General features: G+C 61.5%; 5 protein-coding genes across 7 annotated transcripts in view; 2 read left to right on the top strand and 3 right to left on the bottom strand.

Annotated features, from left to right (window-relative positions):
• The window catches only part of KCNAB3 (potassium voltage-gated channel subfamily A regulatory beta subunit 3), a 9,168-nt gene extending 8,818 nt beyond the window's left edge, over positions 1 to 350 (bottom strand). For both annotated transcript variants that reach the window (XR_010921162.1, XM_067555020.1), the window contains exon 1: positions 1 to 350. This exon is cut by the window's left edge and continues 41 nt beyond it. Coding sequence is in view for 1 of the 2 variants with exons in the window: in XM_067555020.1 (XP_067411121.1) it covers positions 1 to 198 (198 nt within the window). In the remaining variant the exon portion in view is untranslated.
• Positions 351 to 8,334: 7,984 nt separating this feature from the next.
• On the bottom strand, positions 8,335 to 11,919 carry TRAPPC1 (trafficking protein particle complex subunit 1). Its single transcript, XM_067555009.1, has 5 exons — positions 11,822 to 11,919; positions 11,607 to 11,705; positions 11,425 to 11,495; positions 11,075 to 11,213; positions 8,335 to 10,524 (listed from the first exon to the last, which is right to left on the bottom strand). Exons 2-5 carry the CDS (start codon positions 11,703 to 11,705, stop codon positions 10,396 to 10,398), a joined length of 438 nt encoding a protein of 145 aa, XP_067411110.1. The 5' UTR covers positions 11,822 to 11,919; the 3' UTR covers positions 8,335 to 10,395.
• Positions 11,920 to 12,232: 313 nt separating this feature from the next.
• CNTROB (centrobin, centriole duplication and spindle assembly protein) lies at positions 12,233 to 20,719 on the top strand. 2 transcript variants are annotated; one of them, XM_067553862.1, is made up of 20 exons: positions 12,305 to 12,399; positions 13,296 to 13,598; positions 13,672 to 13,768; positions 14,205 to 14,286; positions 14,535 to 14,700; positions 15,314 to 15,430; positions 15,529 to 15,645; positions 15,733 to 15,831; positions 16,046 to 16,240; positions 16,791 to 16,937; positions 17,023 to 17,156; positions 17,327 to 17,452; positions 17,667 to 17,844; positions 18,017 to 18,329; positions 18,555 to 18,697; positions 18,903 to 18,990; positions 19,117 to 19,290; positions 19,361 to 19,493; positions 19,904 to 19,982; positions 20,109 to 20,719. In XM_067553862.1, the coding sequence occupies exons 2-20, from the start codon at positions 13,326 to 13,328 to the stop codon at positions 20,244 to 20,246; spliced, it is 2,799 nt and encodes a 932-aa protein (XP_067409963.1). In that variant the 5' UTR covers positions 12,305 to 12,399; positions 13,296 to 13,325; the 3' UTR covers positions 20,247 to 20,719. The 2 variants fall into 2 exon arrangements, 1 of the variants encoding a protein (XP_067409963.1); XR_010920928.1 differs by lacking the exons at positions 18,903 to 18,990; positions 19,117 to 19,290 and having other exon boundaries at positions 12,233 to 12,399; positions 20,109 to 20,178.
• An 18,659-nt stretch (positions 20,720 to 39,378) lies between these two features.
• On the top strand, positions 39,379 to 59,897 carry GUCY2D (guanylate cyclase 2D, retinal). Its single transcript, XM_067553856.1, has 19 exons — positions 39,379 to 40,236; positions 40,898 to 41,199; positions 41,578 to 41,932; positions 43,446 to 43,530; positions 44,698 to 44,794; positions 45,305 to 45,412; positions 50,488 to 50,568; positions 50,866 to 51,042; positions 52,985 to 53,141; positions 53,282 to 53,431; positions 53,648 to 53,796; positions 54,325 to 54,488; positions 56,720 to 56,912; positions 57,281 to 57,455; positions 57,976 to 58,074; positions 58,285 to 58,379; positions 58,481 to 58,566; positions 58,944 to 59,071; positions 59,763 to 59,897. Exons 1-18 carry the CDS (start codon positions 39,537 to 39,539, stop codon positions 59,029 to 59,031), a joined length of 3,261 nt encoding a protein of 1,086 aa, XP_067409957.1. The 5' UTR covers positions 39,379 to 39,536; the 3' UTR covers positions 59,032 to 59,071; positions 59,763 to 59,897.
• Positions 59,898 to 62,889: 2,992 nt separating this feature from the next.
• LOC137157612 (hydroperoxide isomerase ALOXE3-like) overlaps positions 62,890 to 66,276 on the bottom strand; it is a gene marked incomplete at its 5' end in the record, with an annotated part of 11,044 nt that continues 7,657 nt past the window's right edge. Inside the window, 5 exon segments of the mRNA XM_067554995.1 lie at positions 62,890 to 63,144; positions 63,540 to 63,710; positions 64,157 to 64,257; positions 64,861 to 64,982; positions 65,932 to 66,101. Coding sequence (XP_067411096.1) covers positions 62,965 to 63,144; positions 63,540 to 63,710; positions 64,157 to 64,257; positions 64,861 to 64,982; positions 65,932 to 66,101 — 744 coding nt within the window.

Here is a 66,276-nt window from a genome sequence, read left to right as displayed (position 1 = left end):
CAGGAAGGCGAGGTGCGGGAGGTTCTGGCCCGGGGTCCGCAGCCCCACCACTGCCAGCCCCCGGCCCCCCTTGTGGGGCTGGTGCCCCCCATTCCCCAGGCCCCCCCCAGCCGGCGCCCCGCGCCCCCCCGTGCACAGCCGCTCCTCGGTGCTGCGGCTCCGCAGGTTCTGCTCCGTGCAGGCGATGGAGACTTGCATGGCTCAGCGCTGCCGAGGGGGGTCCCGCGGAAAGTGAGGGGAGTGGGGGAGCTGCGACCCCCCAGGGATGCTGGCTCTAGGCTCAGGGTGACTGCAGCCCCCCCCTTCCTTCTCCCACGGATGGGAGCTCCCGGGACGGGGGTGGGGGGTCGTGCCCGTGGAGGGGGGCGTGCGGAGTCCGGGGGGGGGGGGGGGATGAGGTGGGTGGGGCGGGGGGGGGGAAGTGAGGAGGGTCCCGGGTCCCGACCGATTCCCTGCACTGTGCGGAGCAAGCTCGGCCTCATTTGCATAACAGGCTCCGCCCACTGGTCCAGGGCAAGGGATAGAGGGAGGGGCAGCGGGAGGGATGGATTCCCGGCTCGGGGGGAGGGGCGCCAGGACTCCTGGGTTCTCTGCCCGCCACGGGGCTGGGGGAGGAGGGAGAGCCAGGACTCCGGGGTTCTCTGCAGGCTCTGGGAGGGGGAAGGGGGGCTAGTGGCTAAAGTGGGGGTGGAGGGGGCGGGGAGCCAGGACTCCGGGGTTCTCTGGTGAGCAGATGGGCCCAGACGCCCCTTTCCACGACCCCCCCATTTACTGGAATAGGGTGGGGGGAGGGGCGAAGGGACACTTAAAGACCCACTTCCCGGGGTGTCCCCCCCCACCTACCAGGGCCAGCGCGTCTCTCCGCTGGGGGGGACGGTGGCGCTGCTGTATAGGACAGGCCCCTCCCCCACAGCTGGGGTGGGGGGGGCTGCGGGTCGGGAGTGAGGGGCACCGGCAGAGCGGGGGGCGGGAAATAGCGCAGCCCAGCCCCCCTCCCCGCCGCAAAGGGCTGGGCTCCCCCTGCCGGGCGTGGGGGGTAGAGCAGCCGGTCCGCGCCTCGTCCCGCATTGCAGCGCGTCGGCCGCAGCGGCTCAACCGGCCACTGGGTGGCGCCATTTTAACATCGATGGGGAAAGGCTCCATCCCCCCCCACCACCGCCCAGAGAACCCAGGCGTCCGGGCTCCCAGCCCCCCCCCCCACACTCTAACCACTAGACACGTCCCACACCGGATCTGTTCAGTGCCTGGCACGGGGGGAGACAGAAAGAGAAGCTGCTCCTCACTCCTGACCCGCAGCCCCCTGCTCTTCCGATGCCCGTCCTGGGGGGTCCCGGGATTCGTACCTGACGGGGCGCGGGGCATTGGCCACGAGCCCTTCCACGCCACGCTGGTGGGCCCAGCTCGGCTCTGCTGCAGGGCTGGCCAGTGTGGGAGCGACGGGGGTTGGGGGGGCTCCCCCTGGGTCTGTGGGGGCTGGCGCTGGGGGCTCCGGAAAACATCGTTGCACTGGGACTTGTAAGTGCACATGGCCAGGGGCTGGGGGGATGCGAGAGTGGAGCGAGGGAGCGTGTGCTGGTGTGTTATTGTAGGGTCTCTGGGGCTATGTGTACGTGTGTGTTATTGTAGGGTCTCTGGGGCTGTGGGTGGGTGTGTTATTGTAGGGTCTCTGGGGCTATGTGTACGTGCGTGTTATTGTAGGGTCTCTGGGGCTGTGGGTGGGTGTGTTATTGTAGGGTCTCTGGGGCTATGTGTACGTGCGTGTTATTGTAGGGTCTCTGGGGCTGTGGGTGGGTGTGTTATTGTAGGGTCTCTGGGGCTGTGGGTGGGTGTGTTATTGTAGGGTCTCGGGCTATGTGTACGTTCGTGTTATTGTAGGGTCTCTGGGGCTGTGGGTGGGTGTGTTATTGTAGGGTCTCTGGGGGGTGCAGGGGCTGTGTGTGTGGGTGTGTTGTGTGTGTGGGTGTGTTATTGTAGGGTCTCCGGGGCTGTGTGTATGGGCATGTTATTGTAGGTCTCTGGGGCTGTGGGTGGGTGTGTTATTGTAGGTCTCTGGGGCTGTGGGTGGGTGTGTTATTGTAGGGTCTCTGGGGGGTGCAGGGGCTGTGTGTGTGGGTGTGTTATTGTAGGGTCTCCGGGGCTGTGTGTATGGGCATGTTATTGTAGGATCTCTGGGGCTGTGGGTGGGTGTGTTATTGTAGGGTCTCTGGGGGGTGCGGGGGCTGTGTGTGCGGGTGTGTTATTGTAGGGTCTCTGGGGCTGTGTGTGGGGGCGTGTTATTGTAGGGTCTCTGGGGCTGTGGGTGGGTGTGTTATTGTAGGGTCTCTTGGGGAAGTATGGTAGGGTTGGGGGGACATGGCAGGGGTCGGGGCTGCGCGTGAGTGAGGTTCTGTCGCTGTGGGGGCTGAAGACAGGGGGCTGGCGGAGGCAGAGGTGTGTGTGTGTGGGTGTCTCTTCAGGCAGTTTCTGCTCTCTCCAGAAGCTCAGCAGGGCCGGGTCGGGAGTGAGGGGCACCGGCAGAGCTGGGAAGAGCCCCGGGCAGGGCTAGTGGGGGCGACAGGTCGGGGTGCAGCTCTCTCCCTGGGAGCTCTGGGAGCCCCCCCCAGTCCTGCTCCCCCTCAGGCAGGCCCTGGGCTCCCGAGATTCCCGGCTCAGACAGGTCCCCCGGGACCCTCCGGTCTGTAGGCCACGGGGCGCTTCGCCCCCTTGGCTTCCCCCAGGGAAATGTTGCCTTCACGCTCAGACCTTGGCGCCGTGGGTCACGAGCAAAGGGGGTCGCCCCGTGTCCACTGGGCTGGCAGCCGGCGGGGGGGCGGTGAGCAAGACGTACATGGCGGGGGAAACGCTGGTGTGTTGGGCATGCCTGGGGTGACGATAATGAACGCATCTGTCTGTGCGTCCGTGTCACGTGTGAGTGTGTGTCTGTCACGTATGGGTGCGTGTCTGTGTCACGTGTGGGTGCGTGTCTTTGTGTGTCGATGTCACGTTTGAGTGCGTGTCTGAGTGTGTTGTTGTCACGAGCGTGTCTGTGTCATGGGTGTGTGTGTGTCTGAGTGTGTCAGTGTCACGTGGGTGTGTCTGTGTCATGGGTGGGGGAGTGTCTGAGTGTGTCAGTGTCACATATAGGTGTGTGTCTGTGGGTGTTTGTGTCACTTGTAGGGCGTGTCTGTGTCACGTGTGGGTGCATGTCTGAGTGTGTTGGTGGCACACACGCGCGTGCGTCTCTTATCTCGACACGTTGGGCCTGTCCCACAAGCCGGTCCCCCCCGGGTCAAACGTCCCGCGAGCGCTTTGTGAAGCTGCCGGCGCCTTGGACGGTAGAAACCGGGCAGCCGCTCCCGGGTCAGATCGATCAACGCGGCCATTCCTGGGTCGGGGGTCCCGGGGGGAACCTCTGGAGAACCCTGGAGTGGCCCTGAAATTATCCCCTGTTCAAAAACCAGCCAATCCTGACTGATGTCCGCCCGCGAGGGGGAACCTGCCACGGCCCCCAGTCAGCCGTCCTGATGGTTAATCCCCGTCTGAATTTGTCTAGTGCCGATTTCACCCCTTCACCGTCCCTTTGCTCAGCTAAATAGAGGGAGCTCCCGGCGTTTCTCGCTCCCCGGCCGGTTTTCTCAGCCTTTTATAGGCCCCGCAGCTCCTCTCTGCCCCCTCTGCTGTTGCCCCATGTCCTGCTGGAATGGGGGGTGCTGGAACTGGCCCCCCGAGCCCGGCCGCGGTCGCACCCGGGGCAAACCCAGAGGGAAAATCTGTAATCTGCATCTGATTCTCCCCCCACGACCCTCCAGTCTTGTCCCGTGTCCCTGCTTCCCTGCGCTGACATCGGGTCAGATTCAAAGGCGCTGTCTGCGGGCGCCTGGCTCTCCGAGGGACCCGGCCTGGTGTGAATCGGCTGCCTGGCCTCTTCCGTCTTTCCCAGACCCCTCGTTTCGGTTTTAGCTTCACACACAAACTGAATGGAGACTTTGTCCCACGTCCAGCCAGGCTCCCAGCCCCCCCCCCCCCGCTCTAACCACTAGCCCCCACTCCCTTCCCAGAGCCCACATAGAACCCAGGAGTCCGGGCTCCCAGCCCCCTGCTCTACCTACCAGCCCCCACTGCCATCCCCAAGCTGAAGACAGAGCCCAGGAGTCCTGGCCAATAGGAGCTGTTTTGATGGGTGGTCACAGGTCACAGCTGCCTGCTGCCGATTATGGGGCCAAGGGACACAGCTGGGGGTGGGGGAGGGGTGCATCTGTCTCCCCGGTGATGCCCCGTGGGGGGAAGAACAGCACAGCAGCTGGCAGGCCAGGCTCATGGCGGCTCAGCCCAGGGACAGATTGCAAGAGATTAGTTGGGGAGGGGGAGGTGGGGGGAACATGGGGTCTCACACAGCAATGGACAGCATGGATGCTCCCTCTGACCCCCAGGCCTCCTGCTCTGGCCCCCACTAGAACCTCCTCCCTCCCAGAGTTGGGGAGAGAACCCAGGAGTCCTGGCTCCCAGGCCCCCCCCCCACTCTATGCTCCACCCCTCCCAGAGCTGAGGCTAGGAAGGCGTCCTGATTCCTACCATTCCGGTGCCGTCTCACAAACATGGGCCTCTGGGGCATCTCCTGCAGGGCTGGCGTGTGAGTCAGGGATAACAACCTGCTATCGTGACCAGCCCTCCCTCCCCCAAGCTCCTGCAGAAGGAGTCTGTGCTGGAGGAGGGGGGGGGGCAGTCTAGAGGCTCCAACCCAGCCAGCAAGGGGCCATCTCCTAATGCATAGGCTCAGGCAGGGCAGAGTTAAGGTGAAATAGGCATCCTTAATACCCCAACTTTACACAGAAGAAAGAGCTGGAGGCCCCTCATCGATCAACTGGTGATCCCTGGAATTGTGCCAGCCGCTGGCCCCCAGCACCCCTTGCACATAGGGGGCACCAACTGAAGGCCGGTGGAGATTTGGCCCCACCCTCAGTGACGCAATCATATGTAAATCACCCCCAGCTCCTTTGCAGAGGGAAGCCTCATCAGCCTAGAGCACCAAGGATGGCTTTTTGGGGGAAGGGCGCCTCCAGGGAGAGACACGGGGGGCATGGATCGGGGGGGGGGGAGGCTGCTGAGTGCTTGCAGGCTGAGACTGCATGCCCCGGTGCTCCCCGCCCGTACCCTGTGCCGTCACCTCGCACCCGGTGCTCCCCGCCCGTACCCTGTGCCAGCACCTCGCACCCGGTGCTCCCCGCCCGTACCCTGTGCCGTCACCTCGCACCCGGTGCTCCCCGCCCGTACCCTGTGCCAGCACCTCGCACCCAGTGCTCCCCGCCCGTACCCTGTGCCGTCACCTCGCACCCGGTGCTCCCCGCCCGTGCCCTGTGCCAGCACCTCGCACCCGGTGCTCCCCGCCCGTGCCCTGTGCCAGCACCTCGCACCCGGTGCTCCCCGCCCGTACCCTGTGCAAGCACCTCGCACCCAGTGCTCCCCGCCCGTACCCTGTGCCGTCACCTCGCACCCGGTGCTCCCCGCCCGTACCCTGTGCCGTCACCTCCACCCGGTGCTCCCCGCCCGTGCCCTGTGCCAGCACCTCGCACCCGGTGCTCCCCGCCCGTACCCTGTGCCAGCACCTCGCACCCGGTGCTCCCCGCCCGTACCCTGTGCCAGCACCTCGCACCCGGTGCTCCCCGCCCGTACCCTGTGCCAGCACCTCCCGCCGGTGCCTGTCGCCTGTACCCTGTCCAGCCACCTCCCCCCCCGTGCTCCCCGCCCGCACCCTGTGCTGGCACCTGCTCCCGGTGCCCCCCGCCCGGCGGCGCCCCCTACCTGTAGCCCATGCCGGTGCGGTTTCCCTGCACCTCCTCGGCCGCCAGCCCGGCCTCCAGCAGGTAGCTCTGCAGCCACTTGCGCTCCAGCAGCTGCCGGGCCGCCTCCAGCACCTGGCCGGGGGTGAGGGCCGGCCCGTCCCGGCTCCCCGCGCCCCCCGCCTGGCTGCGCCGCCTCTGCCCTCCCTCGCCGCGGCCGCCTTTGCCCTTCTTGGCGGCCGGCAGCCCGTACAGCTCGTCCACACTCAGCTTGACCCCCGCCGCCCCGCGCCCCGCCGGGCCCGGGCCGCCCCGCGAGGAGGTGGCGAACATGGCCCCGTGCGCCCTGCGCCTCCGTGCGCCCTGGCCGCGCTGCGCTCCCGGGTCGGTGCGCCCTGCCCTGGTTGCGCCCTGGCCGCGCTGCGCTCCCCGGGCCGGTGCCAGGAGAGAGATATTCCCCCCTCCGCGCCCGACCCCTCCCTGGGCGGACCACGTGGAAGCCGCCGCGGCTTAGCTTGGCCAGCTGCCCTCTTCACCTCCCCTCCCCCCCTCCGCCCGCCCCCTTCCCCACATCCCCTGTCCCCCTTCCCCATCGCCCTCTCTGCCCCTCCTCATCGATCCTAGCCCCTCCCGCCCCAGCCCCCCCCCGCCTTCTCACCAGTCCTGCCCCCTTCTCCGGCAGCATTTCCTCCCCCCGCCCCACCCTTACACCCACCTGCAGAGCAGCTCCCTCTGTGAACCCCCAGAGCAGGGGACCCCTGGACAGAGGCAGGGTGATCTCTACCCCCCATCCAGCTAGCTACTCTGCAGGCACTGTCCCCCCGGTCGTGCCCCTTCCCACCCCTGTGCCCCTCTTCCAAGCCCCCCCCGCCTGCAGCCCCCTGGCCCCGGGCTCTAGGGACCATCCCATGTGAACGGGGTCTGTCCAATGCCTCTCTCCTGGCTGGGGCCTGTCTCACACCCACATGCCCTGCCCCCAACATAGGGGGCACGGAGGGACAAGACCCTGGTGCCATTCACGGATGCCTGTGATTTTTGGGAAGGGCTCAGTGATTCTCACAATCAGTGTCTGATTTTTCACCAAAGCTGGGGTCAGCCTCTCTAGCGGGTACTGATTCTCACAAGAGCCTGGAGAATCTCAGAAGAGGCCAGTGATTTTTACGAGCAGTCCCTGAGTCTCACCAGAGGCCGGTGATTTTCACGAGCGGCTCCTGAGTTTCACCAGAGGCCTGTGATTTTCACGGGCAGTCCCTGATTCTCACCAGAGGCCCATGATTTTCATGAAGTCCCTGATTCTCACCAGACGCTGATGATTTTCACGAGTGGTCCCTGATTCTCACCAGAGGCTGGTGATTTTCACGAGTGGTCTGATTTTCACAGGAGCCCAGTGATTTTTTGGGACACCTCCCTTGCCGAGACACCAAGTTTTAGATGCTCTAAGGACCCCTGCACACACATGGAGTCACCGGCCATCACAAGCATGTTGTGAAACTCACCAGTGCCTTGTGTCACCAAGCCCTGGAAGGGGGATTCAGCACCAATGACCCTAGGAAGGGGCAGAGCCCCCCTTTCCTTCAGGCACAGCCCCTGCCCCCCCCATATTACCATGACAGCAGCTTCCCGAGCGAGCAGATTAGCTAAGCTGCTTAGGGAAACAAGAGGCCAGAAGCTCAGAGCCGGGGGGGTGGGGTGGGGTGGGAGGAAGATGTGGGGGAAAAGGGCATCTGTCGGGGGGCAGGCCCTTACACCCTCCAGTGTCCAGGCGTCCGTCCCTCCCGTGGGTTCACCAAGGGAACCACTCTCCAGGAGCCACACAAGCAGAGGTGGGCTGGGAGCCAGGACTCCTGGGTTCTCTCCCCAGCTCGGGGAGGGGAATGGGGGCTAGTGGTCAGAGCAGGCGGGCTGGGAGCCAGGACTCCTGGGTTCTGTCCCCAGAGCAGGGCCTGTGAGGACATTACGGGGACAGGATACCCAGGACTCATCCTCTGCTGGCTACCCGTACGCCCACAAAGTGCCAGCCAGAGCGCGGGTGCTTTGCCAGGACAGGCTGAGTTAATGCAGCCGGCCCAGCTGCTCATATCCTGGAATTTGGGGCTTCTGAGGAATTAAGCCACCGGCCCTGGTGCAAGAAATTAATGCCCAACACACCTGCCTCACAGCACCTGGCACCCGATTCTCCCTCCCCACTTCCTTGGGGCAGCACGTGGAACCACAGCTCCGCTTGCCCTGGGTGTCCTTTGGAGATGTGCGATGGGGCCCGGGAGAGAACCCAGGAGTCTGGGCTCCCCGCCTCTGTTGCTCTAACCACTAGCCCCCACTCCCCTCAGAGCTGGGGAGAGAAACGAGGAGTCCCAGCTCCCAGCCGCCCCCTGCCGTAACCACTAGATCCCCCTCCCCTCCCTGGGTTTGGCTCAAGTGTCTTCCAGCCAGGCCTCCCAGCGGGATCTGAACTCCCCCCCCCCAACACCAGACAAGACCCCCTGCCCCGGGCAGCTCATTCCAACGCTTCCTCGCCATCCCGGTTAAACATGGGGACCTGACTTCCCACGTAAACGTGTCCGGCATCCGCTTCCCGCCATCAGCTCACGTCCTGCCTTTCTCTGCTAGGCAATGGAGCACGGCGGGATTCTCTCTGGGCAAGTTCCTGTGACGGGGGGAGTATTTTGTAATATTTCCAACCCAGCCTCAGTTTCTCTCTGTATGCCACAGTGGAGGGCGGGGAGGATTAAGCCTCCTCTTGGGGCAGGCGTGGCTGTCACCTTGGCATCTGGGCCACAGCCCATCCAGGAACCACTTGTGAGCCACCCCAGTCAAGACAGCCTGCAGCGAGACCGCGTCATCTCCAGCAACTCATCACCCGCTCGCTCATCAGTGGGAAGTAGTGGCCCCGTAAGGTGGTGGGTGTGAGCTCAGCCAGGCCCTGCCTGGAGACGAGGCACGGGGGGGAATACGGGGGGCTTCTGGAAGAAGCTGGCTCCTCTCAACCAGTCGTGAGAGATGGATCCATTCGGGGCTTGCTCTGTGGTGGCCGGTTGGCCAGTGCTTTAACCTGTCAGTCTCTATGCCAAGCGAAGAGCTCCTGGTGCCGGATGAACCCAACCCCCTTGGGAAAAGGCTGCACGGTGTCCCTGTGAAGACGGGTTGGGGCAGCCAGCTCCCCGAGGTGGGTCACAAGTGCTCGCTTGGGGGGAGAAGCCGGAGGGCTGGGGCCTGGGAAAACAGCCGTGGAGCCCGGGGGCCCTGCTCACCCTGCTGGCAGCTGGGTGTTGTTTTCCCCGTCTGACCCCCCTGGCACCTCCCTACCGTCCTACCCCCAGCACTGGCGGGGGATGGGAAGGGCTGGGAGCCAGGACTCCTGGGTCCCACACAGGTGGGAGCCAGCCGCGGCTTTTTCCCGGCGCTGGCACCTGAGCGTCTCTTCCCGTCTCGGACCAGGGATTAGAGGAATTATCTCTGGCAGACGCTGCCCCACGTGAGCACAGCACCTCCCCGCTCCCTGGCCAGCCCCCCAACGCCTGCCTGGCAGATACAGGGCTAAGTCCCCCCACACCTCAGAAAAGTTTTATTAATGGGGATACCCCTCCCTCTCCGCATCACGAGCTGGTAGCTGGCACCCCCTAGATGGGAAAGACCCTGTGCCCCATTCCCTGCCCCCCAGCCAGCCAGTGCCCTGCCCGGGGGCCAGCGCCCCCTAGAGGAGAGAGGACCCAAGGCAGGGCACTGGCTGGCTGTGCCAACCCCCATCGGTCCCTCAGCAGCGGTTCCCCCCCACCCCATTGCCATGCCCTCTGTCGGCTCTCGGGGGGGGGGGGGAGGGGGGAGTCAGGGCCCAGGCACGGAAAAGGAGGCTGCTGGAAGGTGAGATCCACATTTAATTCAGCAAGGAGACCTCCCACCCCTGGAACTGGGATCTGCCCAGCACCACCAGTGACAATCCCAGCAATGGCCCAGTCTGTGGAGGATTCGAACACGCCCCCTTAATGCCAGGCTGAACTGGTGTGTGGAGAAGAGCAGCCAGCCCGGTGTAGGGCTGGGAGCCAGGACCTCTGGGTTCTGTCTCCACAGCTGGGCGGGGAGTGGGGTCTAGGGCTGAGAGTTGGGGGGGGGGGGGGGGAGGGAGCCAGGACTCCTGTGTTCTGTTCCCATGGCTGGGCAGGGAGTTGGGTCAACAGCAAAGGAGGATGAGAATGTGGATCCTGACGCCCCCTCCGCCCCCCCCCCCAATCCACTAGCCCCCACACACCTCCCAGAGGCAGAACCCAAGAGTCCTGGCTCCCAGCTCCACCCCACTAGCCGATTTCTTTTTCCTTCCAGATACTCTGTGCTGTACCCTGGACAGCCACCCCACCCCCCCAGGTGGGGCAGCCTCCCCTCGAAGTATCTCTGACTGTACAGCTTGCCTGGGAAGCTCATGGGGGGGAAGTGGGGGGATCCAGACTGTCTCAGATGTGAAGGGGACAGGAGAGTGGGGCTGAACAGGGGGCAGGCTGCATGGGAGGGGGCGGAGGGGGCAGAGCACCCCCCCCCCCCAAAAAGCCCCGCTCAGTCTCCATGTCCTGTCCAGAGGGCTGGGTGCTGCAGAAGCCCGATGTCCAGGGCAGGGCTGGGGTTTGCCGGTACCGGGGCAGGCGGGGGGGGGTCAGCCGGCCCGGGCTGAGAAGAAGGGCAGCCCACGGACGAAGCTGTCCAGCTTGGCACGGAAGAGCTCGCTCTGTATGGGTTCGTTCAGGTTGCACAACGGGTTCTTCACCACGAACTCCACGTAGATCTGGGGGGGGGGAGGGAGAGTGAGTGTGGGGGGAGGGGAGAGAACCTAGGAGTCCTGGCTCCTGCTCTAAGCCACTAGCCCCCACTCCACTCCCAGAGCCGGGGAGATAACCCAGGAGTCCTGGCTCCCAGTCCCCCCTGCTCTAACCACTAGCCCCCCACTGCCCTCCCAGAGCCAGGGACAGAACCCAGGCATCCTGGCTCCCAGCCCCCGCTGCTCTAATCACTAGCCCCCACTCCACTCCCAGAGCCGGGGAGAGAACCCAGGAGTCCTGGCTCCCAGTCCCCCCTGCTCTAACCACTAGCCCCCACTGCCCTCCCAGAGCCAGGGACAGAACCCAGGCATCCCGGCTCCTAGCCCCCGCTGCTCTAATCACTAGCCCCCACTCCACTCCCAGAGCCGGAGAGAGAACCCAGGAGTCCTGGCTCCTGCTCTAATCACTAGCCCCCACTCCACTCCCAGAGCCAGGGACAGAACCCAGGCGTCCTGGCTCCCAGCCCCCCCTGCTCTACCCACTAGCCCCCCGCTCCCAGCGCAGGGCCCGACGCACGTTGCTGTAGATCTGGTGCAGCACGTCCCGCACGTTGCCCACGCCCAGGTCCGTGTTCATGACGATCTTCAGGCCGGTGGGGGTCTCGTAGTAATGCAGCTTGTACTTGCTGGTCTGGAAGGCCAGGAACCCGTCCTTCCTGCCCCACCGCTGCTAAGGAGCTGACGGGGGGCCTGGCCCGCCCCCCCACCCGGAGAGACCCCCCCGTGCATCAAAGCTATGGAGAGCGCCCCACAACTGCCCAGCCCAGCCCCAGCCCGTCACATGGAGAGACCCCCCGACCCCGTCACAGACAGACCCACCGTGACCCCCTGCTCAGCCCCCCGCCAGCCCCCCCGGGCCAAGGATACATGTCCAGGGGGCTCATCTTGCCGACGAAGGAGCGCATGGAGAAGAGCACGCCGTACATCAGCTTGAACTCCTGCGGGGGGGGGTGGGGAGGTGAGACCCCCGCGTGCCGCCATGGGGCTGGGACCGCCCCCCCCGTCCCGCCCGCAGGCTCCGCCCCCCCGGCCGGGCCCCCCCGTCTCACCTCCTCCTTGGGGATGCCGGCCTGCTTCCGGCGGTGCCACTCCCCGTAGTGCAGGCAGGCGCCGTCCCGGTCGAAGATGTACAGGTTGTGCACGGTCATCTGCGGACAGACGGACGGACAGACGGAGGGGGCGGGAGGAGGGGGACCCGTTATTGGCTCATTCCGGCGCTAGGCCCCGCCCCGCCCCGCCCCGCCCTGCCCTGCCCCCCGCTCACCTCGGCCCGGCCGCTGCTGCTCCGCCGCGGGCTCCGCTGCCTGGCCTGGCCTGGCCTGGCCCCGCCCCCCGCCGCTTCCACTTCCGCTTCCGCCCCGCACGGCGCGTGTCCTCCTGTGACGCGGCGGCCGGGCCTTGCCCCACACCAAGATGGCGGCGGCCGCCTCGCGCCCAGGTGCCCGGCGGGCGGGGGGAGAAGGGGCGGCGTGGGGGCGGGGCGGGAGCGGTGTGAGGCGGGGAGGGGTTGGTGAGGGCGGGGTTGGGGGCGGGGCTGGAGCGGGCGGGAAGAGGCGGGGGCGGGGCCGGAGGAGCAGTGGGGGCTGGGGGTGAGGCGGCGGCGGCTGCTGCTGGGGGACCCCCGGGGGCGGAGGGGGCGGGGCTGCACCCCCGTGGAGCTGGAGGGGGTGAGGGGCTCCTGTGGGGGTGACCCCGGTGGGGGGGAGCAGTTAGGCCTGGGTCTCCCCCCCGGGCGCCCCTGACTGCGCTGCCCCCCCCGCAGGGTCCGTGCGTTGCCTGGAGCGCCCCCTGGCGGCCGTCCTCCTGGCGTGAGGGGCCCAGCCCCTCCCCCCACCCCCGCAGGTGAGCGCCGCTGCCCCCCCCGCCCCCCCGGGGGGCTGGGAGTGGCCCCACGGCTCAGGGAGCAGGGGGGACCCAGGCCGGCCCTGGATAATGAGACATGGGGGGGTCCGATATTCCCAGGACTCCTGGGTTCTCTCCCCGGCTCTGGGAGGGGGGCTAGGCGGGACACGGGGGACAGACAGACGGACACACAGACGGAGGGGGCGGACGGACGGACGGAGCAGGGGACAGCAGGCAGCCAGGACTCCTGGGTTCCATCCCAGGCTTCCTCCTTTTGCTGTCGGTGTGTGTCTCTAGGCTCCCAGTGCCTCAGTTTCCCAGCCGAGCGATCGGGGGTGTGTGTGGTGGTGGTTGTGTGCATTTGTCAGAGCCCATCTACTGCACCCAGCTGCGGGGCAGGGGGGATTCCTGGCAGAGAGAGAGTGTGTGTAAATGGCTACATAGTCTGTGTGTGTGTCAGAGGTCCTCCACTGCGCACAGTTGGTGGGGATTCCTGGCAGAGAGTGTTTGTGTGTGTATAGCTATATTGTATGTGTGTCAGATTCCCTCTACTTTTCCTTGCTAAGGGGGATTCCTGACAGAGAGTGTGTGCGCATGTGTATATTGTGTGTGCATATGCGTGTGTGTCAGAGCTCCTCTACTGCTCACAGCTGGGGGGGATTCCTGGCAGAAAGTCTTTGTGTGTGTGTGTGTGTGGGCTATATTGTGTGTGTCACATCCCCTGTATTGCTCAGGCTGGGGCAATTCCTGGCAGAGAGCATTTGTATGTGTGCGTGGGTGCGACATTATGTGTGTCAGAGACCTGCTACTGCTCACAACCAAAGGGGATTCCCTAGACGCTGAGCTGGCTACAAGCTGGCTGTTCATGGTCCCGTCGGCTGTTTTCTCCCCCCCAGGGCTTCCCCGGCACACACCCCGCCCCGGCCATGGTGGAGAAGGGCCCCTGCCCCGCGCTGGACGCCTCCCTGCGCAGCGAGGACCTGCTGAGCGACATGGAGCCGCTGCCCCTGTCAGCCCCGGCCACGCCGGCCCAGCCCTTCGGCTCCGAGGTGACGGCCCAGCTCTATGCCTCCCTGCGCCGCAGCCGGCAGGCCGAGGCCGCCGCCCGCTCCCAGCTGCGGCCACCCGACCTGGACGCGCTGGCCGAGGAGCTGAGCCGCACACTGTCGGCCGGGGTGGAGGCCAGCGGACGTGGGAAGGTGAGGGGGGGGGCAGACTGGGGTGGGGCGGCAGGGGCGGGGCGGCGCTGATGGTCGTGTCTGGCTTCCCCAGCAGGGCGGCGGCAGCGAGTCGCGCCACGTGGCTGAGATGGAGAGCGTCAGGTCCCGCCTGCGCACCCTGCTGCAGGACTCCCGCGAGCTGCCCCATGGTGAGTGAGGGCCGGGTGGGAGGCTGCTGGCGGGGAGGGGGGCTGTGCTGCCGGGAGGGGGGCGGGGGCTCGGGACGCACTCCCCTCACAGTCAGGGCTGGCTCAAACACTGCAGTATGAACAGCTGCCCCACCTCAGAGGTGGGCGCATCTCAGCACCGGGCAAAGGGTCCAAGAGTAGAACCCAGGTGTCCTGGCTCCCAGCTTGTGCCCTGATCGCTAGCCCGCACTCCTGTCCCAGAGCTGGGGAGAGAACCCAGGAGTCCTGGCTCCCAGCACCCCCTGCTCTAACCACTGGGCCCTGCTCCCCTCCCTGTGGCGGGGCAGAATCGGGGGTCGCTGCGCGGCGAGGCCCCCACCCGTGTCGCACGGGGAGCCACAGGCGCTGCCCTTTGGGCCAGGACATGCATCGCTGAGCAGTCGGTTGCTTTCTCCAGCAGGGGACGCCCCCGCCCCGGGCAGCGCGGAGCCGAAGGACGACGACTCCTTTGAGAGCGACAGCACCACTGCCCTCCTCGCGTAAGTGCTGCAGGGGCAGGTTAAAGAGGCTGTTAATGAGCCGCCCCGCCCCAGAGGTGGCTACATCTCAGCGCTGGGTGAGGGGTCCCCGTATCACCAGCCGCTCCGCCCCAGAGGTGGCCGCATCTCAGTGCTGGACGAGGGGGTCCCCGGAGAATCGGCCGCCCTGGAGACAGTTGTGGGGGGTCTGTGGGTGCCGAGCGGCACCAGCGCTCGCGGGAGCCCCCTGACCGGTGGCCCCATTTCAGCGCCAGACCCGTGCAGGAGCTCTCCCCGCCTGGCTCGGCGTGCGGCCTGGAGGAGCTGTTTCCCCGCTATGCCAGCCTGCGCCTGGGCACGCCCCATGAGCCTGCGCCCGCCACGGAGCCCCTGCTGCTCAAGGAGGCGCTGGCCACGGAGCGGGCCCGCAGGAAGGTGAGGGGCTGGCGGGCCTGGGGCGGGAGGGGGTGCGGTGCCGGCTGCTCCCCATAATGCTTTGCGCCCAGCTCGCAGGGTGCTCTGGTGCAAAGGATTCGGGGAGGTGCCGGCACAGCTGGGCATGGGGTTGGAAACCACCTTGGAAGGAGGGGGAGGAGGAAGGGGTGTGTGTGTGTGTGTGTGTGTGTGTACACGTAGCGGGGGGTGTCTGGGGGAGTGTGGAGGTTCACAAGCCAAGAGTAAAACCCAGGAGTCCTGGCTCCCTGCCCCTCCCCCCCACCTGCTGGCCCCCAGTGAGTGGGGGAGGTGGAATCTGAATGTCCCTGCTGGGGTGGGGGAGGAGGGGCCGTTTGTGATCCACTGGCCCTGGATACTGACTGTGCCCTTGGGGCAAGTCGCTGGGGGGGTGGCATGTCTCCCACACTGCCCCCCAGGAACCATCCGTGTGGTGCGCTCGACTCTGCCTTGGTGTGTGTCCTATGCCCTGTACTGCTGAGGGGGATTCTCCAGGCGCTGCAGGAGCGGAGCGGGGGGGGGTTGGTGCTGCTATGTGGCTAGGCTGTGTCTGAGCCCTGGGGGGGCCGGCCCCCAACCCCCGCTTTCCCCACAGCGCTGTGAGCGGCACATTCAGGGCCTGCAGGGCCGCGCCCTGGAGCTGCAGCAGCAGCTGGCCGCAGCCATCTCGGCTGACATGAAGAAGGACGGGATGATCGAGCAGCTGGACAAGGTGAGCGGGACCGGGCTGGGCTGAGGGGGGGGGCCCAACAGAGCCATGGGGCCCCCCCTAGGCCCACTCTGTTGCTTTCCTCCCCCCCCCCCCGGCAGACGCTGGCCAAGGTGGTAGAGGGCTGGAACCGGCAGGAGGCCGAGCGGACGGAGCTGCTGCGGGAGCTGCGGGCGGAGAAGGAGGCGGCGCAGCGGGCGCTGAGCGAGCAGCGGGAGGTGAGCGCTGGAGCTGGCTAGGGGAAGGGGCGGCTCGGCCCCCGCCTGGCCCCCTGCCCTGAGCCGTTGGTGCCTCTCCCCACTCAGCGGGCGCTGCAGCTGGAGGCCCGGCTGGAGCAGGCGCTGGAGGCCGTGAGCCGGGAGCAGCAGGCGGCGAGCCAGCGGCGCGAGGAGACCGTGGCGCTGGTAAGAACCCCCTGGCCACCGGGCTGGGAGTCCCGTGGCCGAGGGGTGGAGATTGGGGCAGGTGTGTCTGGGGGGAGCTCCCGGCACGGCCCACTCCTGGAGCCGGGCGCCGGAGCCTGTGGGGCCTGTGGTTCGCGGCACGCCTCGCTCCCCATAGAGCAGGGCCTGGTGCGTGCTGGGCCCTGTGGCCCCTCTGACCCGGCTCCCCCCACAGCAGGAGGAGACGGCGGGGCTGTCGCGGAGCCTGGAGGCGGAGCGCCAGCGTGCGCGGGGGCTGCAGGCAGAGCTGGAGCAGGGGCAGGGCCAGCTGGGGGCGCTGCGGGCCCGGCTGGAGGAGCAGCAGGCGAGCTGGGGGCAGCGGTGCCGGAGCCTGCAGGAGGAGAGCGCGGCGCAGCTGGAGCAGGAGAAGGTGACAGCTCCAGCCCCTGTGCCCTCCGGCGCCCCACCGGCGGCCTGGCGCACTGCCCCTCTGACCCCCACCCCGGTACCTCCTGCCCATCCTGGTGCCCCCACCCCTCTGCCCCCCAACTGGCCTAGGGCACCAGCAGTGCCCTCCGCCCCCCCGGTCTGCTCTTGGCACTGTCCCTTTGCCCCCTGCCTTCACCCCCCCTCTCTCCACACCCCCGTCTGTGCCCCCATCTCCCAGGTCGCCCGTTCTGTCGCCGCGACGCCCCGCTCTTTGCTGGTGTCCCCTGGCCCCCCCATCCAGCCCCCACCGCCTCCTGTGCCCCAAACGCCACCTCTGTCTGCCCCACACTTCCAGGGCTCAAATCTTTCTGCACCCCCACCGCAACCTCAGCCCCGCCCCAGTAGAGGGAGTGGGGGCTAGTGGTTAGAGCAGGATGCAGGGGGGGAGCCAGGACACCTGGGTTCCATGCCCAGCCCTCGCGGGCAGCGTGGGGCAGTGGTTAGCGCGGAGGGGGGCGGGGGGGCTGACTGTCCAGCTGTCCCCACCCCAGGCGGCTGTGCAGCGGGAGGCCCAGCGCGCGGCCGAGGCCCAGCAGCTCCTGACCTCGGCCCAGGCCTCAGCCCAACACCTGGAGAGCGAGCTGGAGGTGGCGCGGAGCGAGCGGGACGGGCTGCACATGGAGATCAGCCTGGTGAAGGTAGGTGGGGGCGGGGGGATGGGGCCTGCCGGGGGGCGCCGGCCAGCTCGCTCGGGGTCGGGGTGACGGAGCCCCTCCCCCCCAGGCGCGGTGCGAGACCCAGAAAGCCAAGCTGGAGTCGGAGCTGAAGGTGGCGATGGAGCAGCAGGTGACGGAGCGGCTGGCGCGGGTGCACGAGGACAGCCTGCGCCAGACGGGCGCCATGCGCGAGCAGCACAGGTACCCCCTTCCCAGCCGTCCCCCCGCTCGCCCTTCCCCCCACCAGCCCCTTCCCTGGCCCCCTCCTCTCAGCTTCCCCGTGTGTGGGGCTCCGGGCTGGCCCGGGGTGGGGGGCGAGGGTCCCTGTGCCGGCCACTCAGCCCGGCCCGTTTTCCCCCCCCCCACCGCAGGAAGCAGCTGCTGGATCTCAGCGGGCACCACGAGAAGGAGCTGGCCAGCCAGCTGGCGCAGTTCCGGGCCGAGCTGGCCGAGCGAGAGGAACGCCAGCGGCGCCTGGTCGAGGACTACGAGCTGAGGTACTGCGGGCGCAGGGCGGCTGGTTAGCTGGGGACCCCTCGCCCGGCACTGAGATGCGGCCACCTCTGGGGAGGGGCGGCTGGTTATCCAGGAATCCCTTCTTCAGTTCTGAGATGCAGCCACCTCTGGGTGTAGCCAGGCTGTGCCCGGGGCGCGCAGGGGGCGGCAGGGCCCCGAGCCGAGCCCCGACCCCTCCACTCCTCCTTTCTGCAGGCTGGCCAAGCAGGAGGCGGCAGCGCGGGAGCTGCAGGCCACGAAGTGGCGGCTGGAGGCTCAGCGGGCTGACATGGTGGCCCGGCTCCAGGCCATGATGCAGTCACACTGGAACGAGGCCCTGCGCGTGCTGACTGGAGACCCCACACTGCAGCCCCACCCCCCGACCCCCCGGCAGGTGAGTGCCAGGGAGAGAACCCAGGAGTCCTGGCTCCCAGCACCCCCTGCTCTAACCACTAGCCCCTACTCCCCTCCCAGAGCCGGGGAGGGAACCCAGGCCTCCTGCCCTCAGCCTGTGGCAGCTGGTCTCTAACCCCCCCATCTCTGTGCTCCCCCCTTTCCCGCAACAGCCTCCTGTCTCCGACGCCGCCCCCCTCTCGGATCCAGAGCGGCTGGGCCAGCCCTCCAGCCCCGCCCCACCTGGCAAGCTGGAGAGCTGGCCGGGGGACCCTCGCGGGGCCGGGGACGGCGAGGGGGGCAGCTGGGCCTTCGCCCCAGCTGTGCCTCTCCAGCCCGTCACCCAGCGCAGCTCCGAGCACTTCCTGCCCCTGGTGCCCGGCGGGCGCGTCGCCTCCGCGCTGGCGCAGCTCTTCGACCACAGCTTCCCGAGCCAGGCGGGCTTCCAGCCGCTGGAGCTGCATCCTGACGACACCGCCGGCCCAGGTACGGGGGTGGGGAGTGAGGCACGGGGCTTCTTCCAGCTCCTGCCCCCCATGGCCGGGAGGGGGGAGAGAACACCCTCCCCCCCCCCCGATCCCAGCTCCTGGGGTGCCCCACGGCCCTGGGGGCTTCTTGGAGCAGCTGAGATGCGGCTGACTCTGGGGTGGAGCACGAGGGCCGTTCCTAGGGGCCTTGCCTGACTGCCCTGACCCTTCCCGCCTCCCCCAGGCCTGGGTTCGCCCCCCTCTCATCTGGCGGAGCACCCCTACCCCGAGGACGAGGGGGGGGCCAGTGATGGTGAGACCCCCCCCGGCAGCAGCCTGGAGAGCGGGGGCCGGGTGCCCCCGGAGCTGCAGTATTACATGGCGCTGGTAGGAGCCGGGGCAGGAAGGGGGGACTGGCCGGGAGGGGGGTGGGTAGAGCGGGGCGGCTAGGGACCGGCTGGGGGGGGATAAGGGGCTATTTGCATGGTGGGGGGTGGCGTAGGGGGCTGGGTCGGGTGGGGGGTGGTGTGGGGGCTGGGCTGGGGGTCCCCGGCAGCTCATTTCCTCCCCCCCCCCCGTGGCTTTTTCTCAGCTGCTGGAGCAGATGCCAAGTGACCCCCAGGGGGAGCCAGGGGGCAAGAGCCCTGCGCGCCCCCCAAGCCTGCCACTGACCCAGCCAGGTAAGGGTTGTGGGGGGACGGCTTCCCTCCCCCCGGATCCCACCCTCAGCAGTTCTGGGGCTGCCCCACACGGGACCCTGGCCCGGCACCTGTGTGATCCTCCCCTCCCCGCTCCTCTGCCCGTAGGCTTGGCCCCGGGGTCCCGGGAGGACCCCTCGGTGCCGTGGGAGACGCTGCGGCCCCCTGGCCCCCAGCGCGGCCCCCCCTCTGCCGCCGTGCACAAGACGAAGGTGCCGCTCCCCAGAGCCAGCCATGGCCAGCGGGGCGTGGAGCCCCCCAGCCCCCCGCGGCGCCCGCCTGGTGAGACCCCCCCTCCGAGCGACAACTCCCCCCACGGCACCCTGCCCCTTCTCACCCCCTCTCTCGGCAGCGGGCGAGGGGGCTGCCCTGTCCCCCCGGCAGTTGGCGGACGTCTCCCGGCTGCTCCGGCTCTACCAGACCAAGATCCGCCCGGCGCCCTTCACCACCGACGTGCTTGGCGTGCACTCCAGGCACGCCTCCGGGTAAGGCTGGCCCCACGCCCACCCCCCCCGCTCCCAGGGACCCCCCAGATTGGGACAGCAACTCCCGCCCCCACACGCCCCTGTACCCTGCACCAGCCTCCCGCAGGGCAGCCAGTGGGGACTACAACTCCCAGCATGCACCGCTCTGCCCCGACTCCGGGAGCGGAGTGGGGGCTAATGGTCACAGCAGGGGGGGGCTGGGAGCCAGGACGCCTGGGTTCTCTCCCCGGCTCTGGGAAGGGAGTGGGGGCTAGTGGTTAGAGCAAGGGAGGGGTCTGGGAGCCAGGACTTCTGGGTTTTCTCCCTGGCACTAGGAGGGGAGCGGGGACTAGTGGTCAAAGCAGGGGGGTTAGGGGGCCGGACTCCTGGGTTCTCCTGGCTCTGAGCTCCATTGCTGTCTCCTCACCCAGGCCTGACGTGAAGGGTGACGGGAACTCAGCCGCCCGCAGGAACTTCGACCCCAGGCTGCCCGAGGCCGGCAGGAGGGAGGTGAGTCTGCCACGGGCTGGGGCGCTGTGGGGGGCAGGGGAGAGCTGTGGGGCAGGGTGCTGTGGGGGATGGGTGCCTGGGCCACCCCTCTTTTCCCGGCTATTCACACCCCCCTCTCCCCTGCAGGTGGGTCCCTCCCGGCGCCCCTCCGGCCCCCGGCCCGGCCCTGAGAAGACCCACGGCCCCTCCAAGGGCGGGAGGAAGATGGCCCCAGCCCCCCAGCTCGGCGCCCGTGGCGGCAAGGGAGGTGGCGTGTGGAGATGAAGCAGGGTCGCCATGGGCACCCTGCGAGCCGTGGGGCAGTGCCTGACGGATGGGGCATCCCAGCGTATTCACCCCCCGACTCCTGGGTAAAGCACGGCCGGGCACAGACCCGCCCCCCCGCAGCAGGGACCGTCCCGGTTGCCCGAGTTGCCCTGTTCTCATCCCCCACCCCCCAGTTCCCACGTTGTGTTGGTGCCAAGGTGGCATGTGGGGCGGCTCGGCCGGGCTGCCCCTCGCCCCCATCCGTGCCCTGTTGTGTTGTTCTAAGTTATTAGGCCCCGCCCGTTGGCGGCGCCGTTGGCAATTTGGTTTTCTAAATAAAGAAGCGTTTGGTTTTGCAGCCCATTGGGCCCTGGCGCCGGGATCGGGGCCCCCATGCCAGGGCGGGGCCTGGCCCTTGAGCCCTTCGCCCACGCGCCCTGCTCCGGGCATGGCAGGAAAACGGAGCGTCACCCAATTGTGTCAGCCCCGTGGGCCCATCTACCCCGGTATCCCGCCTGCTCCCTGCCTAGGCCTGCGTAATGGGGGCTGTGGTGCAACTGGCAGAGCTGGGTGTGGGTGTGTGTGGGTGGGGTGGGGCAGAGAGGCCCCCCCCACGCCCAGCCCCTCCCCCCAGGCAGAGCGCTGCCATCTGCCGCCCCTCCCCCACCCGGCGCGGGGCGATGATTAGCTTTAATCTGCTTTAGCGCGAACGCGGCTTACACAACCCTGGGCCGCCCTGGGGACGGGGAGGGCCTGCCCTGTGGGCTCCCCCCCAGTAACTCCCCTGCCGTTTTCCCCAATGCGGGAACAGCCCCCGTGAACGCCCCGATCGCGGCCGAGCTGGACTGTCTCCCGCCCCACACAGGCCATGGCACTGCCTGGGGCCCCCCCGTTACACAGCCTGGTTACACAGCGAGACCGACACCTGACCTGCCGCGCTCACGCTCTATTTATTGATCACACCCGCCACGCTTCAGGGGCCTGAACTATGCTGCCGGCGGCTAGGCGGATTCTGCCCATTGGGGTGCCCTGTCTCCACCCCCTCGCATGGGCATTTTTGGGCCGGCTTTCATCCTGGGCCGCGTTTTTTTTCCCCCGCCCCAGGACCTGGCTTCGATCGGCGCCCGGCTCGCCACCACCTCCTGTAACACCCGGCCCCATGGTTTCTTTATCTCTTGCCCTCGCTCAGCACCGCAGCCGCAGTGCTCCGGCGCCTCCGGCGCTTGGCCCTCCCGGAGCTGAACGCCTGCCGCGCCTCGGTTGCTCTCGACCGGCCCTGCCAGCTGACGGCTCCTTCTGCCAGTTTTATGGAAGGCGAACGAAGGTGCCGAGCGCCCCGATTGCAGGTGTCCGATCTGAGCCTGTATTTCCCAGAGCGGTGCCTGGTTCGGACGGCGATTTGTCAGCCTCCCAACCCAAGCCGGGTTTTTCATCCTGGTGTAGACGTCCCCATGGTCGATCCTGAAGCCGCGAACGTCTAGTCCCACCGGCCGGCAGATCGTGCTGGGCCTTTGGCGGCTGGATCAAAGAGCCCGGCGTTAAACGCTTGTTCCCCGGGTAGATTTTTGTAGGCAGGGATCGCCGGCGCCCCTTCATTACGTCAAAAGGATTTAGCTTCCGGCGTCTCTCGCTCCGCGGCCGGTTTTCTCACCCCTAAACCGTTCATGCGGCTGTTCTCTGCCCCCACTGCAATTGACCCATGTCCTGGGGGCAGCGGGACCGAAGCCAGGTGGCCGGCCGCGGTCGCACCAGGGCCAAATCTGGAGGAAAATCCCCTCTCTGCTCCAACTGCAGATTCCTCTTGGGGTCCTGGCTTTCCAGGATGGAGACCCCCCCGCCTCTTTGTCTCGGAAATCTGGCCCACCTTCTTTGTTCCTAGATGGTAACGTTTACACTGAGCCGGATTAAAGTGGATTGTTGCTCGGTCAAGGAGGCCCAAGCGAGCGAGCCAGGTGGCTCCAAATCGGTGACCCGGCCTTTCCGTTATTTCCCACTTCCCCCGAGCCACTGCATCCTCTGCTAACTTTCTCGGCAACTTGGTGGGCTGGGGGGAAACCAGCGTGGGGCTACCTGCCCGGATCATGCCCGTGCCCAAGGCGGCTCAACTCCGAGACCCCTTTCACATCCGCCCTGACCTCTGCCGCTTGCGCCACCGGAGTCGTTGACGGCAGTAGTAGGTTGTTATCCCCTCCATGGAGTGGCGCTAGAGAGGGTGGCCAGTGGGTTTCATGGAGGGTCCCTCCCACGCTCTGCCCTCCCATCCCCTCCGTTACCAGGCCCTTTGCCCCGCTCTGCTCCCTCTGTGCTCCAGATTGGTGGCTCCATGTCGCCCAGGTGCCCGCTGGACAGCTGCCCCCCAACTCCTCCATCCAGCTCACCCCATACACCCCTCGGGCAGGGCTGCGCCTGTTCACTCGGCACCCTCCGCTCCATGGGAGCCCGTGTCTGCCCCGTCTCGGGGCCTGGCCTGGGGCTAGTGCCAGGGGCTCCTCCCTGCAGCTGCTCAGCTCGCACCAGGGTCTTCCGAGCTCCTGCCCAGCCAGCTAGGGGTCAACCCCTACACACACTGACACAACCCACACACACTGACACAACCCACACACACAGGACCCCCTCCCATGCCCTCACATACGGACACAACCCACACACTGATTCCCCCCCCACACCCTCACACAGACACAACCCACACACACAGACCCCCCCATGCACCCACACACTGATCCCCCACTGACCCCTCCACACTGATACAATCTCCCCCATGCCCTCACACACTGACACAACCCACACACACACACAGATCCCCCCACGCACTCACACAGACACCCTCCCACACTGATCCCCCTTGTTCTCTTGCCCTGACACAACCCTTCCACAGAACTCCCCCCACTTATCTCCCCACACAGACACAGCCCACACACACTGATGTCCCCCTCTGACCTCCCACCACTGATACGACCCGCACATAGAGCCCCCCTCACTGACACAAGACCCCCAAACACTGACCCCCCCACTGAAATAACCTCCTCGCAGACCCTCCCATACTCTCACACATGGACACAACCCCTCACACCTCACCCAACCTCTCTCACCCAGACCTTCGCAACTCAACACACAGACTGGAGCACCCCCCCCAAAACACACACACACCTGTCGCACACATGCAGCCCCCCCATCCACGCTCCTCTCCCCCATACAACAGGGGCACCCACAACCGCACATGCCCCAGCTCCATCACACATCCCATTACACCCCCTCCACACACACATAGCCCCACGCTCTCCAAACGCACAGGTACCCTCCTTCCCCCAGAACTCCCCCACCTGTACCCTGGACACACACACACACACACACAGCTTCCTCCGGCACCTAACACACAACCTGCTTTTCACGCAACCTCCATGCACAGCCTGCTCTGCATACACCCCTGCCCTACACACAAACACACACACACACCCCTGCCCTACACACACACACACACACACACACACCCCTGCCTTACACACAAACACAGCTGCCTACCTCCACCCACGGCTCCCGGCCAGCACCTCCTGCACGTGCAACCCCCCATTCAGCCCTATGGCCCGCCTCCGTCTACACTACTCTATGCACCACCTACCTTCTCTCCCCTGCCCTCCCCAGTACCCCCCATCCCCCCATCTACCCTTGGGCTCCTGGCCCCCCATCAGCCACCGTCTCCCTGCCTCCCCCGGCACCCCTGTCCGCTCACAGCTTTCCCTTGGGGCCCGTCTGTGTGGCTCAGCTGCCCCCCCAGCGGGTCTCTTTTTACCCCCCTCCCTCCCGCACAGGGTCCTTAAGCTGATTAGCTCTGCAAAGACATAGGGTGAGGCTTACGGTGTAAAAAAAAACCTTCCCCGGCCCCATCCGCAGGCGCTGACAGCCCCAGCCACACGCCACGCAGACCTGCGGCTCTCGGGGGGCCCGGCCGGCTTGGGGGACCCACGCCCAGAGGCCAGATCTGCGGGACTCGGAGCTCTGCGGTGTGGGCGCCCCCTTAGCCCGGGGACCCCCCCCAAGACTGAGCAGCACCCCCTGGGATTTGCCCTTCTCCTTCACTGCTTTCTTCACTCACTCCCCGGTGGGGATTTGCCTGCCTCCGGGGCCTGGAATTTCAGAAGCGCAGAGCCAGGTAAGGGGGCAAGGAATCTGGGGTGTGGTGGGGCGGGGCTGGGAGGCCAGGACTCCTTGGTTCTCTCCCCAGCTCTGGCAGGGGAGTTGGGGCTAGTGATTAGAGCAGGGGGCGGGCTGGGGGGCCAGGACTGGGTTCTCTCCCCAGCTCTGGGAAGGGGAGTGCGGTCTAGTGGTTAGAGTGAGGGGGGGCTGTGGGGCCAGGACTCCTGGGTTCTTTTCACTGACTCTCTGGTTTTGCCTAGGAAAAAAGATGGGGGGAGGGGTCCCTGCGTCTCGCGCTGGTTGAGTACTTTGGATGCGCCCCCCTGACCACTCTTGGAGGGTGCAATCTAGGTGGGGGGGGGGGGGCAGCAGAGAAGGGTCTTGGGGCCGGGAGGCGCGGCATGAAGGGGGGGGGGACAGCGTGGGGAGCTGTCTGCCTTGGGGGAAGAAAGCCCATTGCTGGAAGCTGGGCGGAGCAGGGGGGGCGATAGAAGGGAGGGGCCGATCCTGCCCTCCGGGTGGATGGAGGGGGCTGGCTGCAGTGGATTAGCCAAGCTCAGGCCTGTCCGTCTCTCTAAGCGGCTCTGGCGGACCCCAGGGTGGGGGGCGGGGGGGTCAGGCGTGGCCTGGGGTGCGCAGGGTTAAACGCAAAAGCCAATTAGTTGCACACACACTTCCCGTGCTGGGAAAGCGGCCAGCCCTCTGCGAGGTAGAGCTGGGCGCCCTGGCCTGGGCGGGGGGGTGGGGAGAGGCAGGTGGAAGGGCGAGGAAGGCCTGTAGGATTGTTGCACAGGACAGCACACGGGGTGATGGGGACCACACACCCAATGCAGGGGGGTCCCTACCCCACGGCTCTGCCCCACATGGAGCCCACGGCTGGCCCTGAGCTTTAGCTTTGTACTCTGGGAGCTGTCCTGCTGCTTGACCCCAAACATGAACAAATCACTGGTCATTTGTTGTAGGGTCACTTGGGAGCTCTGGGACTGTGTGTGCAGGTGTGTTATTGTAGGGTGTCTTGGGGCGCTGGACCCCTTGGTATGAATTGTGCCCTACAAGTACTGGCCCATGGGGTGAGGTGAGGGGGTGCTAGCCCAGGCCCTCACTTCTGTTGGTTTTTACAGCAGAGATGTAGGGGCACCATCAGCCAATCGGCTACCGGAGCACTATGTGGGAGCATCCCTTGCATGGGGTGTAGGTTGCATTGTGTGTGTGTCCCTAGGGCCACTGTGGTACCAGTCCGTCTCTTTACTGATCCCCAGCAGGCATGGGTGTGCCAGCCCCTGACAAACCAACAGTGGCTCCACAGCTCACGCCAGGCCCCTGGGTCAGTCTTTGTTGTGTCAGCCATCACGGGGCCTGTCACGTAGGCCCATGTGAGCAGGTGCGATTGTGGGTCACTGACACGGCCTGTGTATGCGTGCATGCGTGTCTCTGTACATTGGTGTGCGATTGTGCTTCTGCATCGGTGGGCATCAGTTTTTTGTGTGTGGTTGTGTAGCACAAAACCTGCGTGCGTGCGTGCATCTTCCTCCAGGAGCCACTGCAGAAGTTTGCAAGCATCTGAGAGGCCTGTAAGAAATATTGTCAGGTAGTTTACAAATCCTAATAGTCTCTAAACTGGAGTTGGGTGGATTTTTTTTCCGCTGAATCGTAAATTCCCCGCACCCCTCCATGTGTTTTTGGCTCGATCGAATGATTCATGAATTAGGATCAAATCTGACAAATACTGTTGGCCAAAAAAGAATTGGATTTTTGTGTTTTAAAGTCAAAATGGGTCATTTTGGCTGCTTGGAAAATGAAACCTTTTGCCTTGGCATTGTGAAATGGGGTTTGCCTTTGATATTTAGCTTTTTATAAAAACAATTAAAGGGCGAAAAACATGCCGAAAATGACCCGAAATTAAATAAAAACCAAAAGAAATTTTGTTCGGGCAAGAAAAACAAATTCTGTTTCCGTTCGAACCAAACTGAGTTTTTCTTTCAGTTCAATTCCCGACTGAAAAATCCACCATGTGCTCAGCACTGCTGTGAATTGATTCAATATCTTTGGCCACGGGCAGCTCTGTACCATGGTTACCTTTCTTTGGTTGGACTGTAACCCGCTGGAAATTGGTGAGTGCTCTGTATTTGGCAGTGCGGTCTCGCCCGCTTCCTCTTGGTTTTGCTCTGTTTTAGGTTAATTTCCCCGACTCTGTCTAGCAGACAGCGAACGTTGCAGTTGTGATCTGCCCCAGCTCTCACCATGATGCTTCTGCATCACTACGTTAGAAAGTCATCAGCTCTGGTGCTGATGCTGGCTGGTCCTGTTAGCAACATTGGTTGGTGTCGTTGAAATCCTTCCGGTGCAGGCCTGGTCCCAAATGGCATTCTCCCCCAGCGGTCTCAGCCTGCTGCTGTCCAGAAGACAGGGAAATTGCTGCTTTCCCCACCCGCCAGTGCTTGCCAGTATCCATCTTTGTGTCAAGCAGAGAATATCTTTCTTTTGCCAAATCAGGGACTATTTCATCCCCTGGTAGCATCTGTTGGCAAATGTGTCACTTGCCTGGCTTCCCAAAAGCTGCTACGTTGCATCCCTGATGTTGTGGGCTCGGTGATTTTACAGTGACCTCTCCTTTTCCCGTTTGCTTTATTACTCCCATTGTTTTGTGTCTTAGTGCAATGGGTCCTCAGGGAGGCAGGCATAAGAACAGCCATACTGGATCAGACCATTGGTCCATCTAGCCCAGTGTCCTGTCTTCAGAGAGGGGCTGGTGCCAGGTGCTTCAGAGGGAACGAACAGAAAAGGTCAATTATCGAATGATCCATCCCCTGTCATCCACTCCCAGTTTCTGGCAGTCAGAGACTAGGGACACCCAGAACATGTGGTTGCATCTCTCACCATCTTGATGGATCTATCTTCCAGGAACTTCTCTCATTCTTTTTTGAACCCTGTTATAGCTTTGACCTTTACAACATCCCCTGTCAATGAGTTCCACAGATTGACTGTGTGTTGGGTGAAGAAATTCTTCCTTATGTTGGTTTTAAACCTGCTGCCTGTTCACTTCAGTGGGTGACCCCTGGCTTGCGTGTTATGTGAAGAGTTAAATAACACTTTGCTTGCTCCACACCAGTCATGATTTTATAGACCTCTATATTATCCCCTCTTAGCTGTGTCTCTTCCACGCTGAACAGTCCCAGTCTTTTTAATCTCTCCTCTTACAGAAGCTGTTCCATCCTGTCCCTGTATCTTTTCCAGTTCTAATATATCCTTTTTGAGATGGGGTGACCAAATCTGCATCGGTTTTTGTGTGTGGTTGTGTAGCACAAAACCTGTGTGTGTGTGTGTGTGTGTGTGTGTGTGTGTGTGTGTGTGCGTGTGTGTGTGTGTGTGTGTGCGCGCGCGCGCGCGCATCTTCCTCCAGGACTGCTGCAGAAGTTTGCAAGCATCTGAGAGGCCTGTAAGAAACGTTGTCAGGTAGTTTACAAACCCTAATAGTCTCTAAACTGGAGTTGGGTGGATTTTTTTCGCTGAATCATAAATCCCACGCACCCCACCCATGCATTTTTGGCTGGATCAAATGATTCGTGAATTAGGATCAAATCTGACAAATAATGTTGTCAGAAAAAGAATTGGATTTTTGTGTTTTAAAGTCAAAATGGGTCGTTTTGGCTGCTCGGAAAATGAAACCTTTTGCCTTGGCATTGTGAAATGGGGTTTGTCTTTGATATTTAGCTGGTATGGGCATACCATGGATGATACTGGCATTATGGTACTTTCTGTCTTATTATTGATCTCTTTCCTAATGGTTCCTAACATATTTTTGATTGCTGCTGCTCATTGAGTGGATGTTTTCTCAGAACTAGCCACAATGCCTCCGAGATCTCTTTCTTGAGTGGTAACAGCTAATATAGACCCCGTCATTTTGTATGTAGAGTTGGGATTACGTTGTCCAATGTGTGTTACTTTGCATTTATCAACATTGAATTTCAGCTGCCGTTTTGTTGCCCAGTCACTGCAGTTTATGTCTTTTGTAAACTGCTCTGGACTTGAATAACTTGAGTAATTTTGTATTGTCTGCAAATTTTTCTACCTCACTCTTTACCCCTTTTTCCAGATCATTTATGAATATGTTGGACAGCACTGGTCCCAGGACAGGCCCCTGGGGGACCTCACTATTTACCTCTTTCCATTCTGAAACTGACCATTTATTCCTACCTTTGTTTCCCATCTGATCTCTGAGAGGACCTTCTCTCTTATCCCATGACTGCTTACTTTGCTTAACCGCCTTTGGTGAGGGACCTTGTCAGAGGATTTTTGAAAGTCCAAGCATACTATATCCAATGGATCACCCTTATCCAATGGCTGTTGACATCCTCAAAGAATTCTAGTAGATTGGTGAGGCATGATTTCCCTTTACAAAAGCTGTGTTGACTCTTCCTCCAACAAATCATATTCATCTCTGTGTCTGATAATTCTGTTCTAGTTTCAACCAATTTTCCTGGTACTGAAGTTAGATTTACTGACCTGTAATTGTTGGGTGCCATCCTGGCTGAATCCTTTGGTCTGTTTCCAGGTGGATCGTGCCTGGTAGGTATCACAGACCTTCGACTTCGTCGGGGTGATCTTTTAGCAGCTTTGTGGCAGGTGACCATGACTTGATGTGTCTTTTACCTCAGTTGGGTGAATCAGTTGCCCCAGGTTTAGGGCCAGGAAATCATGTGTTTCAGCTGTGAGCAGCGGTATCTGTTCCAGCCTGGAGACTTTTCCGTTCATTTGCATTGTCACAATGGCATTATCGGACAATTTTCTTTTCGCTTTGGTTGCAATTTTGCTTTCTTCCCATGCACAGAGCTGAGGGAATCCTTGCAGCCTCGTGCCACAGCCGGCTCTTGGATGATCAGGGCTAGTGCTCCGTGCTCCACGGCTAATTCCTGCCACTCCACCTGCGTTCAAATAGGGGGCTGGGATCAATCAGGGGCCATGAGGGAAGTTGTCAATCTGCCCTTCCAAGGCGGTACTTCCTGCGGCGTTGATCTCCTACCATGGCTGCTGGGTCCCATGCCCTAAATGCCAAATAGATAATGGCGCGTCAGCAAACTGCCTGTTGGTTTCTTTGCGTCTCTCTCGTCTTGGCATCTGGCATGAGTCAGAGCTTTGCAGCCCTTTTCTTTTTGCTGCCTTGCCCCGCGTTAATATCACACACACGTTAAATCTCATCCTCTGAGTCACTGTTGGCTTCCGTGGGTTGGGCCGTATTTTTTTCCCTTTACTTCTCCTGGCTGCCGGCTTTGGGGTGACGATTAGGCTACACAGGTCACCTGGGGCGTTCTCCCATGATTGTGCGTTTCTCTGCAGGCCCCACGGGTCGTCTTTTGCGTTTAGTTTAACACCCTCTGCTTGTATTCGGGCGTCAGCGTTGATGCAAATTTGGGGGTGATTTTTCCCTGTGTGTTTTCATGCTGTCCCTGGGTTACTGGGCTGAATCGCCTCTAGGCCTCGTGCTCCACGTGTGTTCTGCATTCGGCAGGGGCTTTGGGTCTGGGCTTTGCACGTGTCTGCAGCTCTTGGCCGTGGTAAGCTGGCCTCTCTGAGTTTTCTCGCGCCAGCACCCGCATCTTTTCTCCCAATTATTCCCCGATTGCGAGATAGTGTCTCTTTGGGGTCACACTCTGCATTGCTGATGTCGGTCGCCATGCCAGAGGGGCCCCCCTCATGACATACTGGGGTTCCCCATTCTCCCCTATGCCCCTCCTTCCTCATTTCTTTTCTTTCTTTCTGGGAGAAGAGGCATTCAGGAAGGACAGGCCGAGCTGAGCTGTGGGTGATTTTGCTGCTGGGAGACGTCTGTGGTTCCCCCGATGCTTTGAGCTCTAGACAATCGCAGAGTCGCTTGAAGCTGAAGTTGCCAGTGGCTGTATATATCCTCGTTTTTTTACCCCCTACCCGTTTTCCCAATTTCCCCTCAAATGAAGAGGCCCATAGATGCCTGGAGTGGTCCCCGAAATTTTGGAACAGGTCGGGGGTGCCATTTGAAAGCGGGACGCAGCGCTCTCCCCGGACAGAGAAGTGCCGTGCAGTTGAGTGCAAGGCTGAAGAGTTCACGATCGTTCGGAGTTGGACGTCCGGGCAGTTTGGCGACGCGCTGATCGATCGTGTCTCCGGATCCTCGGTCCTGCTTGGCGAGGAGCTATACAGACACCTGGTGCTCCTCTTTTCCGCTGTCGTCACGTAGTCCAGAGTGACTCTCGACTCTTGAGTGACGCAGGCCAGAGAACTGCCACCCAAATACATTTCTAGAGCAGATCTTCTAGAAAAGAGCCAATCTTGGTTCAAAAAAATCCACCGCGCCCCTTGATTAATTGTCCCAATGGTCAATCACTCTCTCTCTCTTAAAAATGGGCACCTGATTTACAGTCTAAATTCCTTTAGTTTTGACTGCCAGCCATTGGATCATCTTAGACCTTTCTCTGCCTGACTGAAAAGCCTGTTATTAAATATTTGTTCCCCACAGAGGTACTTGGAGATGCTGATCCAGTCACCCCGTAAATTTCTCTTTGTTGAGGTCGAGCTCCTGGCGTTTATCACTGATAAGGCCGGTTTTCTCACCCTTTAATCATTCCTGCGGCTGTTCTCTGACCCTTCTGCAACGGAGCCACGGCCTTCTGGAATCGGGGGGGACCAGAAACAGAGGCAGCAGTGGTTGCACCAGGGCCAAAACCAGATGTAAAATAAGCTCTTGACTCCTACTCCAGATTCCCGTGTTTATGCGTCCTGGACGCCGTGTTGCACCGGGAGCTTGCAATCAGCTGATTATCCACTGCGCCTCCTACCCCCAGGAGAGAGTCCCCCAGCCTGTACATCTGGCCTGCCTGAATGTATTTGCCTCAAGCTGCTTTCGTTTCGGACTTTTTTTCCTTAATGGGTTGGAAAGGCTTTGTGGACTCCGCTGGGGTTGGACGCAGCTCCTCCTGACTTTGTGGATGCCTGTCGGAGCAGCTGGCCGGAAATAGCCTCGTCTTCCCTTTGCGATGCTAAAGACGGTCCCCTCCCGTGGCGTCGGGAGGTCGGACCGGCAGGCACCTCATGAATCGTTGAGTCCAGGCCCCATCTCTCCCCGGCGCCATCCTTGTCCTTCAGCCTGGCTCCCCCAGCCTCAGCTTGTCAGATCACCTCTCAGTTCGGTCCCCGTGGCTGTCACGGAGCTGGGGCCCGCCTCGGACAGGCGAGGTCTCACCGGCGCCTTGTCTGATGGTACTTACCATCGCTCTCACTGCTGGAAACACCTCACCTGCTGCATCGGAGGCTTGCCTTTGCCGGGGACCATGGGGATCCCCGCCGCATCGAACCGCTGCGCCCCCGGCTTTGCTCTTCCTCCAGCGTCTCCTGGCCGTGGCTCTGGTTCGCGCCAACGGCCATGCTAATTGCGTTTGCTTTGGCTGGCCGCTTGGCACGGCGCTGAGTTTCCCGTCCCCACCCCTCCCGGTCTGCGGCGACCGTCAGATGTTGTTCCTTCTTGCACACGGGCTGGCCGGGCTCCCGTCCCGTTCCCAGGCCTTTCCCAAGATCAGCGACACTCAGACCTCAGTGTTTCAGGAGCCAAATTAGTGATCAGCCAAAAGAGCCGCACTGGGGTGAATTCATCATTTCGTTGCCTGCCGGGCTGTGTTTGCACGTTTAAACATGGTGGCGGGGGAAATCGTGGGGTTTTGTACTATATGGGTGGTTCTTGCTGCAAATAAATTCATAACTTAGTGCAGGCCGATAAGTCGACTGGGGAATAAGGTTGTGACAGCGTCCTGGGCGGGTCAGTCGCTTCGCTGGGTGGGTAATTCAGTCGCACTGCGTTTTAACGTCCTGGGCTGCAGAGAGCTGCGGGAGACGCAGTTCAGGGCTGCGGGCGGCTCACGAGCCGCGGGCTGAGTGTCACAGCCCTAAAGTTAAGCCAGCGCAGGGCTGTAACGCCGCCTTATGTGCAGCTCGCTCTTGGACCTGGGTGTGTCCTGAATCTACAGGAGTGTGTGTGTGTGTGTGTGTGTGTGTGTGTGTGCGCGCGTGTGTGAGAGAGTGTCCTGGCTCTATGGGGTGTGTGTGTGTGTGTGTGTGTGTGTGTGTGTGTGTGTCCTGGCTCCACAGGGGTGTGTGTGTGTGTGTGTGTCCTGGTTCTACGGTGTGTGTGTGTGTGTGTGTCCTGGCTCTATGGGGTGTGTGTGTATCCTGGCTCCACAAGGGGGTGTGTCTGAGTGTGTGTGTGTGTCCTGGCTCTATAGGGGTGTGTGTCTCTGTGTATGCCTGTCTGTCTTCGAGTGCGAGTCTTCTGTCTCTATGGGTGTGTGTCTGGGCACTACAGTGTGTGTGTCCCCGTTCCCTGGCTCTATAGGGGAGTGCATGTTTGTGTGTCCTGGATCCACAGTGGGTGTGTGTGCATGCACGTGTGTGTGCCCCCGGCTCCATGGGGTGGGTGCACGCTGGGCAGGGCAGACGCATGTGTTCACCCCATAGATACGATCTCCCCCCTCTTCCTAGTGCCTCTGGAATGCCCCGTTGCCCCACGGCAGGGTGAGATCCGTCCTACCCCATTGGCTCCAGCCAGACCCCTTGGTAATCACGGGGCAGCCCCCACCCCTGCATGTCCATCGCCTGGGCTGGCGGGGTCCTGCCTGGGGATGGGGGTGGATGTGGGAGGGGCTCTCTTCTCTGTCTAGTGGGGGCACCCCAAGGGGCTGGTTCTGCCCAGGCCCAGCTCTGTACAGGGGTCAGGGTCCTGTCCGTCCCCACACCTCTCCCACTGTCCGTCCATGCCCCCATTCCCCTTTCTCCATCTGTCTGTCCATCCCCCAAACCTCTTTTTCCATCCGTCCATCCATCCACACCTCTTCATCTGTTTCTCCGTCCGTTCATCCATCCTTCCCCCCACTCCTCTTTCTCCATCCATCCATCCACACCTCTTTCTCCGTTTGTCCATCCACCCAGTAATGAAGAAGAAATGCCATATTGCTGCTAAGGACTCGGTACCAGAGACTTCAAGATCCTCGGCGCAGAAGCCGAGTGGTTGTGCTCTAGCTCCAACATGGTGTACGGTACCACCGGAGTCGACTGTTAATGCGCCACTCGGAACGACACCTGCCAAGATCGGGTGTTCCTGTGGCCTCTTACGTAGACGACTGGCTGGTGAGAGGCCGGTCCAGGTCCCGGGTGCTGCCCGCTGGGCTGTGACCCAGTCCACCTTCAACGCGCTGGGGCTAACCAACGTGGTGCCATCGATCCTGACTCCTGCACGGGGAGGAGAATTCGGTGGGGTCACCCTGGCCTCTACCGGGGTTGGCCTTCCAAAAAACATGGACTTTCCTGCTCTAGCTCTATGGACGCCTCCTGTCACTCCAGGGCAAAATGGCCCCGTGCTTCCACGACCACGTGGCCACGGGCCCACGTGTGGGGCGGCACGTTGGCTGGGAAGTCTTCATGTGTTCACTCATCCGTCATCGTACAGACGTAGTGGGTCACGTGGCTTCTCTGGTCTTGTCCTCCCTGGACTGGGGGACAGAATCTCGAATGTTTGTGTGGGGGGTCCCCTCTGCTCCGCCATATAAAAACAGTCACCTTAGTCACAGAAGTGTTGGTCTTACGTCGAGGGGCTCGCTTGGGTCCCGTTGCAGATGCAAGGTCTCTGGTCTACCCAAGGTCTACAGCTCTGTAGAAATGTCCGAGACCGGCGAGCCATCCGTGTGGCCTTCCTTCCACATATCCAGGAGACAAAGGATCGGTCAGGGCCAACAGACAATGCAGCAGCCACGCGAACGAGCCTGATCAACGTGATTCTGCCTCGGGAATTCTGCCTCCCACTGCGCCATCTTCCACCACTCCAGCGACGATGCCAGAGCCGGCCGGGCGGCCCTCCAATCTCTGTTCAATCAGACGTCGAGCCCATCTCCCGTCAGAGTGGCCTGCTGTGGAACGGACGCGTGCAGTCGCTTGATGAAGAAATGGTAGCTAACCTTGTTTCCCGGAAACGGTTGTTCTTCGAGGTGTGTTGCCACGCGCCCGTCTCCAGGACCGTCCCGCCTTCCCCTCTCTATCCTGGGCTTGCTAGTGGGTGACGGCTCACGCCAACGTTTCCTCGTCCGTCGCTGGATGCGGCTGTCGTGCTTCCAACCGCGCTCCAGAGCGGAGGATTTTTGATTGTTTCAGGACCTGTCGTGGAAACGCCTCCAGTTCCTATTGAGGAAATCCAGGTGTCCCAACCCTGGATATTTTCCATGCCTCCGCTTCGACGAGTATTTCACTTCCGATTACTGAGCTCTTCTAGAGCCGGCCAACATGACCTGGCCCACTTCTGCCACGGCACCCACAAGATGGGCCATACTGGGTCAGGCCAATGGTCCTTCTAGCCCAGTGTCCTGTCTTCCCACAGTGACCAGTGCCAGGTGCTTCAGAAGGAATGAAGTGATCCATCCCATTGGCCATTCCCAGCTTCCAGCAAACAGAGTTTTAAGGACATCCTGAATGTGGGGTTGCATCCCCACCCATCGTGGCTAATAGCTCTTGACGGACCTCTCCTCCAGGAACTCGCCTTGTTCTTTTGTTTTGAACCCACTTATCCTTTTCATCTTCACAACGTTTCCTGGCAACATGTTTCCCAGGTTGACCGTGCGTTGGGTGAAGAAGTCCTTCCTTTCGTCTGTTGGCTGCTAATTCATTTCATGGGGTGACCCCTGGTTCTTGAGTTACATGGAGGGGTAAATAACGCTTCCTTGTCCACTTTCTCCACACCATTCATGATTTTATAGCTCTCCATCATATCCTCCCCTCAGTCGTCTCTTTTCCAAGCTGAAAAGTCCCAGGCATTTTCAATCTCGCCTCAGATGGAAGCTGTTCCATCCCCCCAATCACTTCTATTACCTTTCTCCATCTTTTTTTCCAATTCTAACACATCTTTTTTGACATGGAGCGACCAGAACTGCACACAGTATTCAAAATCTGGATTTACATCGAGGCATTATGATATTTTTGGTCTTATTATCTATCCCTTTCTAGTGGTTCCTCACATTTTTTTAGCTTTTTTGATGGCCGCTGCGCATTGAGTGGAAGTTTTCAGAGAACTATCCACCATGCCACCGAGATCTTTCTTGATTGGTAATGGCTAATTTGGGACTCAGTTTTCCCAAGTGCATTACCTTGCGTTTATTTACGAGCCAGCAAAAAATACTTACATCCTGGATTTGGACTTTTTATTCCCACGTGCAACACCCAATTGCTTGGTTGTGGAGGCAGTTGATGAGGATCAGGAGCGTCTCGATCTTCTTGGTCGCCAAAGCTGCTACTCTGCAACGTGACAGTCCAGGACAGCGAATCACCAGGGGCTCGCGGCAAAACAGTACTCCAAATTTAACACCTTGACTGACTATTTGCCATGGAAGCACCACGCCACCCTGAAGGAAGGTCAGCTCTTGGCAAAGACGCCTTCGCAGGCCTTTTTAGGTGCAGCCGCTATTCCAGCCTGGTCCGTTTCCACCACCCTCCTGATGCAATGGGTGTCTTGGCTCCGGTTTTCTGGCTTCGCTAGGGAGTGAAGAAAGGCCACTTTCCGGGGTTGCAAGTTATTTCCAGACTCTACAGACGATTCCCTTCACCCTCGGAAAGATTCGAGGACAAATCTCACACAACACACAGACCTCGCACCGCTCACTCGGCTGTTTTCCATGGCCCACATGAGCCTCCGGCCAAGACAGGCCAAAAAAGAAGCCGGCTACGGCCGCGGCGATTTCATCCAAGCAGCCAGCCCTTTATTCCATCCATTTCACCTCCATCCACCCCCGCTTTCCCCATCCCTTTTCAGGGACCCGTCGCCTGATCAATTGCTTCATTAAACTAAACAGACTGAGCGCCTGGGCTAGCTGATGTGCCGAAGTTTGGAGACGCTCCTAATGTTTTCTCCGAGTGTGTGTGCCTCAGTTTCCCCCATATGTTACTCATGTGTTTCGGTGATGGCACCCCAGGTGTGTGAGTGTTGCAGAGGCCACTGGAGGGCGGATGCGCCTTCCCCAGCTGTCTGTAGGTAGACCTAGACAGATTGTGGCCAGGAGGAGTGGCCACCTGGCCTGGGAAGGAGACAAATGAGCGGACGGCTGTGGGGGGGTGGCTGGCTGGAAGAGCCCAGGCCCCCATGCGGGGTTGGAGGCCGTAGGGTCCGTGAGTGGGGGCTCTGGGGATCTCCAGGTGGTCGCTGCTGTAACTTCTAATTAAGCTGCTAACGAAGTCTTGCTGCGCTGAGATCGTGAGAACTAATAAACCGTCCTGACTCCCACGCTGGCTGTGAATCGCTTCTGCCTGCGAGGCGGGGGGGCATGGCCCCTTTGGGGACATGTAGGAGCTCCCCGAGTCTCAGCCAGGGAGAGCTCGGGCAGGGCAGGGGGGCTGGACCCCCCTGAGGCCAGAGTCAGGAGGAGGCGGCACTGGGGGAGGTGTGCAGCAGACTCTGAGCCCCTGACTGACTGGCTGTGCCCCACGTGCTTCCAGAGCCCCGCTCCTGGGGGGCCTCCGTCAGAGCTGACTTTTGTGGGTAAAGCTGTGTCGCGTAGACCAGGCCCAAGGGACGTTAATCATCCCGGTGGCTTTTCTTTGGACTGTTCTCCAACTGATTCCCCGGCTCTCCTGGAACGGTGAACGCCCAAAACTGGAGGCAGGGTCCCAGCCGTGGTGGCCCCAGGGCCCCGCTACGAAGGGAATGGAGCCGATCTGGTTCCTTTGTGATTCGGCAACATCCGTCTTGACTTGTGCACGCTCCTGGGCGCTGGGTACCTAAGGCCGGTGTTCGGGCTGGCTGGGGTGTGGGGCCATGGGGCTCTGACGGGAGAGGGGGGGGACACAGAAGAGGCGGGGCTTCAGGCAGAAGGGGGCACCATTTAGGGCACCATTTAGGGGCACCTTTAGGCCCCATTTGTGTCCTAGCCCCTGTACAGCTAGCGGTGAGTGGAGAGTCAGGTATGGAATCGTAGTTCTGCCCCTGATGTGGGGGCGTAATGGGCACACAGGACTACGCGGGGAGGTCAGGTTAGTTGGGATCTGACTGTCCTGGGTCAGGGGGAGGGGAGCTGTGGTGGTGAGTCAGCTGTTGCAGCGTAGCGGGATTTAGAGAGATCTGTGCCCCATGGCTGGGAGTTAGAGGAAAATGGGTGAACTGGCCGGTGGGTCGGTGGCCGTGTTCCCTGCTGGCTGGTGGCATCTGCCCGTTGCCCCAGGGACCATCCCCGGTGTCGCCCCAAATGAGAAGGTGGAGATGCCCCATCACGCCCCGTTATGACAAATGCAGGTAGGTCCGGCCGGCCGATTCTCTTCCCACCCGAGCAAGGGGTGTCTGCCTCCAGCCCTGCTGTGCTAGCGTCTGCTGGGAAAATCCAAGCAGTTTTCCCACAATGCATCACCCGGCGTGAAGCCCACACTGAGTAATGCATGCTGGGAAAAAAATCCAAGCAGTTTTCCCACAATGCATCACCCGGCGTGAAGCCCATGCTAAGCAATGCATGCTGGGGGAAAAATTGAAGCAATTCTCCCACAGCACCTCAGCCAGCATGAAGCCCACACTGAGCAATGCATGCTGGGAAAATCCAGGCAGTTCTCCCATAGCAGAGCAATGCATTGTGGGACGCACAAAGAGCTGAGAGCTCTGGCTGATGGGATGGGTCCCTGGTGGCTCTGGGGTCCTCACAGACGCCCCTTTTGCAATCAGGCTGGGCAGCACAGAGAGCAGGTCTGGCAGCCTCAGAGTTGCGTCTCGTGTTCCTAATGCTCATGCTTCAGGGCTTCAAGCTGGCCACCGGCAAGGGTCAGGAAGGGTCTCCCCCTGCCCCGGTGAATCCTGGTGTTGTTCGTGTGTCTGCGTGCTTGAGCTCAGCCACCACTGCAGATGAGACACGGCAGGGGGGCTGGTGCACTGAGCTGGTCCGGAGCATCCTCACGCCAGCTGCCTGGCCGGTGGGGCTGGCTCACAGGCTCAGGATCCAACCGATGGCCTGATCTGGGCCGGAAGGGAGTTTTTCCCGGGGTCAGCTTGGTGCTCCCTACCTTACCCTGACTGTCTCCCCTCCTAGCTGCCAACGGGCCCTTCCCTGCCTCACCCGAGAGCTGACCACGGTCTCTGCTGACCCCCACCCATCCCTCCGTCCCGCCCCACCTTGCCCGGGGCCTCCTCCCTCTCCCCCCGCCCCAGGCCCATCCATATGGGGCAGGCAACAGGCAGGCCGGAGCGGCTGGAGGTGCCCCCACATGTGGCTTCACACCTAATGCGACCGGGCAGCTGGGGCCAAGGGGTTAATCCTGGTTTAGTTCAGATAGCAGCTTAGGATTGGCAAGAGGGGGTGGGCGGGCGGGTGGGGGAGGAGGGGAGCAGGGCGGCACGTGGAGCTGTGATTTGGCTAATCCGGGCCGAGGCTGATGGGATTGGGTGGATTTAGGCCAGGACAGCTGTCCTCTCCCGCCACGACCCTCCCCACCCGTTCGGCCACGGAAATGTGCCCCATGGGGGCAGGGCAGGAAGGGGGCCCCGTTCCTGCACGGCAGGGCGGTGGCCTGCTGTCAAGACAAGGGAGGCCTCTTCGAAGGTCCTGGGGGCTGCTACTGGGTGGGGGGAAGGGACTCAGATTCTGGAAAGATGGCTGCCACAGTTCGGGGCAACCATGTTGGGAAACTGGCTGCCGCTGTTTGCCCTATGGCTGCTGTCAGTCACACCGTTTGCCAGCGCGTTGCCAAGATGGCCACCGTTGCTAGCAAGATGGCCGCCGGTGTGACCAATATGGCTGCCGTTAGCGGCGCTGTTGCCGGCACGTGGGCAGGATGGTCGCCGTGGTTGGCGCTGTGGCCCCTGTTGGCATCATGACCGTGTCTATGAGCCCTAAGAGGGACGGTATTTGCTGCAAGATGGCCACCCCGCCCCCGCTCTAACCACTAGCCCCCACTCCCCTCCCAGAGCCAGGCAGAGATCCCAGGCATCCTGGCTCCCCCCCCAATCTGACACCTGTCTCCTCTCTTTTTTCCAGGCGCTCCGTGCCCCTCTCCGCCGCGCCGGTGCCAGTGACCTGCCCTCCCGTGATGCCGGGCGTGGCGGCTGGACCCCTTTTCGCCCGAGGCTGCCAGGCCTGGCCCCCGAGGAACTAAAGAGCCTCCCCCCAATTCCCGGTTTGGCCGTTTCCCCCCCTTTCCCAGACCATGTCTCCCACCTGGTCCAGCTTCCTGGGCCGCCTCTCCAACCACCCCAGGTGGGCGGCCTGCCGGCGCCCGCCCCCCCTGCTCTGGTTCCTGGTGCTGTGCTGGCCTGGCTGGGTGCAGCCGGCCACCTTCACCGTGGGGGTGCTGGGGCCCTGGAGCTGCGACCCCCTCTTCGCCCGGGCTATGCCCGAGGCGGCCGCCCAGCTGGCCGTGGGGCGGATCAACAAGGACCCCTCGGTGAACCAGGGCTATTGGTTCGACTACGTGGTGCTGAACGAGCCATGCCAGCCGGCCCAGGCGCTGGTGGCTTTGGTCAACTCCGAGCGTTCGGCTTCCGGCTTCGTGGGGCCGGTCAGCCCGGCGGCCTGCGGGGCGGCCGGGCCACTGGGCCAAGCCTGGAACAAGCCCATCTTCTCCTGGGCCTGCCCGGGCGGGATGGACGAGGTGGCCCGGTGGGACACCATCGCCCGGCCGCTGCCTCCGGCCTCGGACGTGCTTTACGCCGTGCTCCGGTTCTTCCGCTGGGCCCACGTGGCCGTGGTCACCTCGCCGCAGGAGCTGTGGGTTGACGTGGGGCAGGGCCTGGCCGGCTCCCTGCGCGAGCTGGGGCTGCCTGTCAGCGTGGTCACCGCCATGGGGGCTGGTGCCAACGGGGCCCGTGACGCCCTGCGACGGGTGCAGAGGGCGGACGGTGTCAGAGGTAGGCTGGCTGGGGAGATAGGATTCCTGGGTTCTCTGGATGGGGAGGGGGGTCTGGTGGGTTAGAGCAGGGGGGGTCTGGGAGCCAGGACTCCTGGGTTCTCTCCCCGGCTCTGGGAGGAGAGTGGGGTCTAGTGGTTGGAGCAGGGGGGAGCTGGGACTCCTGGGTTCTCTCCTCCACTCTGGGAGGGGTGTGGGGGCTAGTGGTTAGAGCAGGAGAGCTGGGGGAAGGATGAACGAACAGATGGAGAGCTGTATATGTGGGGGGATGGATAGATAGACAGAGGGATATGTGTGGGGATGGATGGATAGTGGGGTGCATGGGGGGGTGGATGGATAGGTAGAGGTGGGGGGAAGATGGATGGACAGACAGAGGTGTATGTGTGTGGGGATGGATGGATAGAGGGGTGTGTGCGGGGATGGATGGATAGAGAGGTGTGTGGGGGGCAGAGGGCCCTGTGGGGTGATGGGAGGAGCCCTGATGACCTAGTGGAAGGGGCAGCCCCATCCCAAGCTGTGGGGGGCTGGGGGCCAGAGGGGGGCTGGCTCTGTCCTCCACTCGCACCTGTGTTTGGGCACCTTTCATCCTTCTCTTGTGTCTTGCCCCATTCCCCTCGCTGCCCCCCCCCCCATTGCCTGCCCCCCCATCTCCTCCCCCGCAGTGGTGGTGATGTGCATGCACTCGGTGCTGCTGGGTGGGGAGGAGCAGCGCCTCCTGCTGGAGAAGGCCGAGGACCTGCGCATGACGGACGGCTCCTTTGTCTTCATCCCCTACGACGCCCTGACCTACAGCCTGCCCTACCGCCGGAGCCCCTACCCCGTGCTGGGCAACAGCACCAAGCTGCGGCTGGCCTACGACGCCGTGCTCACCGTCACCATCGACGCCCCCGAGCGCGGCTTCCGCGAGGCCTTTCGCGACGCCCAGGAGGCCCGGGAGCTGCCAGCTCACCTGGACCCTGAGCAGGTGGGCACCGGGCCCTGGTCTCGACCCCGGCAGGACGTTGGGCTCCTAGCCAATGGGGAGCGAGGTGGTAAAATGTGGCCAATGGGGGGGGAAGCGGGCGGTGAAAAGCCAAGAGGGAAGGTGGGAAGGTTGGGCCAATGGAGGCCGGAGACTGATACGGCCCTGACCAATTGGAAGAGGGGATGAGATGCCTGTAGCCAACGGGAGACAGGAGGGGCACTGCCATGGCTAATGGGGAGACGGAAAGAGATGGCGGTGGCCAACGTGGAGTCAAGGTGGCGCCCAGGGCTGGCCAATGGGGACACAGCACTGACGCCCAATCGAAAAGCATGTCCCTGCCCCAGCTGCCCCTGACCCCATTCCCCCCTCTGCACCCAGGTGCACCCGCTCTTCGGCACCATCTACAACTCCATCTACTTCCTGGCCATGGCGGTGGAGCGCGCCCGGCAGGCCAACCGCTGGGTGATGGGCTCCAGCATAGCCGAGCACGCCCGGGACTTCCAGCTGGATGGCTTCTGCCAGCGCGTGGCGGCCGACGAGGATGGCGAGCCCGTGCTCCGCTACATCATCCTGGACACTGATGGCAAAGGCAACCGCCTCTGGCCGACCTACAGCGTGGCCATGGGCCCCGAGGGCCTGCGCCGCGTTGGCCACGCCATCCACTGGCCCCACAGCGCCAGCCCCAGCACCGACGCCAGCTGCTGGTTCGACCCAGACGTCGTCTGTTCCGGGGGTGAGCGCTCGCCGGCTGGCTGCCAGCTTCTTTGGGCGTCCCTCTCGCGACGTGTCCCGTCTGTCTAGCTAGACGGCCTTCCGACCCATCTCTCCATCCGGCCCTGAGCATGTCCGTCCACCCATGCGTCTGTTTATCCCATCTCCACACGCACCCACCCATCCGTCTGTCCGTCCATCCCCCCATGCACCTATCTATCCACCCATCCATCCACATGTACACCCTGGTATCTGTCTGTCCAACCATCCATTGCTCCATGCACCCATCCGTCTGTCCATCCGTCCCCATGTGCACCTACCTGTCCATCCATCCATCCCCACGTACCCCATCCATCCATTCACCCACCCATCCACATGTGCACCCTGGTAACCGTCTGTCCAACCATCCATCGCTACATGCACCCGCCCATCCATCTGTCCATCCATCCATTCCCACACGCACACACTTACTGTCCATCCATCCATCCCCACGTGCCCCCATCCATCCATCCATCTGTCCATCCGTTCCCCATGAGCACCCACCCATCCATCTGTCCAACCACATCCCCACACCCACCCACCTACTGTCCATCTGTCCATCCATCCCTATGTGCACCCATCCATCCACCCATCCCCACATACACCCTGGTATCCATCTGTCCATCCATCCATCCCCACACACACCCATCTACCGTCCATCCATCCATCCCCACGTGCATCCATCCATCCGTCCACCCACCATCCCCACGTGTACCCGTCCATCTGTCCGTCCTTCCACCCAATCCCACCCGCACCCGTCCATTTCCACCTCGGTGCCGAACTGTCTGTCTGTCCGATCCCTGTTCCTGCGGCAGGACTTTACCAGTGGTGTTGGATCCTGGCACGTCCTGCCGCACACTAAGAACACAATGGACTGGCTATTTTACTTTGAGCTGCCCTTTATTGGCTGGACACAGAACGCCCCCATCCCCCACCTGTGTGTCATAGACCCCCTCTCCCCCGTACTGCCCCATCCCTGGAGAATTTCCATTGGCTGGAACCTGTGTGTTCAGAGCCAACGACTCGTGGCTCTGCAGGCGCCGGGAATTCCTCGTCTGGCCGCGGATTGGCTTCGTTGGATGGTTGCACTGGGGCATCCTGGTTCGGTTCTGGGCCTTAATTATCCCACGACCGCTTAGCCTGGCACAATAATCGGAGAACCCCCCTTTTCCTGGCCCTCCTTCCAGCTGTGAGGTGCAGGGGAGTGAGGGGGGCAGCCGTTTGTGCGGGGGACAAGGGGGAAGCAGGGGAGTTCTGCTGATGGGCAAGGGGGGATAGAGGAGGGGTCCGTGGGGGTGGGGGAGATTGGGGAAGTCGAAGGGAGCATCCTTTTGTGGATGTTGGAGGGGGGGAGACCTACTGTGGGAGAGAGGGGAAACGGGATCTCCTGTGCCGGTTTCCGGGGGAGAAGGAGGGCCAGCCCTGCGTGGGGATGGGGGAAATGGAGTCTCTCCCCTCCCTCCATCGCTAATCCCCCGACTCTCCCTGCCCTGCAGGGGTGGACCCCAGCTCCATTCTGTTCCTCTTCATCCTGGTTTCCGGCTTGATCCTGGGGGGAGCAGCTGTCGCTTACAACGTCAGGTGAGTGCCGGGGGATCCCCATCCCCAGCAGGGAGCGGCTTGCCCGGTAGCGCCCTGCTGGGCCACTTCATTCTGCGGGGTAACAGCTGCCCTGGCGGCCTGTTGGGTCCCGGCCCATCCTGCTGTGGGCTGATGACCACGTTGGCAACCATATGGGATTCTTGTTCCTTATCTGCATGGCTACAGAGTGGGGACCGACGGGCTAGGCAGCAGTTCTGCAGAAAAGGACCTGGGGGTTACAGTAGATAAGAAGCTGGATAGGAGTCAGCAGTGTGCCCTGGTTGCTAAGAAGGCTAGCGGCAGATGGGGCTGCATTAGTAGGAGCATTGCCAGCAGATGGAGGGCAGTGATTATTCCCCTCTATTCGGCACAGGTGAGGCCGCATTTGGAGTATTGTGTCCAGTTTGGGCCCCCCACTACAGGAAGGATGTGGACATGTTGGAGAAAGTCCAGTGGAGGGCAACAAAAATGATGAGGGGGCTGGAGCACAAGACTTATGAGGAGAGGCTGAGGGAACTGGGCTTGTTTAGTCTGCAAAAGAGAAGAATGAGGGGGGATTTGATAGCAGCCTTTAACTACCTGAAGTGGGGTTCCAGGGAGGATGGGGCTAGGCTGTTCTCAGTGGGGGCAGATGACAGAACAAGGAGCAACGGTCTCAAGTTGCAGTGGGGGAGGTTTAGGTTGGATATTAGGAAAACTTTTCCCCTAGGCGGGTGGTGAAGCACTGGGATGGGTTACCTAGGGAGGTGGTGGAATCTCCATCCTTCGAAGTTTTTAAGCTGTGGCTTGACAAAGCCCTGGCTGGGATGGTTTAGTTGGTGTTGGTCCTGTTTTGAGCAGGGGGTTGGACTAGATACCTGCTGAGGTCCCTCCCAACCCTCATCTTCTGGCTCCTGACTCGTCCTGTTCTGCCTTAGCCAAGGGCTGACTGGGAGAGGTCGCCTTGGGGACCCCACATCCCTGCCTGCCTCCCTACTCGCACTGTTGACTCCCCCCTTTTTATTGACCCTGAGGATCTCCTGATGGGGGTCGGGAGTCCAGGGCAGGAGGTAGCCCAAGCGAGGTTCCCCTTCCCCCCCATTTCCCAAGCCGGGTTCCCACCCCCCAGCCGGAGAGGCACAACATTGGGGTTCACCCCCCATATGTCTGCGCTTGCACGCCCCACAGGCGCCGAATCCTGCACGCCCAGCTCATGAAGGGACCCAACAAGATCATCCTGACCATAGACGACTTGACCTTCGTCAACACCCAGAGCAGCAAAAAAGTAAGAGGCAGGGCAAGGGGTGCAGAGGATGTGGGGGGGGGGATCCCCGCTGGGGCCGGGGAGGAGCTGGGAAAGTGGGTCTTCAGGAGGGATGAGAGGGCCTCCATGGGGGGTCCCTGGGGTCGGGACAGTGGGGGGAGGTGGAAGGCTGCAGGTGAAGGGCTCGAAGGCCAGGCCGGAAGTGTACAGCAAAGGTGCCCAGGTAAGGGTAGAGAAGTCGGGGGTGGCATTCCTAGGGGTCAGGGACGTTCGGGGAAGGTGACCCCTGAGGGAGAGGGGGAGACGCTCCCAGGGCTGGCGGATTGGGGTCCGAGGTCAGATATGGCAGTCGGGGGTCGTGCTCCTGGGGGGTCGGGAGTCAGAGGGGCACAGCCTGGAAGTCATAGGTCAGAGATGCCACCTGGGGGTCGGTGGGTGGAAGGGCTTGGCCCCAGGGATCTGGGGTCAAAGGGACGGGGGTCAGAGGTGCCAGTGGGGCTGACGCTGTGCCCCCTCGCCCCGGCGCCGCAGAAGGTGGATGACAGCCGCACCAGCCTGGCGGGGAAAAGCGTCTCCGACATGAGGAGCGTCAAGAGCCTGGCGGCCGCCCCCGACAACACCAACGTGGCCGTGGCCGAGGTAACCGCCCCCCTCCCCCAGTGCCCCATGCCTGCCCCTTCCTCAGCGCCGGCAGGTGGCTCTAGGGTTGATGGGCAGGGCCACCGGACTCTGCCCCCCACTGGGTATATACCCCCGGGCACCGCCCACTGCTGGGTAAATACACCCCTGGGGTAAATACCTCTGGGCACTGAGCACTGCTGGGTAAATATCCCCCAGGCACTGTACACCATTGGGTAAATACCACAGGGCACCCTCTGCCAGAGAAGTACCCCTTCCTGAGTAAACCATCGCTGCCGGGTAAATACCCCCAAGGCATAGTCTTCACTGGGTAAATACCCCAGAGCATTGTCCCCCTGCCAGGTAAATACCCCCTGGGTAAGTATCCCTGGGCATCGCCCCCCCTCCACGCCCCTTGGGACGGCTCCGCCCCCCACCCCGCCCACCTCCAGTGACACCCTCTGCTTCCCACGGCACCTCCCCACCCCCCCGCATCCCATCTCCCAGTGCCCGGCCGCTCACGGTGTGGGGTGGTGGCTGCCCTCCATCCTTTCCCTTCCCGGTCCCCGCCCCCCCTTAGTGCTAACCCTCCTCCTCCCCCTCCCTCCCTCCTCCCCTGGCGTTCGGGGAGCCCCCCGCCTCATCCTGCGAGCAGCCCCCCCCTCTTTGCCACCACGCCGCGTGACTGACAGCTGCTTCCTACCATCCTTAGGGAGAGGAGAAGCAAAAATGCAACAACCACCTCCCCTTTCTCCTCCTCTTGTTTAACAACCAAGGCCTAGTGGCAGCCGTGCAGGTAAGCGGCAAAAGGCTCCCACCCGGCACTGCCTTTTGGGCCCCCCCCCCCCCCGTGGCTTGTTTCATTCCTTCGCCCCCCCATCCCGGCCCCTCGGATTTCACTCCTCTCGCAACGACAGGAGGGAAAACAGCGGCTATGACCCTGGCTAGCCGCCCCCCAACCCAAGCCCCGCATCGTCCCCGTCCCCCCCCACCCTCCCGGCTGCCAGGAGGGGCTTCCACTCCTGGGGACGGGCCGTGGGATGCCGGCGGGCGACTGGGACTCGCCTGCCCGGCGGATCCGCCCGGCCCTGGAGAGATGGGGGAAAAAAAAATTCTCCCTTGCCAGAAGGGTGTGTTGATTTGACTGGATATCTCCCCGCTGATGCGTGCGGCACGCTGTGCGACTACTGGTGTAGCAGTGGGAGCGACGGCTCACCACCACCCTGTGGTGCCGGGCGCTGCACCGACCCCGACTGACATCTGGGCCCTGGCCTGATGTGCGTTGCATGTGAGAAAGAGTTTGCCTCAAAGAGCTTTAGGGTTGCCAGCTCCTCATGTTTAAAAACCACAAGATGGGCTGTAAAGTTCGTGCGATTTCCCCCAAAAAGAATCAACATGACTCTTCCCCCCCCCCCCCCCCCCCCCCGGCCTTCTGGGTGTCCGTGTTTGCTAATGTCTCTTGCCCGGCCACAGGCTCACGGGCCCCTTTTCCCAAGCGAGAGCTGGGATTCTCCCGTAACCGTCTGCAATTCCAAATGTCGCGATGCCGGAGAGTCCAGGGGAAAAGAGCCGGGCTCCAGAGCCGGTCGCCAGTTCCCGCCGAGGACTGGCTCAGCCGCTGCTGCACCCAGACAGTTTCCCGTCGTCGGCCGACGTGGCCTCGTCAGACACCGGGGCTTCATTTTCCTCTCGTGAGGCGGCAGTGTTTGGGGGCTTCCGCGCGGAGTTTTTCGGCAGCTGAATTTTGCCTTCGGTGAATCTCTCGGAGATTTCGCCCGGCGGGGCCTGGCGCCGAGGTGGGAATTGTGTGAATCCCAGCCCGGATGCCAGGTGGGATCTTTGTGTCCCGCTAGCGGCCAATCCACATGTGGCAATTTGTGAGTTTTTTTTCCTATGGCCGCTGACCAAATTGTGCTGCTGTTTCTGCTTTGCGCAGCAGAGCGCTGGAGATTTCAATCCCAGCTGGAGCTGTTCTTGAACTGAACGTGTAGCATCCTTGGCCGAACAGCCCCGTGGCCTGACCTGGGGCATGCCGACACCCCATCCCAGAGTGCCGCTGTGGGAGAAAATTCGGAGGGTTCAAACCCAGATCAGCTCGACTTCCTGAATGTAACACAATTTCTCCCAGTTTCCCCCCTGTGCTGAGCCAGAAAAAAAGGTAGGGTTTCATAACCCTGCCCCAACCCCTCTGTGACCTCCCCGGGCGCCAGGATCCTCGAATCCTGGCTCCAACAGTGTTTTAATTTATGGGATTTCTTACCCCTTCCCCACCAAATCTGCTTTTCCAGTTTCTGCTGCTTCGCAGGACTTTCATCAAGTGGAGTCAGTTAGCAAAGAGGCAGGATGCCTGGGTCCTATTCCTGGCTCTCTTGTGAGACCTTGGGCAAGAGGACGAGTTGCTCTGTGCCTCAGTTTCCCCCAACACATACAGGCACGCACCCCTGTGAAATTGGGCGAAGGGTGCCGACTGCCTCTCTGAAGTGCTTGAAAACCGGGTTCAAACCTGTCAGGTTTACCACTCCCCGTCCAAAAGCGGCTCTGATCTTTTTGGTCCCGAGGCCCTGATCCCTGTCAACGTATCTTTCCTGCGTAGAGCTAGCTGCCGGATCGGTGTTTTCGGCTACAATTCTGGATGCGCATCCATCGGAGCGTTACTTTTAGGGCTGGTGGAGAAACACGTGCTGGATGCTCCATTGAATAGGGGCATCTTGAATGTAGCTGATCTGAAATGGATTTTCTGTCATGCAGATTTTTTTGGGGGTAGGGGATGCGAGGAAAACCATCCAGAATTTGGAGGGGTGGGGGAAACGTTTTTGAACCTTCAAAATTTCAGAATTTCTGGGTTTTTTTTTTGTTTCTTTGCAAAACCAAATTCTAGACATTTTTTTTTCGCTTCAGCTCAAAAACTTTTGTCTCGCGGAATTCAAGCGTTCAGTTCAGACCCATCCAAAACGTTTCCATTTCAACCCTTGTTGATCTGAATTTTCACCCACCAGCGAGTCAATTTTGAAATGAACGCCCCTGCCCCCTGCCCAAACTTTTCATTCTGAAATGGGACCTTTTGACATGTTTGAAATCCCGCCCCCCCTGGATTTTTTTTTAAATGCAATTTTCTCACAATTGATGCAAAAAAATTTCCGTTTGCCCCAAACGGCGTCTTCTACCAAAAATCTGTTTTGATGAGAATTTTCTGACCACCTCAAACCTTGAGATCAGCAAGGCCTGTGAAATCAGAGAATCCTAGACGACTCAGGTTGGAAGGGACCTCAGGAGGTATCTAGTCCAACCCCTGCTCAAAGCAGGACCAACCCCGACTAAATCATCCCAGCCAGGGCTTTGTCAAGCTGGGCCTTGAAAACCTCTGAGCCTGGAGATTCCACCACCTCCCTGGGTAACCCATTCCAGTGCTTCACCACCCTCCTAGGGGAAAAGTTTTGCCTGATGTCCAACCTAGACCTCCCCCACTGCAACCTGAGACCGTTGCTCCTTGTTCTGTCATCTGCTACCACCAAGAACAGCCTAACTCCATCCTCCCTGGAACCCCCTTTCAGGTAGTTAAAGGCTGCTATCAAATCCCCCCTCATTCTTCTCTTCTGCAGCCTAAAGAAGCCCAGTTCCCTCAGCCTCTCCTCATAAGTCTTGTGCTCCAGCCCCCTCATCATTTTCCTTGCCCTCCGCTGGACTCTCTCCAACTTGTCCACATCCTTCCTGTAGTGGGGGGCCCAAAACTGGACATAACACTCCAAATGCGGCCTCACCAATGCTGAATACAGGGGAATAATCACTGCCCTCGATCTGCTGGCAATGCTCCTCCTAATGCAGCCCAATATGCCATTAGCCTTCTTGGCAACCAGGGCACACTGCTGACTCATCTCCAGCTTCTTGTCCACTGTTACCCCCAGGTCCTTTTCTGCAGAGCTGCTGCCCAGCTCGTCGGTCCCCAGTCTGTAGCTGTGCATGGGATTCTTCTGTCCCAAGTGCAGGACTCTGCACTTATCTGTGTTGAACCTCATCAGATTTCTTTTGGCCCCATCCTCCAATTAGTCTAGGTCACACCGTATCCTATCCCTGCCCTCCAGCGTGTCTACCACTCTCCCCAGCTTAGTGTCATCCGCAAACCTGCAGCGGGTGCGATCCACCCCGTCCTCCAGAAAGCCACGGGGAACTTCCAAGAAACGCATTTTTCAGGACCTAGAGCGGGAAACCACCAGAAAAACCGAGTTCCCGACCTGGGACTTGAAGCTTGGACCCTCAGATTAAAAGCCTGAGGCTCTACCGATGGGGCTAGCCATGAGAAGGGAATGGAGCTATTGCCCCCTGTGAATTATGGCCCCATCTCAGCTGGGCTGACTAATGCATTGCAGAGTGGAACAGAGAACATGAGACCAAATAGTGGCTGACGGTGAGTCTTAGCCAGCTGTTAGGGGCAGCTAGTGAACCCAGCCCGTGCCCTGTGGTGCCAGGAGCCATCCCAGCTCGGGGGGGATCCGGGTGTGTGGAAAAGAAGGATGTGGTTTTGTGGGTTTTTTTTTTTTAAGCATTGGTGCTAAACGCTGTGAGCAGTATTGTGCTTGGTGGTTAGAACAGGGAAAGGCTGGGAGCCAGGACACCTGGGTTCTTGCCTTGGCTCTGAGAGGGGAGTGGGGGATAGTGGTTAGAGCAGGGGGGGCTGGGTTCAATCCCCTGCTCTGGGAAGGAGGAAAGTCTAGTAGTTAAAGCAGGGAAGGCCCCAGAGCCTGGTGCAGTGAGGAATGAAGAACAGAAGGACCTGGTGCTGAAAATGCAGGGGGCAGCCCCTGTTCTCTCCCCCCTCCCTGTGCTTGCAGTGTCTCTGCTGCCCTCTCCCTGTCCTCTGAGCTGGATGCCCCTATAGGGCCTGCTGGGGGGCAGCTGTGAGGTGTGAGGCGGGACAGGGGTGTCTCCAGCTTCCTAAAATGCTGTTGCTTTATTTCAAACCGGCCCCATGGACTCGGTGGCTTATTTCCAGCTGTTTCCTAGATTCCCTTCCCTGGCCCATTAGGTCTGGTGGGCTGCGGGACTTGGCGGCTCGTCTGGCTCTGGGGTCACGGGGGTGCTCTTCCGTCTTGTCCCCTTAGGGTGACTGGGTTTGGCTCAAGAAGTTCCCAGGGGAAAAGCACATCGAGATCAAGCCAGCCACCAAAACCACATTCTGCAAGGTGAGTGCAATTCGTGTAATTGCTGCTCTGATGCATAGTGAGCGTTCTCCTGCCTGGCCACTGGGGGTCGCTGCTGTGCCAGGGAGGCAGGGGGATATACCCCATGCATTGCCCTACCTGGCCACTGGGGGCACTGCTGCATCAGGGCGGATATGCTATGTGCATTGCCCTACCTGGCCACTGGGGGTCGCTGCTGCTCCGGCGGGGGGTGGAGTGGATACACCCCGTGCAAGACCTGTCTGGCCACTGGGACCCTGCCTCTTCTCTCCCTCCCCCCCCCGCCTTCCCCTGGTCTAGCTCCGGGACCTGCGGCACGAGAACGTCAACCTGTTCCTGGGGTTCTTCCATGACTGCGGCGTCTTCGCCATTGTGTCGGAGCACTGCTCCCGCGGCAGCCTGGAGGACCTGATCCGCAACGAAGACATGAAGCTCGACTGGATGTTCAAGTCCTCGCTGCTGATCGACCTCATCAAGGTACTGCGGGGGGCGGCGGGGCAAGGCAGTGATCCCGTCTTGGGTTCTGGGGGTGAGGGGATCTGGCCTGCTGGGAGGATCCAGGGGGATCCACTGCTGAATGAACTTAAGGACACAGAGGGCATCAGCTGGGTGGTGGGGGGGGATCGCCCTTCAGGGATCATCATCAGAAGGAATCTGTTTGGATGACGGCCAGTGGGATCCGCTCATGGGACTCACCGGCCAGCGGGATCTGCCGATCGACGGCAGAGCTGCTCATTGGGCAGGAGAGGATCCTCCGGCAGCAGGGCAAGCCCCAGGGGATCCCGTGCTGCCAAGCCTCGGCTGGGAGCTCGGGGATCCGCTTCCAGAGAGTGCCTGCCCAAGCGGATCCCTTCGCACGGAAGGTCTGCTGGGGGGGGTGGGGATCCCATGCTATTTGGCAGGGAGCTATTTCCAGGTGACAGTGGCTGGAAGGTTGCAGAGATCCACTTGAAGAGTTCCACAGGAAGGGATTCTCTCAGGCAGAGGGAGATCCACTGGGATGCTGGGGGATCCTGGCAGGGGAGATCCGTTGACAAGCAGCCCCGGCTGAAGGAAAGGATCCTGATGGCCAGAGCACTAGGTGGAGGGATTCTGCTGGGAGGTCCAGGGGGATCTACTCCAGGGGCATGGAGGCTGGAAGGGATCCATTCCCAGGCTGCACCCATTGTCAGGGCCAGGGGATCTTCTGGCACTGGGTCTGCTAGCAGGCTGGGGAATCCTCTTACTCAGCTCTTCAGCTGGCTGGCTGGGCGTATCCATGGGGCTAACCAGCCATGCACCGGGGAGATCTACCAAGCAACTCAGCGAGATGATCAGAAGGATCCGCTGGCTTGATCTGCTGACTGGGGATCCACTGGTCCAAGACACTGACTGGACAGGGAACCCAATGGAGAGTTAAACTGACTGGAGTGGAGGAATCCACTGGATCAATGCAGGTTCGACCCATGATCCACTGGTGCCATGCAACTATGTCTGTCCAACTGGATAGATCCATTGGCCTGGCCAAAGGGATCAACTGGATCACCCCATGCCATTGTTTAGGGACTCCATTGGGATCTAATGGTTAGATGCACTCAATGGCCAGAGAAACCATTAAATAAATCTAGTGATGGCGGAAGGATCTACTGGATCAGTCAGGTGCTGGTCAGGGCCTCACTGGGGTACACTGGCCCAGTGAACTGACCGGACAGGCGATCCACTGGGTAGATCAACTGGATGGTATACATGGATCTATTGGGTCAAGAGGATCCAGTTGAACCTACTGGTTCTGTAAATTGATCAGGCAGAAAACCCACTGGATGGATGGATTTTGCATGGGTGGATCCACTGGATCAACTGGGCGCTAGAGCCTGGGAATCCATTAAGAAGATAAGATCCATGGGTCAGCCAGAAGGATCCACTCACTCAAACAGGCACCAGGACAGAGATCCCCTGGGACCTACTGATCCAAATACATGGATTAGCAATCTCCCCGGATCGACCGACCGGCTGGTCGGAGGGATCCACTGGATACCCCTTGTGGCCAGCTGGGACCCACTGGATAACCCATTTGATCAGTCGGAGACCCACTGGATAACCCATGGGGTTGATCAGGGGATCTGCTGGATCACCCATGGGGTCAACCGGGGATCTGCTGGATCACCCACAGGGTCGATTGCTGGTCTGCTGGGTCATCCCCTGGCTAGTTGTGGGACCCACTGGATTGCCCACATCGCCGGCTGGGGATCCACTGGCTCAACCCCACACGTGTGACCAGGGATCCACTGGATTGTCCACATGGTTGGTTGGCGGGATCCGTTGGATTGCCCATGTGGTGGGTTGGGGCGGCTCCGCACAGTCAGAGTGGATCCTGGCAGGACCGGCTGGGATGGGGGGAAGTCTGCGCTCACTCCCCCCCCGGCTCTCCCCGCCCGCTTAGGGGATGAAGTATCTCCACCACCGGGAGGTGGTGCACGGGCGGCTGAAGTCCCGGAACTGCGTGGTGGATGGGCGCTTTGTGCTGAAGGTGACGGACCACTGCTACAACGAGCTGCTGGAGTCCCAGAAGATCCCGCGCGACACGCCCACGCCCGAAGGTGCCTGGGGGGGGGACAGGGCCCACTGGCTGTGGGTGCAAGGGTGGGGCTGGAGGGACAGGGAAGGGGCGGGGCGGGGCGGGACTTGGAGTGCCCGTCAGTGACTGAGCCGGCCCTTCCTCTTCGCCTCCCCCCCGTAGAGCGGTTCTGGACGGCGCCGGAGCTGCTCCGGGACCCGGCGCTGGAGCGCAAGGGCACCTTCCGTGGCGACATCTACAGCATCTCCATCATCATGCAGGAGGTGATCTGCCGCAGCGCCCCCTACTGCATGCTGGACATGCCGGCCAACGGTACGGGGGAGGGGGAGGGATGGCGCCCCCACCCCCTCCAGCGCCCCCCACCATCCCTGCTCTCTCCCCCCCCCTCCAGCTCTGCCGGCGCCCCTCACCCCCAGCCCGCAGCCCCCTGCTCGCCTGGCCCTGGGCTCCCCCCTCGCCACCTCCCCCAGCTCCAGCGGGGCCATAGGTGGGGGCCCGCGCTGACCGTGGTTCTCCTCTCGTGGGCAGAGATCATCCGGAAGGTAGAGAAGCCGCCCCCGCTGTGCCGGCCCTCAGTCTCGGTGGACCAGGCCCCCCTGGAGTGCATCCAGCTGATGAAGCAGTGCTGGAGCGAGCAGCCGGAACGCCGGCCCACCATCGACCAGATCTTTGACCAGGTAACAGGAGGATGCTGGGGCCGGCCCGGCCCCATAGGCGGGGAGGTGGAAAGGAAGGCGCCGGAGCTGATCCTGCCCACCCGGGAGCAGAGCTGATGGGGGGCTGGGGGAGGACATAGATACTCGAGCTGACAGGGAGCTGGGGTGCTGCAGCCAGTGGGAAGTGGGGATGTCGGAGCCGGCGCCCATGAGGAGCAGGCGTGCGGGAGACAATGGGGGCTCTGGAGCTGCGAGGATGCCAGAGCCGGTGCCTGGTGGGGGGAGCAGGGACACCAGAGCTGATGTGTAATGCGGGCACTGGAGCTGGCGGCAGCAAGGACCCAGGGGGTGCAGGGGCTGGGGGAAGCAGGGATTCTGGAGCCAATGGGTACAAGGGATGCTGGAGCCGGTTCCAATGGGGAGCAGTGATGCCGGAGGCCATGGGGGTGCCGGAGCCCAGTGGCAATAGGAGCCAGGCAGGGGCACCGGAGCCAGGCGGAGCCGTCTCTCATGCCTCCCCCCCCCACCCTGGCCTTCCCCTCCGCGCAGGTCAAGAACATCAACAAGGGCCGAAAGACCAACATCATCGACTCCATGCTGCGCATGCTGGAGCAATACTCCAGCAACCTGGAGGACCTGATCCGGGAGCGGACGGAGGAGCTGGAGATTGAGAAGCAGAAGACGGACAAGCTGCTGACCCAGATGCTGCCGCCGTGAGTCCCCAGCCCCGCTGGGCGGAGGGGGGGGGGAGGGAGGCGTGGGGCACCCATGGGCCAAGTACCCCCCCTGCTGCCGTGCCTGCCGGTCGACTGGAATCTCCCCCCCCGCAGCTCCGCTCAGCACCCGGCTCTCCCTCTTTGCCCCAGAGCGGTTCCCGGGTGGCGCCAGAGCCGCTCTGGGACCCGACGCTAGAGCGCAAGGGATGGCGAAAACCCGGGGATGTTTCTTTCCTCCCACCGCCAGGGAGTCAAGCGACATCTGCGGGGGGCGAGCAGAGGGGCGGGAAGGGCTGCGTACCAAACAAACCCATTGCACGCCTTCCGGGGGCCGCGCCGAAGTGCCGTCTGACGACGGGCCTCTCCCCCAAAGTTCGTCGCTTCGTCCCTCCCGAGGTGAAAAGGGACCTTTGCGGCCAACTCGCAAGCTGACCCTGCCACCGTCCCTAGAGCAGGTTGTCTGGAAAACCAGCCACGCTTGACGGGAGAAAAATGGCCAAGGACGGAGAATCCATCAGGACCCTCGGGAAATTGCCCCACTGGTCAATTACTCTCATTAAAAACGCGCACCTTGTTTCCAGCCGGAACTTGCCCAGCTCTTTGATCATCTAGTCTGACCCCTGCACAACGCAGGCCACAAAACCTCCCCCCCCCCACTCCTCTGATAGACCCTGACCTATGACTGACTTAGCAAAGTCCTCAAATCATGATGTAAAGACTTCAGGGTACAGAGAATCCACCAGCAAGTGACGCGTGCCCGATGCTGCAGAGGAAGGCGAAACCCCCCAGGACCTCTCCCAATCTGCCCTGGGGGGAAATTCCTCCCCGACCCCACATGTAGGCGATCAGCTAACCCCTTCTGTCGGCTCACTTGAAGAGCTCGTCATGAAATATTTCTTCCCCGTGGAGCTATCGACAGACTGAGATCAAGTCGTCCCATGATCGTCTTTGTTAAGCTAAATAGATGGAGTGTCTGGCGTCTCTCACTCTGCACAGCCGCTTTTCTCAACCTTTAATCGTCCTCACGTCTCTTCTCTGCTCCCTCTGCCATTTATCTGCATCCTGCTAGCCCAGAACTGGTCCCGCCAGGGCCGAATACAGAGGTAAAATCACCTCTCTGTGGCTACTGGAGCTGCCCCTCTTTATGCCTCCCAGGGTCCGTTAGCTCTTTGGGCCACAGTGTCGTGCTGGAAGCTCACGTTCAGCTGATTTATCCCACTGCCGCTCCCCCACAGATCTTTTTGTGGGTCCCAGGAGGGCCTCCACCAAGCTGGTGAGGCCAGCCTGCGCGCTCTGTTCCCAGACGTCTCCGTTTACACGTATCCCCATCACGTTTGCCAGCGATCCTGCTTGCCCTGTCTCTGTGGCCCGTCCTCTTTGTTCTATACCCCCGCTGCTGGCGTTCTCAGTGCCCTGGTGGAGACGATCCCCCTTTTTCACGACCGAAACGCGCTGTCCGTTTGCTTGCTCTGTTAGAGCTGCCAGGGGTGTCCTCTTTGCCTTCTCCCTCCCCCAGATACACTGGAACAAATCTTTGATGTTCACCTCAAAATAGGATCGCCTCCAGGCCTGCCATTTAACTCTACCTGTTCGGTTTCTGCTGAAGCCCGGCTCTTCCTTAGCATTTGATTTAGAAAGCCAATGGTTGGTTGCCCCTGGCGAACCAGACAATGCTCAGTCGACATAGCTTGCAGGGCTGTTGTAACCTTATCGGTCCTGGGTATTAGAGAGACGCGGCAGGGGTGGCAAATTTTTATTTTTTGTGGTCGGGGTGCAAAGGCCAATGCATGGGTCAGCCGATGGACGGACGGACAGCGGAGGGGGTGTGGGGAGATGGATGGATGGAGGAGGTGTGGGGGGATGGACGGACGGAAGTCTCGTGGGAAAGAAAACCCACTTTCCACCTTTCCGGGGGGGACCGGTGCCGGGAGACAAAGCACATAACTTCCGGTGCACGCATTGCCCCACATACACGCACACGCTCCGCAGAGCCGAGGCAGGGCTCCCTCTTGGGATGCAGGGAGTCGGGAAAAAGACCTGGGGCGGGGGTCGTGGCAGCGAAATCAGCTAAACGGAAGCTCAGCTAACGCGACCCTGGGATGCACGCCGTTAGCGTATCTGTTGTCCGGCCCGAGCGCCTCGCCTGGCAAAGGCGGTGGAGGAGGCCAGCGTGGGGTCCCCCGCTTTCCCCCCACTGATGCGCCGCACCCCCTGTCCCCCTGGCACAGGTCGGTGGCGGAGGCACTGAAGATGGGCACGCCGGTCGAGCCGGAGCACTTCGAGGAGGTGACCCTCTACTTCAGCGACATCGTGGGCTTCACGACCATCTCGGCCATGAGCGAGCCCATCGAGGTGGTGGACCTGCTCAACGACCTCTACACCCTCTTTGACGCCATCATTGGCTCCCATGACGTCTACAAGGTGCCGCCCCCCACCCCTGCGCCGGGAACGGGGGGCCTAGGAATGGATGGCGGTGGGGGGGGGTTGACCCCGAGACGGGGAGCAGGGGCGGGGAAGGGAGTGGTCTTGAGGTGGGGGGAAGGATCCGGGGAGGGGCCTAAGGTGGGGGGGGGGGAGGTTGGGGAGCAGGGATCCAGAGTCTGGCCATGGTGCGGCACCCTGGCATGGAGCTGGGAGTGGGGGGCAGTGGCTGGGGGCACAGGAGCCCTGTCACGGGAGAATTGGAGGCCTGAGGACGGAGGGCCCAGCCATGGGGAGGTGGAGGTTGGGGGTCAGGGACTTGGGTAGGGTGGGGATGGGCCCCCTGCCTGACCCCCTTTCCCGGGCAGGTGGAGACCATCGGGGACGCCTACATGGTGGCGTCGGGGCTGCCCAAGCGGAACGGCAGCCGGCACGCGGGCGAGATCGCCAACATGTCGCTGGACATCCTCAGCGCCGTCGGCTCCTTCCGCATGCGCCACATGCCCGAGGTGCCCGTCCGCATCCGCATTGGCCTGCACTCCGGTATGCCCCGCCCCTGGGGCCCGGCCCCCTGCATCCCGGCCCCACCTCAGATGTGTGCTCCGCCCCCCCATGGTCCAGCCACACCCCCTGCATATCCTGCCCCCTGCATACTGGCCACGCCCCTTATGTGTGCTCCACCCCTGCATTGTGGCCACGGCTCTTCTGTGTGCCTCACCCCATTCCCTGGCCACGCCCCCCTATGCCATGCCCCCTCCTTGCTCCCACCCCAGGAGAGGTTTCGGCATCCCCCAGGTTTATCTGCTGGTGGTGGGTTCAGGGCTCTCATGCTGCCTCCCGTTGTCCCCCCCCCCCACTGGGTTGCGGCTGGCCAGGCCCCCCAGCATGGCGGGAACAAACTCCCAGAGTGACGGGCGCAGTCTCTCGGCAGACTCAGGCAGGGAGGCCGCGTCGACCCCGCCCGGGGCAGCACCTCCTAGCCCCGCCCACCCATCCTTCCGTCCCTCCGTCCGTCCCCCCCCCGTAACTTCTCCCTTCCATCTCCCGGCCTGTCTCCCCACAGGGCCCTGCGTGGCCGGCGTCGTGGGTCTCACCATGCCCCGGTACTGCCTGTTCGGGGACACCGTGAACACCGCCTCCCGCATGGAGTCCACGGGCCTGCGTGAGTCCCTCCCCCCCGCCCTCACAGGACAGGGCCCTGGCCGTGCTGGGGTTGGGGGGGAACAAGAATCTCCGGGCACACCCCCCAGGGATGTTGGTACGAGGGGGGTGAGGGGCTGGGGGCAGAGTGCGGTGGGGGGCACAGAGAAGGTGGCAGGGGTTGCATGTGGGGCACTCACCCTTCTCCCACCCCCCGGGATCTCCCCCCCAGCTTACCGGATCCACGTGAACGTCCGGACCGTGACCATCCTACACTCGCTGAAGGAGGGCTTCAAAGTAGAGGTTCGGGGCAAGACGGAGCTGAAGGTAAGTGCGCCCCCTACTCCCCCCGGCCCTGCCGGCGCCCCTCACTCCCGACCTGCAGCCCCCTGGGCTCACACAGTCTCTCTCTCTCTGCCTCGCCGTAGGGCAAAGGCGTGGAAGACACGTACTGGCTGGTGGGGCGAGAGGGGTTCAACAAACCTATCCCCACGCCGCCTGACCTGCAGCCCGGGTAAGGGCCCCATGGGACTGGAGCGTCCTCGGACCTCTGGGGGGGGAGGGCAGGAAGTGGTGGTGGGGGGAGGCGCCTGTGTCGTGAGACCACCCCCAGAATTGACCCAGGGCGAGGGGAGTGGGGCAGCCAGGACTGTTGAGGTAGGTGGGAGGGGACTCCTGGAAAGAAGCAGAGTGGGGGAGGGCTGGGAGCCAGGACTCCTGGGTTCTGTCCCTGGCTCTGGGAGGGGAGTGGGGGCTAGTGGTTAGAGCGGGGAGGGAGGCTGGGAGCCAGGACTCCTGGGTTCTGTCCCTGGCTCCGGAAGGGGAGGGGGGTCTTGTGGTTAGAGCAAGGGGGGCTGGGCGCCAGGACTCACTCTGCCCCCCCTCATGCAGGGCGAGTAATCACGGCATCAGCCTGGCCGAGATCCCCGAGGACCGGCGGAAGAAGCTGGAGAAAGCCCGGCCGGGACAGAACAAGTAGCGAGGGCGTCTGGCGAGTTGGGAGGCCAGGCTGTGCAGAGGTGAGGCCAGGGCTGTGGGTGGGGGGGCGGTCCCGGGCACAGGAGCCCCCCTCAGTGGTGCCTCTGTAAGGACAAGCCATGCTGGGAGCCAGCCAGAGGCACCTGCCACGCCCCTGCTGGCCCCACCTCATGCAAGGCGGGGCTAGCCTGGGCTCCTCCCCCTTCAACATCCCATCCCAGGCAGCTGAGAGTCCCTAGCTCCTCCCATTTACCCCGGAGCAAATCCCTGGTTTCCCCCCGCCCCCTCAGCCAGGTCCAGAGACTTCAGGATCTATGCAAATGAGCACTGCTCTCATTTACACGTTTGATTAATATGCACCCGCTCATTTGCATGGCTCTGCCGTATCATTCCCCTGACCTGGGTCCCGTCCCGCTCCCTGATTATGGGGACCCTGCCGGGAGCCCGGTCCCCCCACCCAACCCACAGCCACAGAGGCAGGCTAGAATGCCTGAGATCGTGGCGCTGCTCTAGCCACTCAGCTCTATGGTCCTGGGCAGGCTGTGGGTTGCCCCCCGAGGGTGAGCCTAGGGCTCTATAGGCTTTAGAGTCCTCCAGCTCTCCTTAACCATAGAGACGTGGCCTAGAGCGCCTCCCCAATAAAAGCGGGAGGGGAGTGCTGGTCTGGGAGACCGAGTGGTTCTGAGGTCACTAATTCTGTTCCCCTCTCCCCCCCGCTACCCCTTTATCCAGCCACAGCGATGAGCGAGATCCACGGCCAACGCCACCTGATGCTTCCTAGCCAATCCCTGTGGGCCTTTCTGCTGTGGGCAGATTCAAATTGCTCCCCCATCATGCCCTATGGAAGGAGGCTGGGCTGTGCCGGGTGGGCACCGTGCGCTGGTCGTCAGAAATGGACTTTCTTGTGTGTATTGTCGTGCTGGTCCCGCCTCCCCAGGTGCACTGTGGGACTGTGGCCCGACCTGGGAATCGCTGTTCTCTTTGTAGCCAAACAGCCAGGTGCATTATGGGACTTTGGCCAACCTGGGAACTTCCATGCACCTCATTCTCAAGACCCCAGATGCACTGTGGGACATTGGCCTACCTGGGGTCTGCACCTCCAACCGAAGACCCCAGGTGCATCGTGGGACGTTGGCCAACCTACAAATTGTCATTCACCTCCAACCAAAGACCCCAGGTGCATCGTGGGACGTTGGCCAACCTGGGATCTGCCGTTCACCTCCAACCAAAGACCCTTGTTTCATCGTGGGACGTTGGCCAACCTGCAAATTGTCGTTTGTTCCTGTAATGTGCAGTGTCCCCTGGGGCCTGCCCTTCTCCCCCTTTCTTGGGGGCAGGAGTCAAGACTGTACCATTGTGAGGAGACGGGGTGGGTGGGTGGGTGATTAGTTCAGTCCCTAATAGCTTTCAGCAGCTGGGTGCTGGGGCATTAGCTCCCTCTAGGGGCCAGCGATAGGGACAATGTTCTGCTCGCTGCCTGCTAACAGTTGCTTTTGGGGGTCGGAGGTCCTGGGCTCAATTCCTGCCCATGAATTCTGTTCCCCTGCCCAGAGAGGGGCTGGAGGGAATGTGTGAGTGTAACAGCCCTTACCTAGCCCTGGAATATCTGTGGGGTCCCCGACCCATCCTGACTCATGGGAATGGGACATGGGGCCTTTCCCCTCTAGGGGGCACTAGCTCTTCTCTGGCCCTGGGACATGGGACTGACTGGCTCAGTGGGGTAGAATGGTCACAACAGGGCCTGACAGACCCAGTCCCACCACCAACCAGAGTTTTGTTTACCCATCCAGCATTTCCAGGGTTAAAAAAAATATCACAAACATGCAGTACATGCATCTGGCCCCTAGATGGCAACATGGCGGCATGGGAATTTTGAGGAAGGAAAATTTCTTTGGCAGTCAGAAAAAAAAATCACCCTCTTAAAGGCAGCAGTTTGAATTTAAAGGGGGAAAAAAACCCGCTGGGACAATTTACCAAGTGTGGTGGTGAATTCTCTCTCACTTGCAATTTTTCGGTCAGGATTTGGGTGTGGTTTTTTGGTTTTTTAAGGATCTTATCTAGTGTGAAAGGAATTATTTGGAGGCAGGTCTCTGGCCTGTGCCATCCAGGAGGTCAGACTAGATGCGTGCAATCGTCCCGTCTGGGCTTGGAATCAATGAGAAAATATTTTTCATTGTGGGATTTGCCTCATTTTTGCTTCTTTGGGATGGGTGAAGTGGGCCTTCGAGGTTTGTTTTTTTAATATACATATAGAGAGAGTTGTTTTCTGCTTGAAATATAAAGCCTGCGGCATTCTCAGCGGGGCCGAATCTTTAACCGGGCTGATTTTTCTCCCCACTGTTTCTTGATTGCTTGAATCAGAAAAGCCGCCACCACCATTTCCCCTCAGTTGTTATTAAAGAGTTTGAAATGGCCTCGCCTCATGATGAGGTTGCCCCTGGGTGGTGTCTGGGGTGTGATAACCCTCCCGGATATCAGCCCTTCCCAGGGCTGCAATTGAATGTGGAAAAACTCAGCAGCAATTTTAACACACGGTTTTTTTGTTATCCTGACCGCCTGTTTGCATCCTAAAGAAAGCCAGAAATCAGGGCATTCAGTTCTCTCCTGCCCGCCCTGGAGTGCCAAGGACCGGTGAAGGTTGGCTGGACGCTAGCCAACCCAGGTGTGCTAGGTTGATATTTGTCTGTGGACAAAAAATATATATTCATAAAGGGCTAATGGCTGACTGGCCAGATTTTTGTCCTTTGGGTTTTTGTCATTGCTCAGCGTGGCTTGGTCCATATTTATCTGCCCCAACAAACACCCCATCCAGCCGTCACCATGCTCAGTCAAAATACATTTGCAGTGAAAAGTATGTCTAAAAGGGGCGGCCATTAATCAGCCATACATTATTGGTCGATATTGAGCGGCAGAGAGCAAAAAAAAATATCTTAAAGGGTTGAGTCCTAGTCGTCCGACCCCTATTCCTGGTGGAACGTAGTAGACTTGGGGAATGTTTCTCTGCAGACAAAATAAAAATCTTAAAGGGATGGCCTCTGATCGACCGTAGGATGCAAGCATCATGTCTGGTGGTGCCTAATGTACTGGGACAGTAAGTGTCTGCAGGGGAAAAATATATTTCTTAAAGGGATGGTCATTTTTTAATCTGTAGATATTTTTTTTCTTTAAAGGGGTGGCCTGTGATTGGCCACATTGGGTCTATGCTGCATTTTTCACAGTGGTTTGGTTTACTTGGAAGCCACTTGTCTGCAGACCCAAAATGTTTTTCCTTAAAGGGGTGGCCTGTGGGTGGCCGTCTTTATCGAACCTGCATTTCTGATGAAGTGCGGTGTGCTTGGTGAATAATAGACTGCGGACCAACAACATTTGTTCTTCTTAAAGGGGTCACCTAGTTTCAGCCAGGTCTTAAAGGGGAGGCCTGGGATCGACCACGTTCATCTCTGAGGGCGCTGGATGCAGTTGGTGAATATTTAGCTGCGGAGCAAAAAAAACATCTGTATGTGACCATATAAATAAAAAGTCGGGCTAGAGAGTCTTCAAGGCATGTCCTTCCCGTGGGAGCCATTCTCGCTGCCCAGGGCCAACCCCATGTCTTCCCCTGGCCTGACCCTGGGCAAATCTTAACTCCCCCTGGGGTACATTTTGGGAATAGCATCTCATTGTGATTAGGAGTAAACTGAGGTACAGTGAGCCTAGGAGACTAGCCTAGGGACAATGGAACCCAGGAGTCCCGGCTCCCAGCCCTCTCTGCTCTCACCACTAGTCCCCACTCCCCTGCCAGAGCTGGGAGAGAACCCACTCGACATAATCAGCCATTCAGAGTGGAACCAGTCTGTGTTTTATTGCTCCCGGGACAGGATTACAGGACCGACGCGATGGGGCCGGTGTTCCCAGCGGCCGCGCGGGGCCCGTCCCAGGGGCTCGCCCGCCGGGCTCAGATGGACGTGCTGTTCTCGACTTGCTGGGGATCCAGGTAGCGGTAGGGGATGGGCAGGGATTTGTTCCTCTCCTGGACCTCCTGGGAGATCTGGGCCAGGCGCCCCTGGAAGGCTGTGATCAGCTGCTTGGGCTCCTCCTCCGTGAAGTGCTCATCGGGGTACTTGCCCAGGGGTCTCTGCAAGGGAATGGGAGAGTGGTGAGGGAGAGCACGGAAGGACTCCCTCGCCTGGCGCTGAGATGCGTCCACCTCTGGTGCAGGGCGGGTGGCTATACAGGGATCCCATATCTGCCCTGCAGCATGGGGCAGGTGTTTAACAACTGTGTAGCAAGACTGAAGAGTTTAGGCCAGAGAAGGATGGTGCCCCATAGCACCCCCTACTGCTCCCCGTTCCCCCCCCCGCCCTGGTCCCCACCCCATAGTGTCCCCTGCTGAGCCCCGCCCTGCTCCCCACCCCACAGCACCCCCTGCTGCTCCCCGCCCCCCCGCCCTGCTCCCCACCCCACAGCGCCCCCTGCTGCTCCCCGCCCTGCTCCCCACCCCACAGCGCCCCCTTGCGCCCTTGTCCTCACCGAGTCACCCGGCTCGCAGCAGAGGACCCAGAGCGTGAAGAGGATGAGGCTGGTGGTGTTGACCTCCGGGATGGTGTCCAGGTAGCTCTCCAGGGAGGTGGTACCCTTGGCCGTGGGTGGGGGGTTCCTCATGGATGATGGGTAGTTGGGCATCCAGGCGCCCAGGTCGTACTGCGGCCCAGGAGACCCCACGGTCAGTGCAGCCGGGGACCCCACACCCAGCCTAGCCTGGGACTCCTACCCCACCCCTCCCGAGGGGCACCAGCATGGACAGGGCCCGGCTCAGCCAGGGGACCTGGGCTTTGCCAGCATCTCACCCATGGGCACTGGGTGGGGGGGGTCAAGGGGTGTGGGTGGGTTGGGGGGCTGAGCATGGCTATGGGGGCTGGGTCCTGAGGTGTCTGGGGTCTCCCTGAGGGCTGGGAGCCAGGGAAGCTAGGAGTTTGAGGGGTCGGTGGCTGGACCCCAGAGCATGATGCGGTGCAGGGTTGGGGGGTCGGTGGCCAGACCCCAGGGTCCCCTGTGGGGTGCAGGGTTGTGGGGTTGGTGGCTGGACCCCAGGCCCCGGTGTGGGGCAGGGAATGGGGCTCCAGGCCGCCCGGCTGGCCTCATCTTACCTGCCCGTTATTGAGGGCGGCGTGCCGGGCCGAGCAGCAGTAGATCCACATGGTCAGGTACTTGACCAGCTCGGGGATGCTCTGCAGAGAGGAGGGGAAGCCTGCAGGATGGAGAAAAGGCGTCACCGGCCTGGCCCTGGCCCACTCCTCACGTTCCCACGGGGGGTGGAGGGGCTGTTCCCGGTCACTCCATAGCCCCCTCCAGCACTGTGACCCGCAGCCCAACAGGCCACCCTGTCCTTGTGGGTTCAGGACCTTCTCCCCTCCCAGGGTCATGACCCCCAAACTTCAGGGCCACTTGCCCTCGGGGTCCTTGTCCCTGTGGCCCTGGGTCCGTCCCTCCATCTCTCCCCAGGCAGCTGTGTGCCAGGGTCACTGAGTGAGTAAATTCCTCGGTCGCCTCCTGAGGCCATTTCTGGACGCTGGGTCTTGCTGGTTTCTGCTGGGACAGACTCTGAGCGGGTGGAAATCAGCATCAATGCCATTGGGGAGACGCCTATTGACACCAGCCGGGATCTGGCCCCATTGACTCCAATGGAGAGACGCCCGTTGACACCAGCCGGGATCTGGCCCCATTGACTCCAATGGAGAGACGCCCATTGACACCGGCTGGGATCTGGGCCACCGTCATTTGGCCTGTGTCGCCCAGTCCAGAGATACCCCCTGCATAGAGCCCGGTGACTCTGCATTCCCATGGCCCATACCGGACTCCTGGTTCCCCAGGAAGCCTCCATAGAAGATCTCGTCTGCCCAGGCCTGCAGCTCGCTGTCGGCCTGGACGTGGGCGTCGCTACGGTAATAGTGCTTGACGATACCAGAGACGAAGCTGGGGAGAGGAGAGACGTGTCAGCGTGGGTGGGTTGATAATGCACTCTGCCAGCGTCTGCAAACGGCCCCGGGCTACCCCACCCCCTACCTCACACAGCATCCCCTCCACGTCTCTTTCCTAGCTGTGGATTCAAGGTCTGGTGGCTTAGGCTCTGCCTGATTGCCAGGTGACCTGGGATCTAGTCCACCCTCTGCCACCAAGTGGATCTCTTCAAATGGACTTGGTCTTCTGGAAGTTAACACGTTAACCAAGAGTCCCCATCCCCAAGTCTTGACTTGACTCATGTGTCCGTCCCCCCACCCCAGTGCCTTTTCCCACAATTTGGTTTCGGGCAGAATTCCCAGCCTTTGGCTTTTCCTCCCTATTTTTGTGCATGTATAAATGTTTCATGCCTTCCCCCGTCCCACCGATATATCGTAATACACAAAGTAAATCAAGGAGGTTGGGATAAAGGTCTCCGTTAAGCAGAGACCCCTAAAAAGTCAACCCCAAGTGCTTCAGACTTTTCTGGTGCTCCCTTTCTGTGGCATGCCCGTCATTCGTTCGCGGCACGGTCAGCCCGACCACCGACCCGGGCATCGATATTTGGTGGGGGGGAGTCGTGAGGTGGCCTCCAGGAATAAAGGCAAGAATGAAACTTACGGGGGGAGGGCTTCCAACGTTGCAGCCGATGTCCAATTGGTCTTTTGACCCTCCCCACATATTCTTGATATGGGAGGCTCCCAAGGCCCCGGGGGTTCGATTTCCGACAGTGGTCGGCGTTTGTGAGGCCCGGTACCACTAGCCTAGGTGGGTGGCTGGTGTGATTGAAAAATTTCTTTTGGCCAATTCTTTTTTTAACTGCGAATTCTTCACGTGCCAAGGAAGCTGCATTTCCAACCAGCTCCGAGCCCCGGGGGAATTTCCCACATCCTCTGCCTCACCAACCTCTCCCCCAGCCCCTCACCTCTCAATGGCCGACCAGACCTTCAGCCCGTCATCTCGGTAGTAGTAATTGGGGATGGAGTCAACCCCGCGCTCCTGGATGTCGTCGGGGAGGCAGAGGGAGGCGTAGGTCAGGCCGGCCATGCCTTTGGCCAGCAGCACTTTGGTGCCAGCGAGTCCTGGACTCACCCCCTGGGAAGAGACCACAGACAAAGCCTTGAACTGCTGAGCAAGCGGGCCGGCTTGTAATGAAATACGGCCGTGATCTGGTTCAACGCAAGGCAGTCCTACCTTACAAACGCCCCCCGTGCAAGGTAAATGCCTGCCCGCTCACCCATCGTTTTGTAGGAACCTCAGGCGGGGAGGC

Source organism: Emydura macquarii, unplaced genomic scaffold (assembly GCF_026122565.2).
Source record: "Emydura macquarii macquarii isolate MOO-44397 ecotype Brisbane River unplaced genomic scaffold, CSIRO-AGI_Emac_v2 contig_306, whole genome shotgun sequence".
Classification (NCBI taxonomy): Eukaryota; Metazoa; Chordata; order Testudines; family Chelidae; genus Emydura; species Emydura macquarii.
Note: the sequence above shows the minus strand (reverse complement) of the source record. Positions and strands in the feature narration are given on the sequence as shown.

What these genes read in the sequence shown, in the direction of transcription:
- TRAPPC1 (XM_067555009.1), bottom strand. Translation starts at nt 11,705, where the DNA reads ATGACCGTGCACAACCTGTACATCTTCGACCGGGACGGCGCCTGCCTG. An exon ending in AAGATGAGCCCCCTGGACAT is followed by an intron (nt 11,214 to 11,424) that starts GTATCCTTGGCC and finishes GCGGTGGGGCAG; the next exon opens with GAAGGACGGGTTCCTGGCCT. An exon ending in TGCACCAGATCTACAGCAAC is followed by an intron (nt 10,525 to 11,074) that starts GTGCGTCGGGCC and finishes CCCCCCCCCCAG; the next exon opens with ATCTACGTGGAGTTCGTGGT.
- CNTROB (XM_067553862.1), top strand. Translation starts at nt 13,326, where the DNA reads ATGGTGGAGAAGGGCCCCTGCCCCGCGCTGGACGCCTCCCTGCGCAGC. An exon ending in CTCCCGCGAGCTGCCCCATG is followed by an intron (nt 13,769 to 14,204) that starts GTGAGTGAGGGC and finishes TGCTTTCTCCAG; the next exon opens with CAGGGGACGCCCCCGCCCCG. An exon ending in GTCGAGGACTACGAGCTGAG is followed by an intron (nt 17,453 to 17,666) that starts GTACTGCGGGCG and finishes TCCTTTCTGCAG; the next exon opens with GCTGGCCAAGCAGGAGGCGG.
- GUCY2D (XM_067553856.1), top strand. Translation starts at nt 39,537, where the DNA reads ATGTCTCCCACCTGGTCCAGCTTCCTGGGCCGCCTCTCCAACCACCCC. An exon ending in TGCTGATCGACCTCATCAAG is followed by an intron (nt 51,043 to 52,984) that starts GTACTGCGGGGG and finishes CCGCCCGCTTAG; the next exon opens with GGGATGAAGTATCTCCACCA. An exon ending in GGGGCAAGACGGAGCTGAAG is followed by an intron (nt 58,380 to 58,480) that starts GTAAGTGCGCCC and finishes GCCTCGCCGTAG; the next exon opens with GGCAAAGGCGTGGAAGACAC.